The sequence below is a fragment of the Molossus molossus genome, unplaced genomic scaffold, assembly GCF_014108415.1.
Source record: "Molossus molossus isolate mMolMol1 unplaced genomic scaffold, mMolMol1.p scaffold_m16_p_4, whole genome shotgun sequence".
NCBI lineage: Eukaryota > Metazoa > Chordata > Mammalia > Chiroptera > Molossidae > Molossus > Molossus molossus.
This window is the reverse complement of record NW_023425377.1, coordinates 68034492-68095439: the sequence shown is the minus strand read 5'-3', so window position 1 is coordinate 68095439 and position 60948 is coordinate 68034492. Positions and strand designations below refer to the sequence as shown.

At 47.5% G+C, this 60948-nt stretch overlaps 1 protein-coding gene and 1 non-coding gene across 2 annotated transcripts; both read right to left on the bottom strand.

Moving 5' to 3' along the window:
• Positions 1-700: 700 nt before the first annotated feature.
• Positions 701-51420, bottom strand: MED26 (mediator complex subunit 26). The gene is made up of 3 exons (XM_036241011.1): positions 51120-51420; positions 4177-4251; positions 701-3739 (listed from the first exon to the last, which is right to left on the bottom strand). The coding sequence occupies exons 1-3, from the start codon at positions 51189-51191 to the stop codon at positions 2087-2089; spliced, it is 1800 nt and encodes a 599-aa protein (XP_036096904.1). The 5' UTR covers positions 51192-51420; the 3' UTR covers positions 701-2086.
• LOC118616718 lies at positions 10679-10841 on the bottom strand. Its single transcript, XR_004956692.1, has one exon. It is a non-coding gene; the product is annotated as a U1 spliceosomal RNA (small nuclear RNA).
• Positions 51421-60948: the final 9528 nt, after the last annotated feature.

Genomic DNA, 60948 nt, shown 5'->3' with positions numbered 1-60948 from the left:
CCTCAGCCAGGACATTTTTCTATTTTTGTTCAGATAGAGTGGGAGGGAGAGAGACATCTATGAGAAAGAGACACACTGAAGGGCTACCTCCTGCACGACCCCAAACCAGGGCCAGGGACGAATCACAACCGAGGTGTGTGCCCTTGGCTGGAATCGAACCCACAACTCTGTCCACAGGCAGACACCCTAACCGCTGAGCAAAACAAGCCAGGGCCAAGATGACCTATTCTTGAATGAAAAAACTAGAAAATCAAAATCATCTTATGTAGTTCGAGAGACATGGGGGGAGAATTAAATGATTATCACCTTAGTATCACTTTAGCCCTGGCCAGTTTGGTTCAGCGGTTAGAGCGTCGGCCTATGGACTGGAGAGTCCTGGGTTTGGTTCCCGCTAAGGGCACGTACCTCAGTTGCAGTTTGCCCCTGGTCCCAGTTGGGGTCCTGTGGGTAGCAGCCAGTCCATGTGTCTCTCTCACATTGCTATTTCTCTCTCCTTCCTGCTCTGTCTGAAGATAAATGCAAAAATGTCCTCGGGTGAGGATTTAAAAAAAAAGATTATCACTTTATAGTCAAGGAAGAAAAGTTAAATTTAGCACCAGCCAGATCTAAGCTCCAGGCCTGGGGCTGGGGCCAAGAGGCAGTCTGCCAGACATGGCTCTGCGCCATGCAATGTAAAAACTACAAGTATTTTAGGGGTAAAAAAAAAAAAAAGGTCACACAGCCTGCTTGAGAGGGCTTCTCTCTGGGGCAGGTGAGGTCTGGATGGAGACAGAACATTCCTTGATAGACCCTGGTCTCTCACCCAAAGCCAGCAGGTGACGGGGTGGGAGAAGTAACATGTGGCTCTGAATGAATGAAAAGCAAATGGAGGTCAGTGCCCATGAAGAATGCTAACAGGCTGACTGGGTCACCTGTCCACCTCCCTGCAGTCCCCCGTGGGGCCCGAAGCTTGGACACGTTTTCTTTGCTCCAGGTTTTCTTGGTTTGTCCAGAATCCACAAAGGGCTGATTTGGCTATAAAGGACCAAATTAGAAATGATTCTCAGACCAGTCTGTGCAAATGTTTTTTTTTTTATTTCCACATTTATATCACAAGGTGTCCACTTACTGGACCAAATAGCAAAGTTGCTCCCTTCTGCATCCTGAGAACACAGAAGTCTAGGTACTGTACATTCACTAAGGCTCCTTGTTTTTGCAAATCGCGTTATGACAATAACCATAAGGCAAACGAATCTAAAGGAATGGTCATGAGTGTTTCCAGCGCAGACAGGTTTCCTCTCCAATAGTACAGCTTTACACACCAGTAGCACACACCTGTGGGAACCTTTTGTTTTGGGGATGGGACTCTAGAAAGGTGAAATTTTCTAGATATGTGCAGGAAAGGGAAAAGGAAAAGGAAAATTACTTGGCTGGTGGTCAGATGGAAGAGGGGAATAAAATAAACTCTAGAAAACTTAAAATTTTGCAGCATTTCTTTAAAAACTGGGTTTGAACTGAAACCAAATACCATGGAGTGTGGGTCAAACTGGCTAGCTAGGTGGCCCGCCTCATGCCAGCAGCTTGCTACATCTGCAAAGCTTCTGGAACCATGACAGAAACACTGGCTGGGTGGGGTGCAAACAAAGGCCATAGGGTTGCCCACTGCCTCAAACCCTCAGGGCCAAATTAAAGAACAGAAAACGCAGGTAGGTGATATGCGTGCTTCTGTTGCTTTGTTAAAGGTAACTTCTCCCACAGGTTTTCTGTGCCTGCCTGCAACTGAGGTCCCAGCTTATGGGTGCCGGGAAGTGTCCACACCTCTTTTGGGGTGGGGAACTGACACTTTTTATAGCTGGTTTGCTATAGAGTTCTGAACTCAATTTGCTGGCCTTCCTTCCACGCGGTCCTTCCTTTGTAATTTTGTTAGTAAACTGGTAGCAGCATTTCACAAAAGAAGGAGAATTTTGAGGGAAGAGCTCGGAGAGAACCTCTAGACCCCTGCCCCACCTTCTGCCTCAGCTGGGCTCCAAACCACTGGAGGCTTCCGGGCCCGGCTGCCCTCCTGCTAACTGCAAGGTGGGAATGCACTTAGAGGCCGAGGGGCCAGTCAGTCTAAGCAAACATAAGGCAGAATGTTCAACCGCCCGTCGTCGCCGTGCGGGTCGAGCGATATGCACTGCGTCCAGTCATACCAGTTACCCTGTGTGTCCTGACACCCATTTACCCCTGGCCACTGGTGGGCCTGGATCCTGTTCAGATCGTTCTGCGTGACCTGGCGGCTCAGCCCCGGGAGGTCAGTGGATGGGGCTGGAGGCAGTAGCACGTGTGGCGTCCTGGCCCCGCGCCGGGTGCTTTCCTCCTGCTTCAGGTACTCGGACATGAAATGGTGGGCCCCTGGAGTCTGTGCGCCTGATGATGAAAGCAGGCTGCTCTGCCGGCTTAGGTAGGACTGAATGATCTCATTGCGTGACAGCTCCTTCCAGTTCGTCTGCTCAAAGGGGCTTTGGAGGCTGGCCTTGGCCTCGGGTTTGTCCAGCTCTGTCCTGGTCTGCTCTGTGTGCACAGGGCTGTCGGCCTGCACTGGCTCTTTCTGGGTCAGAGGTTTGATCTGTCTTGTCATGGGGTCAAAAGTGAGCTTCCGCTCTTTTAACCGGACAGGCTTGACACCTGCCTCAGCCACTTGGCCGTCCAAGTTCACGGTGTAGTCACGAGGCCGGTACCTCTTCTTCTTTTTGCTGTCCGAGCCACCGGAAGAGGCCGCGTCGCTGTCCACCCTGGAGGAGTCTGGGGAGAAGCCAGCCCGGGGCAGGAGGGACTCAGCTGGTGGCAACACCACCTTGCAGCCCAGCCCTGCCAGCCGCTGGTGGCCCTCAGGCTGCTCTAGCCAGTGTACTGGGCTCTCCACACTGGGCAACAGCTCAAGCCGCCGCATGGGGGGTGTGGACGGCTGGGCCACTGGCAGCGGTGATGGCACCTGCGTGACATCAAGCGACTGGGGCCGAGGCAAGGGGCTGGGCACAGAGCCCTTGGGTGTGTATGGGCTCCGCTGCCGGGCAAAGGAACCCTCATGCCGTGAGTTCCTGGGACTGAAGGAGCAGTGAGGCGGTCCCTTGGGGTGAGGGGATCCTGAGGTCTCGTCCGCCCTGTCTAGCTGCTGCAGCACTGTAGCCTTGCTCTGCAAGCAGGGCCCAGAGGGCTTGCCCAGACCTGGGGAGCTGGTGTGCGGCCTCACGGCATTGATTGGGATCTTGACACTGTGCTTATCATTCTCACTCTGCTCCAGGCAACTGCCCTCAGGGCCCACGAGCCTTCCACTGTCCAGGGGGCCTGGGAAGCTCTCAGGGCTCCCACCTATCCCATTGGTAGGGAGAGGTGATGAATTGGGGACCAGGGAGTCATGGCTTGCTTTGGAGACCTTGGGAGGTGGCCCAGGGTGGCCGAGATCACGCTGGTCCCCCCGGCGCTTGCGACTGCCCAGCCTGTCCAGCCGCTGCCCAGGCAGTCTCTGGATGTCGTTGCGGTTCTTCAAGTCATGGATGCTCTTGGGTGCGCCAGCCACCCCCGCCTCTGGCCGGCAGTTGTGGGCACCCCCGTTAGCAGAGCCAGGGGCACTTGCCAGCCCCCGCAGCACCACCTCATTCTGGTGCACAGGCTCAATGAGCTTCTGCCAGCTCCGAAGCAGCTTCTTGGCCCGCTTGGCGAGCTCCTCATTCTTGGTCTTCTTGCGGACGTCGTTGATGAGCTTTCCAAGTCGTGTCTCCTACAACCAGAGAGAGACCATGACACATCCCTGTGACCCCTAAACCACTGGCTTACCAGACACAAACCTATAGGGAATTTTGGTCCTTTGTGATATCTCAATTCCGAATCACAGTCCTCAGACCCTAGGGTCCCAGGGCCAGAGGCAGCATTCTCAGAAGCAACAACGTGCAGACTACTGGCACCAAGGCCACTGCAAGGACACTTTGTCAAGGAAGCTTTCTGGATGACAGCACATTGTGGCAAAGGCAACAGCAAACAAAGGGCCCAGGGCCAGTATCACCCACTGTGGCCTCCCCTGGGTATCCCTCTCACCCCCAAGAATCCTGTGGCAGATGGAACCCCAACTCTGGTATTAAACCCACCCCACCCCATTTCCTGCAGTGCCCAAGGAAAGATGACACTCTTGAGCATGTGCTGTGGGCTAGAGACACTCACCTCCAGTGCCTCTTTGGTAATGGGGTATTTCTCCAGGCTGGAGATGACTTCCAGCACCGCCACCATGTTCCGGATCTACAAGATAAGAGCCACTCATCATGCCCCTGCCCTTCTCCCTATCCCAGCCCACTTCACCTCTCCTACACCAAGAGGCAGTGGAGCTGGCATCACCAAAGCCCCTGCCCCATACCTGCTCCCAAGGCCAACATGGCACCTAGCACTCACCCTCCCATCTATGTACATGGCCACATGCTCAAGTGGCCACATAGTCATGATGTTTATGAAACAAGATCTGCTCTTGATCCAGGAGACATACTCTACCCTGCCATCTGATGGGGTGGGAGGCTAACGTGCTTATTACATAAAAGGTACCAAGCTTAAAAGAAAAGATCGAGCCCTGTCGGTTTGGCTCAGCAGTTAGAGTGTCTGTCGGCCTGCAGTCCAGAGAGACCTGGGTTTGGTTCCCGCTAAGGGCATGTACTTCAGCTGCAGTTTGTCCTCGGCCCTGGTTGGGTCGTGCAGCTGGCAGCCACTCGATGTGTCCCTTTCACGTCGATATTTCTCTCTCTCTCCCTCCCGCTCTGTCTGAATAAAAAATGGAAAAACGTCCTCGGGGGGGATTAAAAAAAAAAAGAAAGAAAGAAAGACAAGATTGAGCCCTGGCTGGTGTTGCTCAGTGGACAGAGCATCAGCCTGTGGACTAAAGGATCTCAGGTTTGATCCCAGGCCCAGTCAAGGTCGTGCGGGAGCAAACCAATCAATATGTCTTTCTCACACTGATGTTTCTCCCCCTCCCCCTCTAAAAAAAATCAATGGGAAAATATCCTCAGGTGAGGATTAACAACAAAAAATTGAGACGTAATAATCTTATAGATGTGGCTACATTAACATTACCTTTAGAGTTCATCCAAAGACCATAAACAGCAAAAAGTCACAAGGTGGGAGAAGACAAATGCCACAGGGCCCTGAGGATCCCAATCTGGAACATACAGAGACCCTGGGCAGAACACAGGAGATTGTATAGTACCAATGCTCAAGTCTGCTAGTAATCAGGAAGTGCAGACTGAACCTTCAAGTGAAACTGCACATACCCACCTGGCAGAAATGGTACCTGACAAATAACCAGGGAATTCTTTTCTTATTTAGTATAGCTGACTGGGAGTGATGGGCTTTGTCTGGTACAAACACATGTGTATATCTTATGACCAAACAATAACCTCCCTTTACGACACTTGCAATAATGTGTTTCCATATGTCACCACCTTGTTTTAGTTGTTGCAACAACCCCAGGGTAGGTATTATCATCACCATCACATTCTACAGAAAGGAGATAACACAGAAAATTGCAGGTCACGTGTTCAAATGTTATGATGACACCAGTGTCCTGTAAGAGTTGAAGGAACAGCCTGGCCGGTGTGGCTAAGTGGATTGAGCATCATCCCATGGACTGAGACGTCCCAGTCAAGGCACATGCCCAGGTTTCAGGCTCAATCCCCAGTTGGGGGCATGCAGGAGGCAGCCAATCAATTTTTCTCTCTCACATCGATGTTTCTCTCTCCCTACAAATAATAATAATAAAAGAGTGGTATTTATTTTTTAAAAAAGAGTTGAAGGAACAGAGTGAGAAATTCAAGAGTCATAGAAATAAGCAGACTGCAACTTTTGTGCACCAACAAGATGGAGCTCAAACCATGGGGAGGGAAGTGTCACATAAAATATATATGGCTGATTCCACTTACACCAAATACCGCAGCATACTGAAGATTAATTCAAAATGAACTATAGACCTAAACTTGAAAGCAAAGACTCTCGGGCTTCTAGAAAAAACAAGAGAACACCTTTGCCACTTTGGAGTAGAGAAAGATTTCTTACGAGCCCCAAAACACTAACCAACCAAGAAAAAAATATGGACAAACTGGAATCTGGCTTTATCAAAATTAAGAACTTGGACTTACTAAAAGACCCTGTTGATGAAGGGGCAAACAATGGCTTGGGAGTACATGTTGACAAAACATCCCCGCTGACGGATTTGAGTACAGAATAAGTAAAGAACTCCTGCAGCTCCACAAACCCAGCAGCTGCAGGTTTCCAGTGGGCCGGCTGGAGGGGGAAAAGCCCACACCCTGAGTAAGCTCCCTCTCCCAGACAAGCACACATACTACAGCAGAGTTATGTAGGCACAATACAGTAAAGAAAGGTACACCTCCCACCCAGCCACTGCAGCATTTCCTTGTAGCTTTCACAGAAATGTTCCTTGCATACAAAAGCTTGTGCACATACGCATCCCATATTTAAAAAAAACAAAACATGGTTTTTCTGTCTTGCTTTTTCTCACTAACATCTGAAATGTCCAGCAGCACAGATCCCTCTTTTGCTCAGCATTCCAGTGAGGGAAGGCTCCACTGAGCAGTGCCTGTGGGGGGACACTTAGGTGTTTTCACTGGCTGTTACAGACAAAGCTTCGATCACTACTATGAACAGATTTGACTTTGGGCTAACAGGCCAAAGGATAGGAGCTGTGACCTCCAAGGCCATGAACTACTGTAATTAGCCCGTAGGGAGGCTGCTCCCATTAGAAGGTAAGGAAGCCTGTTTCCCACATCCTTGACAGCACTGTGGTGTCAGTTTCCTCTTGCTGCCAAAGTGTTCATACGTGATCACAGACTGAGCTGCTTAAACGAGATGCATGCATCATCCCAGTTATTGGAGGTGAGGAGTGTGCTTGGGTCTCCTTGGGCTGTGATCCAGACGTTGGCAAACTGCCCTCCTTTTGAGGGGCTCTCAAGGGCTAGTTTCCTGTTCCTTCAGGTGTTGGCACAATTCAGTTCCTCAGTGCTGCGGAACTGAAGTCCCTGTTCTCTTTGTCGCTGTCATATGAAGGCCATCCCCAACTTCTGGGAAACACTGCATTCCCTGGCTTGCGCACACCTCTTCCCCTTCAAAGTCAGCAATGTGTAGAGAGAGCCCTCACATCACCTCTGACCAGTCAGGAAATGGTCTCTGCTTGTAAAGATTCCGTATGTCACCATCTTGTTTAGTTAGTGATATCAGGCTGGACCCACCTGGACAATCCAGGTCTGCTCCCTTGGCTACAAAAGCCCCTTCTGCCATATAAGGTACCATGTATCCAGGTACTGGGTACTAGGATGTGGATATCATTGAAGGCTGTTACTCTGCTGGCCTTGTGTATTCCTGGCTTTTCCTATTTGCCCCATTTCCAGTTGAAGGCAGCATGAGTGTAAATCGCAGTGAACATAAAGCATGATAGTAGCCCTCACTGTACCCAAAAGAGCTCTCACAAAGCTGCCCCTGCCAGGGGTCAACTTATACCCTGGCAACAATTGTCTCATCTCATGATGTTTTCATTTGAGGCTGTGGCCATGAACACATCCAGCTGGCTCCAAAAAGCTACCTCAAATTAAGCCAAGGGAGAGGGTCTGAGAGGAGACACAATCAACCCCCTACATACCTCTAATGTGCCTTGAGCAGGGATGGAGTGCAAAAGGAAACTGCAGTGAGGAGGCCAATTGCACAGGGAGAGCAAAGCCACCAGCCCCCCTATCCCCAGCCCTAGGATTCTGGCCCTGACAGGGTCCTGAGCTTGCCACATGGCCCATCTCCACTCCAGTGATCTCACCCTGGTATATTTAGAGCCCTGGGTCCCTACACACTCCTGAACTAGCAATCCCTGCAGAGTAAACCCAGCAGCACAAAGTGTCCTTGTCCTTGGGCAGACACTGTCCAACAGCCAGACAGGAGGGAAAGGCAGAATACCTGGGCAGCCCAGGGATGGCAGCCAGCTGGGGTCACAGACATCCCATAGTCAGTACCCTCCTTGGAAGCTTCACTGAAGCTGAGACAGGTCAGGCCTGCGTGCCCCGCCATAACTCAGGTGGAATGCAGGGAGGCCCTCAGCCCTGTGGAAAATGCTGCCTTCTGCCTCCCTCCTTCTGCCCCGGTTTCATGGAAGTTTGGGACCTTCCCGGGGGCTCATCCCTCTGGCTCTGTGCCCCCTTTGGGCCATGATGGAGAGGGCATTGAGCACTCTGTGGGAAGTAGTACCTGGGTATTACAGATAGAATCAGTCTGCAGATCTTGAGAAATGCTACCAGGAGTTTGTCCCCAAGCTCTGGCCCTTACCACAATGGACAGGCAGGAGCCTGGAAGGGTCTGTTCAGTGTCAGATCGGGCCTCTTGCCTCAGATCCAGCAGGCAGTGTCACCCCGGACACCCTGTTGGTAGGCAGTGGCCCTGACCACAAACAGAAGGCTTCTGAACCTGCTTTACTAATCCCACCTACCCACTCACGAGCAGCAAGCTGCCCACCCTGAATGACAGGGCTTGTGGGTAGCAGACACACCAAGTTGATATAGCCAAGGGGAGACTCCCATCCATGCTCGATGACTGCAAAGCCCAGAATGGGTCCTCAGGGCAAAGATGTGGGTGTCAGCTGAAAGGCAGGCAGGTATGCCTGTGCTAAGGGTGTCAACCGAGTGGGGCCTCCTAGGGTGGATATCAGAGGTCCCAGGGCCTTGGGAGATGGTGAGATGGCAAAAAAGCCTTGGAGAGAGGGGAGAGGGAACCAGACTGAAGACAGTGGCATGAGCTCATCCTAATCTTTAATGACACTTTTAGGCTACTGAAGAAATGATGCCACCTGGAGCTTGCTATAAAATAATCCACTTGGGTGTCTGTAGGGGGGATGAAGGGTAGAGGAAACAATGTTGATCTGGTAAGAAGGGTTTTAAGTTGGTATCTAATGATGCCAGGATGGTTATATTATTCTAATTTTGTTTGAAATTTACCACAATATAAAAAGAAAGGTTACTAAATTCATCTATTTCCTTATATCTGGATGGGATACTCTACTAGACCTACAATGGCAGGGCAGCCATGTGGAGGTGAAGTGAGCAGATAACTGTTTTCCAATTCCTCACAGTGGCTTTGTGCTGCACCACCTGGTGCCTGTGTGGGGAGGAGGCCCAGGGCTGGGTGGTTACAGTGAGCCTATCTCCAGGCCCCTTAACCTTGGGTTCAAACTACCAGGAACGTGATATCAAAACAGCCCACACACCTGGGTTGCAAAGGGCTTGGGGTCCGGGTCTCCCTGCTAAAGATCCCAGAAGGCCAGAACCTGCTATGTAGTTCCTTCATGTAGTAGAGGCCCACCTGCCCTAGACATCAAATTTGGGGGGTAGGGGAAGGTGGTGCATGCACGCTACAAGGTCCACAAGGGTCTCTCCAGAGGGCGTCAGCCACGAAGGGAAGAACTGATAAGAGGGGTCCCTGGCTTTTGATGTTACAGTAGACCATGAGCCCTTGTACACCTGTGGATGCCATCACTCTGTTTCAGGGGATAAGTAGTAAACCCCAAGCCCTGAGTAATTATCACCCAGGAGGTATTTCCACCCTGATATGAAACAAAGAACCGAGACAAAGCTTTGGAGTTTGTGAGGCCCCTGGTTCACGGCCTTCTTTTCTCCATGCATCAAGGAGTCCCACCTCCACCGGAAATACCCAACCTCTTGGTAATGAAGCTGGACATGGGCAGCAGTGCTGAAAATGAGGAAATCCTGCACTTCCTGAGATCTGAGCACCGGTGGGATCACCTGGCCTGATTCTCACAGGACCACTACCTATTGGATTCTTCCAGGGGCTAAACTCTGGCTTTTCACCCTTGAAACCCCACTTTACAGATAAGGAAACTGAGGGTCCAGGGCTCACCATGCAGCTAGAAGGTGGTGGACTGTGGCCTTACTTAAGCATCCCACCCACATACTCTCCCCGACCTGCTACAAAAGGGAAATGCCACACAGGGCCAGCATCTTCATGCCTAGCAGCATTTTCAGATGGTCTCCAGGCTGTCTCTGCCTTTCTCCCTAAAGCCAGGGAGACCCACACTCTCCCGCCAAAGTCGAGTCTTCAGCACACCCCCAAGCCTCACCCTGAGCTGTAAGCCATTTAGTAAATGATGATGGCACTGGGGCCTGCTTTCGTCCAGGCACCAAATGGCACACACTGAGGACAGACTCATGCACTGTCTGGCCAGTCTCCCAGCCACCCTGTGGGCCTGCATCTGTGTGGCAGCCCACACCAACTTGTTCAGTGGGCTCAAAGCAAGACAGGTCAGCAGTAAAAACTAGTTCAGTTAAAAAACCAACAATGTGAAAGTCATCTTTTTTGTTGCTGTTGTTAACCCTCGCCAAGGATATTTTTCCATTGATTTTTATTTATTTATTTATTTATTTTTATCCTTACCCGAGGACATTTTTCCATTTTTTGTTCAGATGGGGGGGGGGGGGAGAAACATCAACGTGAAAGGGACACATCGAGTGGCTGCCACCCACACGACCCAACCAGGGCCAGGGACAAACCACAAGCGAGGTACATGCCCTTAGCGGGAACAGAACCCGGGTCTCTCCAGACCGCAGGCCGACGCTCCAACTGCTGAGCCAAATCAGTCAGGGTTGATTTTTATTTATTAACAAAAAAAATTTTCCCCCAGAGGAGAGTGTGAAAGCAGTCCCCCACTACCACAAATTATGCAGTCAAGTATCTACAACTGGGGAAATCACAGGGGTCAGTACATCTGGAGTGCAATGGATAAACCTCACTGTGAGAAAACCACCTTTGTGATCATGGTATCTCCCCTTCCAGGTAAGTATTCCATTGATTTTTAGATAGAGTGGAAGGGAGAGGGGGAGAGAAAAACACTAATGTGAGAGAGACACATCAACTGGTTGCCTCCTGCATGACTCCAACCAGGGCCAGGGATGGAACCTGAGACCAAACTGGCCAGGGCTTTTTCTTTCTTTTAAAATGCAAAATGATCTAGATGACAACTTATAAAAACCACTTAGCTCAAAAGACTATGGAATTGTTCAGCAAGCAAGCAGTCTTTCCAAACCAAACCATGCCACACAGTTGGCAGCCAGAAGCAACCAGATTTTGAGTCTGTCAATGTGCAGAGCCTTTCAATGCCATCCCCAGCTGAGTCATGGTTCCCTGCCAGCCACACAGTGGGAGCCAGTGGTGTCTGCTGAGGGTGTGTGCACAGGGTGAATGAAACTGGGCTTTGCTGAACAAGTATGTGTGATTTTGTACCAGCAGCACCATTTTCAGCCACAGCCAGTCTTCCTGCTTCTGATCAACTCCACACATGTCCCCTGGTGGATGCTGTTCTGTGACTCAAACTGCCTCTGTTATAAGCTGATGCAAAGAGGCGTCTCACCCAATCTCCCTGAATAATAGAAGTCAGTGCCTAATCCTCCTCCTTGGTTCTGGAAGATGCAGCCTCCTTGGCCCTGCTCTGCCTTGCCTGATCCCACAGCCAGAAAAGAGACAGAAGAACCCTCCCTTGGGCAGGTGCCATGCCAGTGCTCTGCCTGGCGAAGGTACCGTCCACCAACAGGACCCCATAGAAGCCTCATAGCCACAGGAGCAAAGTCTCTCTCAGAAGAAGAACGATACTGGGGTGGGGAGTGGGGGGTGTCCTAGGTGCAGCTGCCAAGCTCACCACTTGCAAAAGCACAATAGCACTTCCTCATCAGTGGGGCCCATCTGCTCCCCAGGAACATCCACAGCTGGAGCATGCCCAATATCTGCAGAGCACCCACAGCCAGAGCATGCAACTAAAGCTGTAACTCGGCTCAGGGGATGGAAAGTCCCACCTGGGCCCAGACAGCAGCAGAGTACAGCCTGCATGCACCCCATGAGCAGCCTAAGAAGAGGAGGCCCAAGACCCAGGGCAGCTCCTGGAGTTCCTCATCAGCACCCAAGCATGAGTGGAGTGGCTGCCATCTATGAGACCTCTTCAAAAGAGGCACTCCTCTCCACAGCCCCAGTACCCAAGCTGTACCCCCCTCTCCTTTATATCTCATAGCCCTTTCCAACAAAACTATGAACTTAAATTCTCCTGACCCCTGAATTAGGTCAACAGGATGTACCATTCTTTTTTTTTCTATGAAGATAAAACATTTTTTTAAATTTAATTAATTACTGTTTGTTACAGATGTTTCTCCTTTTCCCCCCACTGATACTCCCCTCCCCCAGGATGTACCATTCTGATTGTAATCGGCCCTTTTTGAGAATTCTCAACTTTCATTCCTACACTGAAACAACTGGAAAGTTGAACGCCAAGCAGACCATTTACTTCTGCCAGACATGCTCACAGAAGGGTCCGGTTGGCAGTGTATCTGATGACAGCACTCCGGGTGAGGGTTTCCCCTCGCAGCCTTGCTCCTATAGGTACAGCCAGTAAGAATACCAGCTGTACAATATGGAATGACACAATGCTCAAGGGAGGGACACACACAGTGCTCAAACCACATGCACGTGGAAAATGGGTGATCTAAAACAAGAATGAGCCAGCTTTTCAGGAACTGATGGGGGCCAACCTCCTAGAGACTGTTAAGTAAAACAGCAAAGTGAAAACAGTACACTCTTATGCTGCCGACTGAAAACACCCAGCCCCCACTGCTGGGCAGAGACACAGCAGGGCCCAACTCTGACATAAGCAAGACCAGCCACCAACCTGAGCCCGTTCTCTGTAAGCTGGGAAGCCTAGGAAGAATGTTGGGAAAAGCTCAGATCATGTCTGTAGGTCCTGACCACTGTCCTTGGAGACTGTGTCTTTGGGAGCCGGGCATGCTTGGCACACTCGCCGCCACGCTGCTCTATGGCTCTAGTGCAGTGCACCCCTCCCTCAACCTGTTACCCCACACTCCTGGGCTGTGTGTGGGGCAGTGGGAATAATAGCACCAGGCAAAAGGACCTTCTCAGTGGGCATTCCTGTAACAGGGGCCACTGTGAAGAAAACTAAGGTCACTGTCACTCATGGAGGCTACCTCTGAGACACACAATAAGTCAAACAGTCAGACATCAATGTAAGATGGACACACATTCCCCACAACCCAGCAATCCACTCCAGGGTACAGAACAGAAACACAAGTACCAAGAATGGTGGGCCAGGCAGCCACACTCAGAACAGCCCCAACTAAAAAACACCCATATGGCTATGGCCAAAGTATAAGTGATGACTAAATCACGGGCTAGCTATTCAACATAGAACAAAGGAACTACCGCTACACACAGCATCAAAAATAAATCCCCAAACTGTCAAGTGAAAACCCAGATACAAAAGAATACATTCTGTATTGAAATGCAAGACTTCTTGATGGTGACAGAAGTTGGGGGTGAAGAGCGACCAAGAGATTGACCTAAAGTGGCTTCTAGAGAAATACTCTATTTTTTGATGTGCCTGGGGTGGGGGTTACTTGGGTGCATTAACTTCATAAACATTTACTGAAATGTAAAATATACAAGTACTTTTCTGGATGTATGCTATACTTTAATATGAAGCTGGTCCTAGGGGCCATCCTGTCCCAGAAACAAATGCCAGAGCTGCTGGGGTTGAGAGGAGGGGAAGGCATTGGCAAGCCAGTCCTTCACTCCCTTCTCCACAGAACAAGGTCTGAGACCTGCTGCACCATGAGCCCAGGATACCTCTGAGACACACAATGTGCACTATGCTTCACAGCTCACAGAGATGTCCACACGTTCCTGCCCTGGGCAGGGGTCAGTCTGGGGAGGACAAGGGCACTCTGAAGGTTCCAGGAAAGGAGCGCTCAGTAAGCAGCTCAGTGTTCCCAGGAGGAGCAAGTCTAAGGTTACTGGAGCAAGGCAGGCAGGCAGCTCCCACTGCCTGGGCATCGCCTGCCAGCAGCATGCTGGACATCTGTCTTCTACCACCTGTGGTCTCCTCTGAGATCACAAATCTCCACAGTAATAATTATGCTGCTGCCCCAACAAGGAAGCCAGAACACCTGTGACATACCCAGCCACAGGTTCATTTATAACCTAACCTGCTAACCTAACCTGTGTAGTCAGCACAGGCCTGCCTCCATGCAACAGGCCATTAGCAAGTCATACTGGTGTCCTGGGAAGAAATGGACAGTTGTCTCAAGGGAAGGCAATGGACAGTTAGGATAAGGAATCTGCATGCCTACACCAGGAAGGAGATAGCAAAGGGAGATTAGAAATTAAAGTGGGGAGGCAGATAACACTTAAAAATCGACGTAATGGCCCTGGCCAGTTTGGCTCAGCGGTTCGAGCATTGGCCTGCAGTTCAGAGAGACCTGAGTTCGGTTCCCGCAAGGGCGCATACCTCGGTTGCAGTGTGTCCCCGGCCCTGGTTGGTGGTGAGGGTGGCAGCCACTCGATGTGTCCCTTTCACGTCGATGACTCTCTTTCTCCCTCTCTCTCTCTCTCCCTCTCTTTCCCTCCCATTCTATCTGAACAAAAAAATGGAAAAATGTCCTCGGGTAAGGATTAAATAAATAAATAAATAAAATAAAATAAAAATCGACATAATTTGCCATAATAAAAGGCAAAATTGAAAAAGTCTTATTATGATCATTCCAATCAATATAGAAAAACATTTGCAAAATTGGACCTCTATTCCTAATAAAAACCCTCAGCAAACTAGGAACAGAAGAAAACTTCCTCAGCCTGATAAAGTGCTTCTATGCTCACAGCTAATGCCCTATTTGATGGTGAGAGGCTGAATATTTGCCCTCCAAGAACAGATACACGACAAGGATGTGAGTTCACCCACTTCTATTCACTCTTGTCAGGAGGTTCCAGCCAGTATAATAAAGCAAGGGAAAAAAAGACATCCAGCATGGGAAAAAGGAAGTAAATCTGTCTTTATTCACAAATAACAGAAGAGTCTATATGGAAAATCTTAACAGAATTTACAAGTAAAAAACATAGCTGAGAAATTAAGAGGTCTCAATTAGTGGAGAGATACAGCGAGTTAATGGACTGGAAGAGTCAATATTTTTAAGATGTCAATTCTCCCCCAAACTGATCTATAGATTCAATGCAATCCCAATCAAAATTCCATAAGGGTCTTTGAGAAAAACTGACAAGTTGGTTCTAAAAGTTACATGGAAATACAAAGGTCCCAGACTAGCCAACAAACTCTGAAAAGAAGAAAAGTGGAAGACTCACATTATCTGACTTTAAGACTTATGTAATCAAAGCAGTTGTGGTATTGGAGTATACAGACAAAAATATCATAAAATAGAATAGAGTCTATCAGCAGACCCACACATACATGATCAGCTGATTTTTAACAAAGGTATTAAAGCAATTCAATAGGGAACAAAAAATGCTGAAATAATCAGATAGCCGTATGCAAAAAACAACAAAAAAATAACCCTCGACTCCTACATCACAGGCTAAATAATTATCTCAAAATGGACCATAAACCTAAATATAATTAAGAGTAAAAACTATAGAACATCTAGAAGAAAACATAGGAGGAAAATCTTAGTGATCTTAGGTTTGGCAAAGACTTAAGAGATGACAAAAAGCACAAACTATAGAGAAAGCATAAACTGGACTTCACCAAAATTGAAAATCTTTGCTCTTCAAAAGATGACTGTTAGCCCTGGCCGGTTTGGCTCAGCGGTTAGAGCGTCGGCCTGTGGTCCTGAGAGACCCGGGTTCGGTTCCCGCTAAGGGCACGTACCTCGGTTGCAGTTTGTCCCTGGCCCTGGTTGGGTCATGTGGGTGGCAACCCCTCGATGTGTCCCTTTCACGTCGATGTTTCTCTCTCTCTCTCTCCCTCCCACTCTATCTGAACAAAAAAAAAAAAAAAAAAAAAAAAAGATGACTGTTATTAAAATGAAAAGGCAAGCCAAAGATTGGGGGGTAGAAATCATATATCTAAGAGAGGACTTGTATCTAAAACATAAACACTCTCTCAACTCAGTAATTAGGCAAATCCCCTCCCCCCGGGGGTGGGGCACGGCACATGATCTAAACAAACAATCAGTGGGACCACGGTGTGGCTCAGTGGATTGAGTGTCATCCATGGACTGAGAGGTTCTGCTTCGATTCCCGGTCAGGGCATATGCCTGGGTTGCGAGCTTGATCCCCAGTGGGAGGTGTGCAGGAGGCAACCAATGGATGTTTCTCTCTCTCCCTAGAAAAATCAGCCCTGGACGATTTGGCTCGAGACCGGGGCTGGGTTCCCCCTAAGGGCACGTACCTTGGTTGCAGTTTGTCCTCGGCCCTGATTGGGTTGTGTGGGTGGCAACCACTCGATATGTCCCTTTCCGGTCAATGTATCTCTCTCTTCCTCCCACTCTATCTGAACAAAATATCGAAAAATGTCCTCGGGTAAGGATTAAAAAAAAAAAAAAAAAAATCAATGAAAACATATTAAAAATAAATAGATAATCAAATCTTTCACTAAGGAAGAAATATATATTGCAAACAAACACTTGAAGAGATGCTCAACCACATTATTAGACATCAGAGATATATAAATTAAAACCACTGTGAGACACTACTATATACCTATTAGAATGGCTAAAATGAAAAACACTGATCATATCCAGTGATGGCCAAGACAGCAACTAGAATTCTCACACATTGCTGGGTAGGAGTTTAAGTGGTATAATCACATTGGAAGACATTTTGGCAGATTGTTAAATTTCATTAACATGTGAATGGATGAATGAATTGTAGTATGCCCATAAAATGAAATGCCACTCAGCAACAATAATAATGAACTATTAATATACACAACGTACATGAATCTCAAAATATTCAGAATGAAAGAAAAACCAAGACCAAAATAAAACAAAAAGAGTACATACTGTATGATTTCACAAAGTTCTAGACTAATCTACAATGACAGAAAGCAGATCAGCAGTTGCCTGAGGACAGGGTTGGGCTGGAAAGAAAATTACAAAGGGGCAAGAGGAAACTTCTGGAAATTATATATATGTTTATTATCTTGATTGTGGAGATGACTTCTTATATTTATAGGTCAAATGTAGCAAATTGTACACTTTAAAAAGTACAGTTTGCCCTGGCCAGTTTTGCTCAGTGGTTATAGCGTCAGCCCACGGACCACAGAGTGGTGGGTTCCATTCTGGTCAATGGTATGTACCTTGATTGTGGTTGAGTCCTCGGCCCTGGTTGGGGTTGTGCGGGAGGCAGCTAATAGATGTCTCTCTCTCAACATTGATGTTTCTCTCTCTCTCTCCCAACCCTCCCACTCTGAGGATAAATGGAAAAAAATATCCTCAGGTGAGGATTAAAAAAAAGTACAGTTTACTGTATGTCAATTACACCTCAATGTAAAACAACTGTGGAGGCAGATGATAGGTACAACAAGGTCCTAGAAAAAGTAGGAAGGTGGTAGGCAAAAAGCAGGAAGGCTCTTTGTTGGAGCTGAGGTATCAGACTCCCATTGTGACTTAGCCATCCCGTGGGGGGGTGAAAGGTGGAGCAGAAAAGTTTCTTCTCCCCTCAGTAAAATGAAGAAGACTGTAATTCCTGGGCATCCCAAGGGCATAGTAAGAATTAAACAACTGCAAAGTTTGTATAAGGCATTACTCATAGCAGACGGGGCTCCAGCAGATAACAGTAAACATCAGCTTTTCCTCCTGGGACATTCTGCATGCCCCCAAAACACTTGTGTAGCCAACAGCAGGAGACTCACTATGGCTGGAGCTGGGTAACAGTATCTCCCAGGTTGTAAAATAAAAGCCTCACCAGTTATCAAGAGCTGAACTTAAGGAGCTCTTTTTAGCCTGCCAACGTCCTATGCTCACACAGGAAAATCCAGTGCCCATAAATATCTGCACAAAGTCTTAGGCAAATAAATGACAATCTGAGTGACACTTATCCATCCTTCTCACATGGAAACTGCCTCAGTGTCTCTTTCCCCTCTGAGCTCTGCATGGTTTTCTCCAATGGGAATTAAGCTCCTGTGACTGAATTTGTCTGAAATCCCGACTTTCCCCCCAGACAGCTGAACTAGACTCTTACTACTCTCAAGTGTGGCCTAGGGTTCAGCCACAACAGTGTCCCTGGGAGCCACTTGGACTCACATAATCTTAGCTCCAGCCCAGACCTCCTGGATCAGAAGCTGTATTTTAACAAGCCTATACAAGGAGATTCACACAGAGTGGACAGAACCACTCTTCCCAAATCCGTAGGTTCTGCTTGGCACCTTATGCGCAACCAATTCAGATCCTCCCCAGCAATAATGCCACCAGCACCACCTTCACCCTGCTATCCAGAACACAGGGCACCTCCCAGATTTATCTCATCCAATCCTAACGACAACCCTAAACCCAGGGGTGTGATGTGCTCCAGCTTGAACGTGTCTGCAGGCCAGACAGGTCACCATGCTACCCTGTCAGTGGTGGTCTGCAGAGCCCTTCCCACCTGCTCCAGCTGTGGGACCCTGACCATCCTTTGCCAACCTAGAAGGCCTCACCCAGACATGGTGGTGTGACAGGTCCAGATGAACAGTTAATGGCTAGGCTGGTGGAGGACGTGCCATCGAACCATGGCACCTGACAAATGTAGGCTCCAGGGCTCTAAGTCCTGCACACAAGGTAGCCCCTCCCAGCAGATGTTAGCAAATTGTGCCATATGCATCTCTTATAAACGAGAGTACACTTGCACAAAGCCTCACCCGCTCAACACATGGAACCTGTCATCACCCCTCACAACAGTTCCACAACCTAGGCTCCCAGGGATATACAAATTAAAACCAGCATGAGACACTACTATCTACCCAGGGCTCCCATCACAATAGCCCTGCCTTTCCTTGCCTTCACCACCTCTGACACTCTATTCAGCTTTCTCACTGTTGTCTGTCCCACCACCTGCAATTATGTGTCACAAGAGCAGGGACCTTGGTCTTGTTCACTGTAACCTTCTTGGTGCCTGCGACAGTGTCTGGCAAGAGCAGGAACTTGATTAAGTGCCAACTGATCAAAGAAAGAATGAACGAACGGACAGATGAAGAAATAGATGGATTAAGAGATGAATGAGGTCCCACTTACTGTGCTAGGTCCCACCATATTTATTCCGAGTCAGGATCTGCAGCCACAAATTTGGTATCTGGAGAGCAAACATATCTTGACCTATTTCCAGCTGTTACCTGCATTGTTCACCCCCTGAGAATCATGGGAACGGGGGGGTGATTCTCCACGGTCCTCACTTACCTCCACAAGGGGCAAGGCAAAAGGTGCCACATTTGGGTGGTCAGGGCAGGCAAAGGCTGTTGCCAGGTTAGCAGAGGCTCTACTACTCATTCAAACAAACATGTTTGCTCAGCACGGGCCAATGGCTGGGTCTTCCATTTTCAACACAGTAGTCTTGGAAGTTACCACAAATATTTTCTCCAACTTACCTTCTTGGCAACCCTGAAATTATTCCAGAGGGTTACATAAGGAGGGAGAAGGGGAGTAGCCACGGGAGGTTTTTGCAAAACCAGACAGAAAAGCAATGTGGAAAGCAAACCTCACAATCCACGTGGTAACTCAGAGACAGGATTATCTGCAAGGTGACAGGTGGCACTGCTGGGCATGGCAGATGAATGGCAGGTTGCTAATAGAGGGTGAAGGCATAGTGGAGGGTCACCACAGCTTGAGGCTATTTGCCACCAACAACCAACTCAACCACCTGCTGAGGGCCTGGGGGAGGGGAGCCTGACTGCCTAATGGCAGCATTTTCTACCTCACCCTGAATCACCTGCATCACACAGGAGGTGGAGGGGCAGCAAAATACACTTGAGCCTGCCCCATGGCTAAATGTCAGAGGAGACTCAAGGTCCAGATGCACAACAGCAGCTTCTCCTTATTTGAAATGCATGCCGACAAAAACACTGAGAACTGCGAACAGAGAAGATAGCGCTTTTCACTGTATTTCATTACTTCCTCAGTATTTTAAACCTATTTTTTTAATGTTTTTTTCTTGAATTGTTATTTTTCCCTTCTCACCCTCACCACATAGATAATGCCAAACACAAGAGAAATGCAGCAGTGTGACGAGGGGAGAATGCAAACATGTTTGTTACTACAGCCTACATCAACGTGAAAAAAGAGGTTATGAAGGCTGCAAATCTACCTGTCATCCCACCAAAACAGCTTGGTCAGGGCACCTCAACCCCATCTCTCAGAGCAGCTCCTTGGACCCAGGGCTGCTCCTTCCTCCTGCAGCCCCAACTCCAGATCCTTTCCTTCTCTCCCTCCACTTCCTCACTATTGCCAGGGAGTCCCACTTCAGGGAGTGTCAAATCTACAACACAGGCCCAGAGATGACCTCTGGACCCCAACGCTCACCCGGTAGCTCTTCTTCCACATCTCAAAGGCACTTTGGGTGTCTCAGACCAATGGCCAATGGCCAACTCCCCTGACCCTCTGCTCCTATAAGACTCCTGCCCCGGGAGCAGCAGCAGCACCTTGGACCAGGCAAGCCCGAGCTTGTATCCCCTTTTCTCTCACCTCATGTAAGCACTGCACCTTCAAATAAACTAACCCACACTAACCCTGTTAGGTGTGTCTTCAAACTCCTGATATGGTGGGCTGAGGCCCACCTCTGTTCATGCCTACATATCGCTCTCTAACTTTTTTGTTGTTAACTGTATTTTTTAAATTAATTTATTTTTGTTATAGATGCTTCTCCTTTTTTTTAGACAGCAAGGAAGGGAGAGGGAGAAAGAAAAATATCAATGTGAGTAACATGGATTGGCTGCCTCCTGCATGCCCCCTCACCAGGGATCAAACCCATAACCTGGGCATGTGACCTGATAGGGAATTAGACCAGCAACCTTTTGGTGCATGGGACAATGCCCAACCAACTGAGCCACACTGGCCAGGGCTGGCGCCCTAACTTATTATGCAGTGTGACCACATCTGACCTAACATGGTGCTTGGTGGGCACACCAAGGATGACCCAAGGCTTGATGAGCTCCCCTCCACGACCATGTAGAGTCCTGTCCCACCCCGACCTTGATCCTCTTCTCCTCCGAGAGTATCTACTGAGCCACTACTGTTGTTACAAGTGTGTCCTCCTGAACTCCAACAGCCCCAGGAAGCATGCCAATTGGAACATCACTGCTCAGGTCTGACCCAAAGGTCAAGCTCTGAGGCACTGTCTCCCCCTGAAACCTTCGCACCCCCACCAGCCTGAGCCATGACAATGTTTCTCTGGGTGACTTTCCCTCCCTTATCCAGAGTCTGAGAAAATTATGTAGTTGAAACTACTACATCAATACACACTGTTTACTTTTTAACTGAACACTTCTCCTCTTTCCTCTTCCTACATAATCTTCATAATGATCATGTTTAACAGCTAAATGTTCCATCAATGCATCATAATTTCCTTGACCTTCTCCAACTGTTGGACAGTCCACTTTCTTCTGAGCTCTCCTACCACAACCAGTGCTGCAATGAACATCTTCAAACATACAACTCCCTCCTTGTTTTTTACTCAGGGACAAACTCTCAGGTGTTCAACTTTGTTTCAAGGATTCAAACATTTTAATGGCAACTGGTACTACCTCAACTGTTTTTAATTCCTGACTTGCATAGGGCAATGATCCTGTTACCAAGGGGAGAAAGAAGGCAAAGGGTCCCTAAGAGGTGGGCCTACCTGTCTGGTAAAAGTGCCCATAGGAGGAGAGCCGTTATCCTGTCATTATCTATTCTCTGACTTGGCACAGGTATGCCAGGGTGTCTCCAAACGTGAGGGAAAGGAGAAGGACCCAGTGCAGTGACCCTCCAGGACTGGCACTGAGGCCACATTGCTCACAGAAGCTCAGAGAAGTAGAACTTGTCCAAGGTCAGACCAGGTGAATGCATACCTGTCTGACTCCAAATCTAAGGGCTTTGGTGCTGCCACATTATACACTGCATTCCAGAATAACAAATCTTCAACATTTTCATTTTCAAAGTCTATTTTGCCAGTGCCTCTTGGTGGTAAGAAACCAATTTCCCACTGTAATTTAATGTCCATAGTACTTAAGATTAGAAATTGAGCCAGCTGGTGTGGCTGAGTGGATTGAGCATCATACCCATGCACCAAGAGGACACCGGTTCAATTCCTGGTCAGGACAAATGCCCACGTTGTGGGCCCAGTCCCCAGTGGAGGGCATGCAGGAGGCGGCCAATTGATGTTCTCCCTCATCCATGTTTTTATCTTTCTCTCCCTATTTCTTCCTCTCTCTCTATAATCAGTAAAGAAAAAAACAAAAAGAAATTGAAATAGCCAACTGAGACAATCACACACGGGCAAGCACTGGGACAAACTCATTTTCAAAAACTGACACTAGAAAACCTTAGGGAAAGCACACTTAATGCCATCCATGAGTTTGCCCTCTCCTGTCCCACGTCCTCATTGGCACAAAGAGGTGTCCCAGACTGTGTGGACTACTTGTTGCCTCTCAGTCATTGTTCGTTCTGCATTCTCTCAGCATCATAGCACTGCCATTCTCTAAGGCTGTTTTCAGGCTGCCCCCTTGGTGCTCTCAAGGCCCAGTTCTGTCCCAGCCCCAGCCCTGTCCAAACATGAACTATAATGGACTATTCCTTTAGCCCAGGTCCTACACGGGTTCTGAGGACACTATGGTGATAGCCTAGCCTGCCTCCCGCATATGCCTTATCATCCTAGTTAACACAGCAGCACCTGCAGGAAGCATCCCTACCCAAATGTCCAGAACCCCTTTTCTCTCTCTCCTAAATAGAACAAATAAAATCCACAAAGCTTGTTACCTTCAAGAAGTCACATCAACAATTATCCCCTGCATACCCTCCAACGGCTGTTGAACTGTTCAGGTTGCATGGCACTGGCCCACAATCCCAGTCTCCAGGACTGCTCCAGAGCTGGACACCTCGCTTGGCACCCTGCTGCCCTGCCACCCCACAGGTCCACAGCCCCTGGGGTATATGCAACACTAACAAAGACAACCTCACTTCTGACAATAGCGCATCAGGCCTGCTGAGCCTTGATCATCCTTTATAAGTTTTAGAACTGGAAGGGAGAAAATGTGCCAAGGTGACGAACGAATCAAATATAAGTTTACTGGTAGCTGAAAGCCAGGATAATGTTACTGAAAATAATTCTAACAGCTACAATAAGTAAAACAAAAGTAATAAATAAATAAATAAATAAATAAATAAATAAATAAATACAACACACTGACTGAGAAAACAACTGATATCAAATCATGAGTCCCTCTCAAACTATCTGATTTCCCCTCAACCTCCACGAAGGAGTCATATCCCCAGGATCCTGAGGTCGGAATAAGCCTTAAAGACAGGTCACTAGTTGGGCCAGGGCTCCAAATGCCACCTGAAAGTTATCCCTTTACATTTTTCTACTTTATTTTTGTCATAAGCAATAGTGCTGGGGCTTTGATGAGCAGGTTATATTTTTTCTACTGCCATTAAAATAAATGTATAGCTATTAACATAAAATGGGGTCCCCTCCAAGCCAGTAAAAGTCCTTTTGCATGGCAGACAACACTGAGACCCCAGCATACAGCCTTCATGTGATGAAGCCTCTTCAACTCACAGATGAACTTGAATCTCTCTCTGCCCCTCCAAACAGATGCCACGCTCATCTCACAAAATGATTGTACATAGATGCAAGTTGTCTCCAGGCCTGCAGGAAGCAGATGTGCAGTCTGCAGCTGGGGGGAAGAACAGAGCCATGCTTCCCTAAATGCTATTTTTCTGACCCTAAAACCCCATATTAAGGTGGAGGGCAGAGAAGAGCCCCCAGAGACTGCTGCATTTCTGCTTCTGCCAAGCTCCTTTGTGATCAAAGGATCATCTCGCTCAGTCCCTGTTTCTCTAGGACTTTGGTTGGGGTCTCCTGAGGGGAGGCAGGGATTCATCCATGTTCAGCACCTACTAAGATACCATCCCACTCCACACCAGATTCTGTGTAGGGTGGGGGCCAGGGGATAACCCTCAAGCTCTGGCTCACAAAGCCCCATCTCAGTGATGGAGACAGGTGAGTGTCCCAGAATAGGGCTCTAGAACTTCAGGCATGCACAAACACAGAACAGGGAGAGGTAAGGAGGCTGTAAAGTAAGAAGGGGTGAGCAGAGGCACCCTGTGCCAACAACATGGGTTTGGGAGCTCAGCTTGCTGTGAGGAATCTGGGGTACCTTGGGGAATTACAGTGAAGGGATGAGTTGGGCTGTGGTCCCTATCACCCCCAAGTAGTGTCCCAAGCTCATCTGACTCCCTTGGCGGAGGCATCTGTGCCCAAAGCCCCTCTATGTGTTGCTGGCACTGGAGTTAGGCTATAGTGGACAGGGAGAGTCACTTCCCTTCTCTGAGCCAAAAGCCTCGTCTGTGCTCCAGGAGGAAAGTGTTATCCAGCCCACAGGTGTTGCAAGGACTGGAGACAGACTATCCAGCACTTACCACAGGGGCACTGGCTCTCCTTCTGCCCTCTCCTGGCATAACCCTGGACTCCCACTAGGCTAAGTGAAGGGACAGCAGATACCATCCCACTCTACACCAACTTCCCACCCATTGATAAGCCTACAGCCCTGCCTGCTGTAAGAGCTTGGATGAAAGATGCACTACAAAGAAATAGTAGCCCCAGCCGGGTTTGCTCAGTGGTTAGACAGTCGACCCGTGGACCGGAGAGTCCTGGGTTCAGTTCCCGCTAAGGGCATGTACCTTGGTTGCAGTTTGACCCTGGCCCCGGTTGGGGTCGTGTGGGTAGCAGCCAGTCCGTGTGTCTCTCTCACATCAATGTTTCTCTCTCTCTCTCTCTTCCTCCCTCTCTTCTTCCTGCTCTATCTGAAGATAAATGCAAAAATGTCCTAGGGTGAGGATTAAAAATAAGAGAAAGAATATGGTTGTTTTTTTTTTTTTTTTACAGCTTTAGTAAAGCCAATCAGGCACTTTATTTAAAATTTCTTTTTTTGTTTTTGTTAATAAATTGTTACATGTAGCTCTATAAATTATCACGCTGACACTCCACGCTCTATCAGCCCCCTTTTACAGGGAGTAAGGTAAGACACAGAGAAGTCACCTAATCTGCCAGAGATCACACAGCTGTGTGTCTGGGGCCCAGGCAGCCTTGCTCCCAAGCACTGGCTCTTCACTGTAAGCTCAGCTGCCTCACACAGAAATACAGATAAGGCACAGCCGTAGCCTTGAAGGCACTCCAGGCTTGGCTGGGCAGGCAGACCATGAGGTATTCAGTGTTCTGGGCCTCTGAGGAGGGAAACGAAAGGCATCTCTGAGGAGGCCGGAAGAGATCACAGTCTGCAAGCCAGACCAGGAAGGTGAGGACAAGCCAGGCAGGTGGGCACAGCAGGAGCCAAGGGCCAGGGGCACACAGCAACACAGCAAGTGCCGAGAACACCAGACGAGTTGGAGGGGACCATGAGCAGGCCATGTAATGGATCCCAGGCCATACTCAGAGCAGGGAGTGACATGGTCAGATTGCAGTTTTAAATAGCTGGCTCCAGTTGTTTGGTGGAGAACTCACTGCTGAGGCAAAGAGACAAATCTGCAGGTGCTGGCCAACTCCAGCGAGCAAGATGGTGAGGGACAGGATGGGATGGGAGTGAGATGAAAGGGGACAATGAGGCATGGAGAACCAAGGGGCTCAGAATGTGGAGTCCACCACTTGGGGCTGCAGAAGCCAATGACAAGGAGGAGGATAGGGTGGTCACTGAAGCCAGGGAAAGGTGAGGCCTGCCTGAGGAGAGGAAACGGGGCAGGAGGGGAGAGCTTGTAACTGGATGCCAGGGAGCCGCTGTGGCGCTATCTTACTGATGTGTGCTTTCTAGATGGTTCATTTAGCAAGGTTCTGAGCAACTTCTTCCCACGTTTCACCCACCCTGAGATGCACCAGTATATCAGCAAGAAAGACAGATGTGGCCAAGGTGGTGTGGCTCAGTGGACTGAGTGTCACCCTATGCACCAAGAGGTCACTGGTTCGATTCCAGGTCAGGGCATATGCCCGGGTTGTGGGCTTGATCCTCAGTGGGAAGCACGCAGAAGGCAATCAACTGACGTTTCTCTCTCATTGATGTTTCTATCTTTCTCTCCCTCTTCCTTCTTCTTCCTCTCTAATATCAATAAAAACATATTAAAAAAAAAAAAGACAAATGTGCCAACTGGAAGACACAGCCTGACTCAGAGATACTGAAATATGACTGAAAGGGACACCTTGCTCCTTCTCAGAGTGACCCTGAGCACTCAGAGGTAGAGAGGTGGGCAGAGGTATCTGGTCTCCCTCATACCCAGCACATCTTTTGGGACCAGATGCCATCGCCAACTGTCCCCTCCACTCAACCATGACTGAACGGGTCTCCCAAGATTGGCATACTCAGCTTCCCTTCTCCACCAAGAATGGAGCAGCAGCAGTCACACTTAAATGCCACATCTCCATGCCCAGCCCACCCCTTGCTACACCAGCAACCTTTCTCAGCTCAGTTCAAAATAGCCCTGGGGCCCTAGGGGAAGAAACCTCTGCGTGCCTGTGCTCCTAGGAGGTCCTTCTGCCTGGACTTTCCTCCCTCAAAGAAGCCCTCAGGTGCCCACCTTTTGCTTCTCCATCCACTTCATCCACCAGCATTTTTCTGCTCCTTTTCTACTCAAAGTTACTATACCCTGTCATCGTGTTCGTGCCCACCCAACACTGGCTGCAGGCACAGGTGCAAATGGATGGGACAGCCAAAGGAGTGAGGGTCTGGACTTGGAATCTAGAACGTCCAATTGTAAGGTCACGAGCAAGTTACCATCCTGGGTCCCTTCTGTGATTCTAAGATAGGACAGCAATCGCTCCCCTGTGGGACTGTGTGTGAATCGGCCCAGCACATAGTCAAGAGATGGCCAGATGGGTGTCCCAATCTGTCAATGGGAATCATTGCATCCATCACCTCTCAGGGCTCCTGCTAAAGTAGATGTGATCCTGAGGGCTCCAGGGCTGTTTTGAATGCTAAGATGACATCTGATGGGAGTTACAGAAGATACAGGGCAATGGACTTTAAGTTTCCCCACCGTAAGTAGCAAGGGCCTAACACTGGCTGCCTCTACATATCTGGTAAATACATCCTCTGGATTCTCAAAGCTTTGCCCTCATGCTCAGCCCAGAAGGCCTCCTGGAGCCAAGGCCAGCTCCACCTGCAATTTCCCTCACACACCTAACATCAGCTTTTGAGAAAGAGAATGGGGCCCTGGCTGGTTTGGCTCAGCGGTTAGAGTGTCGGTCCACGGAACAATGGGTCACAGGTTCGATTCTGGTAAAGAGTACATACCTCAGTTGTGGCTCATCCCCAGCCCCAGTCAGGTCATGCAGGAGGCAGCCAGTCAATGTGTCTCTCTCACGTTGATGCTTCTCTTTCTCTCCCTTTCTCTCCCTCCCACTATATCTGAAGATAAACAGAAAAATATCCTAAGATGAGGATTTTTTAAAAAAAGAGAGAGTGGGCATTGGTAGGGAGGGGGTGCTAAAGCTTCAAGGAAGTTCTCTGGCCAGGTGAGGCTCCAGGTAGTCCTGGCAGAACCCCTAGGTCAGAGCATAATGCTGCCTTTCCTTGTCCCCCAGCCTTTATGCACCATCCTGGCAGAACCCCTAGGGCAGAGCATAATGCTGCCTTTCCTTGTCCCCGAGCCTTTATGCACCAGCTCTCAGCAGTGGAAGAGCAGGGGACACCACGAAGTGCCCCTCCATATATGCTGCTGTACAAACCACCACTCCACACTTTCACTGACGGACCTACTCAAGCAGAGACTCAGCACACTATTCAAAAAGCATCATTTTATTAGCAAAATTCTGGAAACTGGCTCCATGATAATAAAATGGTTCCTATCATGGAATATTATGCTGCAGTTAACAGACTGAGTTAGACTCGAATATAATAAGGACAGAGAATGCTGAATATGGCAAAATATGTGCCAGCCCTGGCCAGTGTGGCTCAGTTGGTTAGAGTATTGCCCCATTCACCAAAAGGTCACTGGTTTGATTCCCAGTCAGGGCACATACCTAGATTGTGGGTTCAATCCCCCATGGACAGGGGGCAACTGATCGATGTTTTTCTCTCTCCCTTCCTTTCTCTTTAAAATTAATAAAAGCATGTCCTTGGGTGAGGAATAAAAAAAAATTAGTCTTAAAAGAAAAAAAGACACACGTGGCAGAATTTATGTAAAAATCACACATGGTGTTCTGGGATGTATCTCTACATGCACAAGAGATGTACTCCAGACCTAGGACAGTGGTTCTCTCTAGAGGGACAGAAGAAACTGCCATCACTGACTGAGGTTGAAGGGACCTTAGCTGCAAGTCAAACATTTAAAGTTTAAAGGAAGATGTATTTATTGCTTGTGTACTGATAAATCAGTGAGAATGGAAAGGAGGAAAATGCAACATTTTAGGCAGAGAATAGGGCAAAAGAAAGCCCGAGAGTTAGGGCCACACCTGGATGTGCAGGCTTGGGTGAGCTGAAGGTCTGGGAGAGATGGGAGACTGTGAGCCACTGGAGTCAGTTCTGGACTGCACAGAGGGACACTGGGGTGTGGAAGATGACCCTAGGCCTGGTTTGCCAGATCACCTGTTTTGTCAGTGTAATTTATAATAGTTTTGTTGACTCTAGTGTCCTAGTCTGTATGATAAGATATACAGCTGCTCTCGCTACGAGGACAGGAAAAGAATCACAGCTACACCTCCTGACACACCTGGAATTACCGCCTCCCACATGCTGTACCACCACTGTAAGGACACTGTCCCAGAGTCCTAGAACTGTGGTGGGGTAAGGCACATTTTACAGATTCAGAAGCCAAGACTCAGAAATTAGATTCTGCCCAAGGTGACACAACTTACACACAGTTTGAGACACCAGTGTGGGCAGGATTTCGATGAGGTCTTGAGGTCCTCAGAATGAAGGTCAGGATGCCCAGATGAATTAAAAAGAGAAATGGAGCCTGGTTGGTTTGGCTTAGCAGTTGGAGCTAAAGCCAGTGAACCAAAGGGTTGTAGGTTCAATTCTCAACCTTGAAGGAGGTAACTGATATTCTCTCTCTCCCCCTCCCTCCCTCCTTTCCTCCTTTCCACTCTAAAAATCAATGGAAAAATATTCTCGAGTGAGGATTAACAAAAAAGAGAGAGAGAGAGAGAGAGAAATGGATATATCACTGACAGATGTAACATGGATACAACACCTCCATGGAGGGGACGGGCAGAAAACTCCACTGGCCTTTGCCACATCCACCTGCAACCCACAGCAGCTGCTGTCCTCATATATCCCCCACACATGGAGAGCAGTAGCAGAAAAGACTGGCACAAGGGCACCCTGCCAGGAGTAGGGTCTCCAGGCTAGTGCTGGTTGGCACGGCTGAAGATGAGAGGCTCAGATGAATGGTGGGTAGGACACACAAGCATGTTAAAGGCAGAGGGGAGGACAGGGAAGGTGGAAGATGCCCTGAGAGTGGGCACCAGCACCAGATACCACAGTGCTGGAATGGAAGGCGCCATGGGCTCATCCTGTAAATAGCAGTCCCTAGGAAAGGAAGGCTGCAATGAAGTCCTTAGTAACAAAGATCCTTTTCGCATCTGTCTCCTTATCCCTTCCTGACCCTCAGCAAATCTGTCATTTAGTCAGGCCAGCTTTCCTCCTTCCTTCCTCACCTAACTCACTCACAGACTTCCTTACTTCTGCCTCCTGCAAACGAATGAGTGTCAGTTCACTAGCCTACCAGGCAGTTCAAGGAAAATGGGGCTCCACTTGCCCTTATCAGATCACCTGGCTTCACCCACCTGGCATGTCAGGAGGATGCAATGTCGGCTTCTGTAGGGCTGCTGTCTCCCTACTCCCTGTAAGACCATAATGTGATGGCTTTTGGTCTGAGTCCCTAAAAGTACAAATGCCTTCATCTAAATGAAACAAGTCTGCATGCTTAGACAGTCCTTCCATCTCAATAACTAGCAGTGTGATTCTTAGTAAATCAGCAATTCTGGACACTGTGGTCGGCAGGAGAGAGGCCACTGAGACTCTGAACTCTCGGAAGACTGTCTGGCCTGTAAATGAGGCCTGCATAGTCAGTACAAAGCAGCCTCAAGATGCGATAGGTATGGACTTCATTCCTTCCTTTTGGGGGAGTAGGGGGTAGAAACAAATATGGCATTAGCCATGCTGAGATCTAGAGCAACTTTTATGGCCCAGTGGTGAGGTTAGCAACAATGACTCCTCGATCTGGAAAGAAAGTACAGTCAGAAGATGGAGCTGCATGCACACACATACATGTGTGCATGCACACACACACACTGAGAGGGGACACTTGTCTCTAACATCAGGAAAACCTTGGACATGGGAGCCTAAAGTCATCCAGACTGCACACTGCAACCACTGTAGCCAGTAAGAGAATAGACATAAGAGTTCATTTAGCAGCCATTTATTTACCGGGAAAATAAAAATATATTGCACACGTGCTGAGGAGGAAGTCAGGAAGACAAGTGAACAGAATAGGTGACTGTCCTGAAAGCTTTAAAGAAAATAAACATTCTGGTAGAGAGAGGCTTCCTCCCAACCACTGGCCCAGGGGAGGTGGTCACCTCAGCCCCAGAGTGCCAGAGAGAATGGGCAGCAAAGGATATGGAGCACAGTGGCCCTGCCCCACCTTCATGGCAGCTGGCTCATCGAGTACCTTCAAGGGGCGCTGAGCATGGCCCCCAAAACACTCAAACTAAGAGAACCTTTCAGCAGCCAACTGCAAAGGCACTGATGCCATCTTGGACAAAGAGTCTATGGCCTGCAGCCCAGATCTCCATCTGTACACACACCAATACTTCTGAACTCCTGGGGCTGCTGCACCCTACACCAGGGTCCAAGCTGGCCAGGGGTAGAGACTTCACCGAGGAGTGTGGTGGAGCTAGCTCACACTAGCCTATGAGAGTCCAAGGTTAAACTTTCAGAAATCTTTTCTAGGTATCATTTTAGTGGCTTGAAATTAAGCCACTAAGCCTTGGTTAAGTATTTAAATCATAGAAATTGACTAACACTACAAATCAGGGCTTGATTTATTGTCAGATTGGTGGGCTCTACACATCCCAATGCCTGTTTTTGTAAATAAAGCCCCTCTCACTTTATATATATTTTTATTGAGGTAAAATTCACATCATATAAAATTAACCATGTAAATAAAGTTTTATTGGAACACAACCATATCCATTCATTTTCATATGGTCTACGTATGCTTCTGTGCTATAAAATAAAGGCAGAGTGTGAACAATGTATAGCCAAAAATATTTACTATCTAACCCCTTTACAAAAATAGTTTGCTAACCCCTGGGTTTAGATTTAAGAAAATGGTAGAGAAAATGTTAATACTGCAGATTAAACTTAATAATATGTCATGCCTATAGCCATTACATTAGAAATAGCACAACTGAGGAAATATTCTTCCAGTATTTGAAAACTATTACCTGATTCAGCAAAGACATCACAACTCATTAACATAAACAAAAATATCAACTGATCTTCAAGTCAGAACTAGACTCATAAGCTGACTATAGATACAAAAGTTCAGTAACAATCAATGAAAACAGTCTGTGAGAAAGAATGGGCTACACAGAATTGACAACAGTGTGTCATGTATTTAATTGTTTGTAAACTATATGGTACCCATCCTTCATATCAGTAAAATTTGTAAGTTTATGTGTGTATGTATATACATACTTTTTATCCTAGAAACATTTACTGGTCCACCACACAATAAATTAGAGTTCTTCATTATTTCAAAGTACTTAAAATAACATTTGAATGAAACTCAATGAAACCATTTGCATTACTGTATTTCAACATCACATATAAATGAAAAGAGGGAAGAACCTGGATTCTTTAGAAATGCCAATGCTTGTAAATTACTAAATGTTTACTAAAAAAATGGTTCTAAGTTTTATCATCTCTACATGTAAATAGAAATTCACCACAGTAATTAATTACCCAAGTCAAGCAAAATCTAACCTAACATATAAAAGTTATGTCCATGGATACATCATCCCCTTTTACAGAAATATTAATGTTATTTGGAAAGTCAATACAAGTCCAATATTTAATATATCCCCTAACACTTTACATTTTACTTTTCTTATAATTATAGTGTAAAAATGTAAATTCCTGTCTTTCCCTCCAGTCGCACTTTCAGTTTCCCAGGGTACTGTCTGGAAGCTATAACTGATGTGTGCCATGACAAGAAAGAATCTGGAGTCAGCATGACTGCAGGGAGGAGACAGGCTCTTTACAATGTGTGGTCAGCAGAGGCCTGAAGGAGTCTGATGGTCACAGAAGTGAGGAGGGAGCCTGGACAATAATGAGTGAGAGAAAGGAAAGTGTAAATTGAGATATAAAAGGAAAGAAGGACCTCAGTCACAGAGCATCTGTGGATCATGACATAAGGGGTGGGGATGTCTATTCTAAGTGCATAGCGTCTTAAGTGACAGAGTAGAATGATATAGATTTGGAAGGAACAAGAGGCAAGTTTTCCAAGATGGAAATAACCAGGCTTAGACTAGAGCTGTAGGAAAGAGGATGAATGGAGAACTTACATTTTGGCAGTATAACCACTATGACTTACAGTCCTGGTGGGCTGGGCCCCAGCCCCCTGAGAACATGAAGAATGTGGGTCCACAACTGTTCTGGAGTAAAGTGTTGCACACCCCTGCTCTGAACCTCCCAGAAACACACAAGAGGAAATACTCCTGTCCTCTCCTCTCCACTGCCTGCAGTACAGAGGCCCTGTGATTCCCTCCACACCCGACTGCTCTCAATAGTTCTCAAGTGCTCTTCAGACTAAAGCAGTATACTTTTACCTTCATTTTTCTTATTGTTTAATTGAAAAGACAATGGAGCTTGAGAAAAACAAAAACTGTTCCTATTGCCCCAATACAAGTCCTTCCCATTTTACCCAAAGTTTTAGTTTTTGTGCCTTTCCCAGTGTGCTCAGCTGACAACAATGTTCCTTTTCTTCACTATGGCAAGGCTTGTGCATTTCTTTACAGAGCCTCGGGATCATTCTTCACAGTTCTATGCTATTTGATTCTTGGATGCACTGTGCTTCCTAAGCTTTTCCCATGCTGTTTAATTAATGACAGTAATAATTATTACATAAATATATCCATTGACATTGTTATTCATTTCCAAGAATAAAGTGACTAGCTCAAAGGACATGAACATGGCCATACCTCTTGCTACATAAATAGTTTCCAAAAGGATGAAGTATGAAGTAGTTCTTGGGTCCTGCCAGCAGGGTAAGGTGGGATGGTGTGGGTTGAAAGGGGTGGGGGAGGCCCATTCTTGATTACCTGCCAATACCATTCTTCCCACATGTTTGAGTACAAGGTGTATTTTCTGATTGTTTATGACATCAACATTTCTCTGGTGATGTCTGAGATCTTGCTATCGTTTAGTCCGGCATATGTTCTCCACTGGAAAAAGAATACTGCTTCCTGCCCTGGCCGGTTTGGCTCAGCGGTTAGAGCGTCGGCCTGCGGTCCAGAGAGACCCGGGTTCGGTTCCCGCTAAGGGCGCGTACCTCGGTTGCAGTTTGTCCCCGGCCCTGGTCGGTCCTGCAGGTGGCAGCCACTCGATGTGTTTCTTTCATATCGATGTTTCTCTCACTCTCTCTGTTCCTCTCTCCCCCCGCCCCCACTCTACCTGAACAAAAAATGGAAAAATGTCCTCGGGTGAGGATAAAAAAAAAAAAAAAAAAAAAAGAATACTGCTTCCTAAAGGCAATTTTGCACAAATTTATTTTGATTACCTTCATCTGCAACCACAGTACAGAAGAACCTGGAATAGTTCAGGGAGTTCCAATCCAAGCACCTCTTCCAAAGAAGTATGCCTTTACTCCATAAGTCTCAGACTTTGTTCTACATCCAATTTCCTCCTGTTTCCCCCTAGGGAGCTTTTAGAAATGTGTAAAGTTATGCAATGTTGTCTGGTAACTGCTCATTACTCACACTAAAGAGAAGACTATCTTTGATAAAGTATGGTATCTGTGAAAACCAAAGTTCAATATCTACAAACTCCTCCAGGGGAATGACTTCTCCCACCCCAGTTCTTAGAAAAGTGGGGAGGGAGCCCTGGACAGTTTGGCTCAGCGGTTAGAGCGTCGGCCTGCGGTCCGGAGAGACCCGGGTTCGGTTCCCGCTAAGGGCACGTACTTCGGTTGCAGTTTGTCCCCGGCCCTGGTTGGTTGTGCGGGTGGCAGTCACTCGATGTGTCCCTTCACGTCGATGTTTCTCACTCTCTCTCCCTTCCTCTCTCCCCCTCCCATTCTATCTGTACAAAAAATGGAAAAATATCCTCGGGTGAGGATAAAAAAAAAAAAAAAAGCCCTGGCTGGTTTGGTTCAGCCGTTAGAGCGTCCGCCTGCGGTCCGGAGAGACCCGGGTTTGGTTCCCGCTAAGGGCATGTACCTTGGTTGCAGTTTGTCCCCGGCCCTGGTTGGTCGTGCGGGTGGCAGCCACTCGATGTGTCCCTTTCCACATTGATGTTTCCCTCTCTCTCTCTTCCTCTCTCTCCCTCCCACTCTGTCTGTACAAAGGATGGAAAAATGTCCTCAGGTGAGGATAAAAAAATAAAATAAAATAAAATAAAAAAAAGAAAAGTGGGGAGGGGGCTGATGTTTGTTCAATGCCTACTATATACCCAGCAATTTCCCTTCAGGCATTATTTACCCTTCAGTAGGGTAGGACTTGCCCTAATTTTATAGAGGATGGCAAATTTGACAGATAGCAAATAACTGATATGATCTGTCCAAGAACAAACATCTCAGAGACAGAGCTGTAGAGATTTGAACCCAGGTCTAATTCAAAACCCTTGCTTATTAAATACTTTTATTTCTTTCCTTCCTTTCTGTCTGTCCATCAGTCCATCTTTCTTTTTTATTTGGGGGAGAGGCTCAGAGTATTTCTAGTTGATTGTTAACCACATTCATCAATAAACACCGGAGAAATGAGAAGACTTTCTTCTTCTTCACAAGACCAGAATCATGAATAGAGTTGACATGGCTCAAAGGCTCCAGGGACATAGGAAAAACCAGGACTGTCTGGCCAGGGAGGGGAGAGGAGGGTCATCCTGCATTCCCATGCCAGCCCTTTTTCCACTTCCCATGTGGAAAAAGACAACACAGCCCAGAGCTCTCACCTAAACAAAGCACAAGTGGTCTGAGACCCTACAAGTGCACTGTCCAATTCAGGTGGGCATTATAATTAAACAGAAATTTAAAAGTCAGTTCCTTGGTCTTATCAGCCACATGTTAGGTACTCACATTCCACATGTGGCTCATGGCTACTGTAATGGAAAGCACACACAGAGACCAGCTCCATCAGCACACAGTGCTCTGGGAGGAGGAAAGAGCTCTATAGGATTCTTGCATACCCCTCTCCTATCTTCAGTGTGCAAAGTGTTGCCTCATAATGAAAGCAAAGGCTCTGAGGTCAGCTAATGAGCTATTTAACTTTGGTAAACCCCAGTCTCATCTCCAAAAGGGGTAATACCTAACACAGAGTGAGCACATTAAGAGTTGATATTGTGGTCCAACCTGTTTGTTATAGTCCCAAAATAAAGTCCCTGCAGAGAGACAGCCCTCGTGATAATGATATCAGAAGACACTGAGTAAGTTGATTTAGGTAGGGTTGGTGAGTAGACTGAATGAGATCCAGGCTGAACTCCACCTGCAGGTCTATTACCCATTGAGAGCATTAAAATCCCCTTTCTGCTCTTCTAGCTGCATGGCCTCGGGCAAGAACAATCTCCCTCACCTCTAACAGAGACAGTACCAGCTCCCTCATGGTAGTCTTGATGACTAAACAGAAATCAGGCACTGTACCAGGCACCCAACATGCTCAGCTCCTAAGGATGACACCACCAGGTGAGGGCACCAACAGCTCCATGTCACAGATAAAGAGAGTGAGGCTTGGAGACATTAAGTAATTCATCCTGAGGCCACAGCACATCTGGGGTTCAGAACCCTTTGATTGCGGAAGTTCTGGCCCAGGCCTGGCCCAACGAAGGGAGGGCTTGTGTGCTCCTGTAGGGATGGACCTGAAGGGTTCCCCATGCAACTGAGGAAGGTAGGCAATGCTGCAACACCTACAGCTGCCCAACCTCCTTCCCTGGGTCGTCACCAGCATCCAGAATCTCCAGGCTCCCCAGAAATGAGTGATACACTCAGGACAGGCTCAGTGCCCAAGTGATGACCATGCCTATGGCTCCAAGAGACCCCGAAGGGCTGTTGTCTGGAGTTGGCCAAGCAACCATCACAAAAGGTGGGGGCACCCTCCAGGGAACCAGCCCTGTCCAGGCTCCACCAAACCGGAACTCTTACCCAAACCCAGCCTGGTCCTCCCAGGTTAGGTAGGCACTGCTTGTACTCATCTGCAGCTTAAAATCAGAGATGAACCACATCTGTTTGTAAACTGGTTACTGGCCCTAACAGAATGAATGGGCTCACTAAGCATCAACAGGAAAAAAACTAAGTGGGACAGAGAACATAGGTATATCAGACAGGTTAAAGGTGCTGTGGGAAAGACAGAACCAAAATGGCAGAAAAAGCCAAGACAGTGCTCCTGGGACAGTTGGCACACTGGCCTTGCTCGGGGAGGCACCCTGGGCCTGGAACCTGGAGGCAGGAAGAAAGGAGGGAGGGTGGACCAACCAGATGAGAGTGTACAAGCAGGACAGAGCTGGCTGATGAATAGCTGAGCATGGCTGGGGTGGTGGTACAGGGGACAGTTGAGCCAAAGGCTGGGGTACAATGTGCTCCACTGATTCTGTTTAATTCTCTTGGTTGCAAGTGACAGAGAAGTCTGCCCAAATTCATCAAGAGAAGAAGACGGGCCCTGGCTGGTTTGATTCAGCAGTTAGAGCATCGACTTGCGGTCCAGAGAAACCCGGGTTCGGTGTCCGCTAGGGGCGCGTACCTTGGTTGCAGTTTGTCCCTGGCCCTGTTTGGGTTGTGTGGGTGGCAGCCACTCGATGTGTCTCTTTCACGTCAATGCCCCCCCCCCATCTGAACAAAAAAAAAAAAAAGGAAAAATGTCCTCGGGTGAGGATTAAAAAAGAGAGAGAGAAGCAGCAGCCGGGGGGTGGGGGGGTGGGGTGTGTGTGTGTGTGTGTGTGTGTGTGTGTGTGTCAATGGGGGAAAAGGGAAGAATATCTATAAAAAATAAATTAATAATGAAAAAGTGTGGCAGTGTGGCTCAGTGGTTGAGCGCTGACCCATGCACCAAGAGGTTGTCGGTTCGATTCCTGGTCAGGACACATGCCCAGGTTGTGGGCCAGATTCCCAGTGGGGGGCATGCAGGAGGCAGCCAATTGATGTTCTCTCTCATTGATGTTTCTATCTCTCTCTCCCTCTCACTTCCTCTTTCTCTAAAATCAATAAAGGAAAATAAAATTATAAAAAAAATACAAACAAACAAAGAGCCCAGCCAGTGTGGCTCAGTGGTTGAGCGTTGACCCATGCACCAAGAGGTTGCGGGTTCTATTCATGATGAGGGCACATGCCCAAGTTGTGAGCCAAATCCCCAGTGGGGGGCATGTAGAAGGCAGCCATTCCATGTTCTCGCTTACTGATGTTTCTCTCTCTAACCCTCTTCCTTCCTCTCTCTCTGAAATCAATAAAGAAAAAAAATTAAAAGAAAGAAAAGAAAAGCCACTAGTTCACATAGCTGTAAAGTTCCTGGCATGGCTCACCTTGGGCCATGGCAACTTGGTCCTCCACACCCCTCTGGACTGGTCTCACTATTGAGCAGGCTGTTTCCAGGTAGCAGACCCCAACAATAATCTGCTCACATCCTCTCCCATTGGAGTTTCCCCAACTATCCCAGCAAAGTGCTAAAACTTTCATGGGTTGTGTGTGATTAGGTCACAGTCTCATCCCTGAACCAGTCTCTGACCAAGAATATGCAGCTCCATGACTGGCTAGTCGCCAGTCACTAACCATCCACAGGGCATGGACCAGAGGGAGTGCAGATCAGTACCCAGGACAATTCAGGCCCAGGACCATTCTCAACAGCCCTCCTAAGGATCAATGTACATCCTCTTGAGAAACTAAGGCTGCAAACCTAACCTCATCCAAACTTGCATGGTGAACAGCAAGTCAAGATTCCAACTCAGTTCTGCCTAATGACAAAGCCCAAATTTTCCATCCAGAGAAAGACTGTTTCTCCACTACACGCCACCTAAAGAACTCAGACTGTACCCAGTCAGCCACATGATCCCAACAGAGGAAATGAAACATCTCAGTCTATGTTTCCAGGCAGTCACTCTGCAGCTAGTACGGAAGGGAGAGCAGGAGGTAGGAGACTGGCTGGCAAGTGGTTGAGCTAGACCTCCCTAGAGATCCCATTTGCAGGAAGGGAGTCATCATGAATGGGGAACTCCAAGGAGGCTCTGAAGTAGCTCGAAGAGTCATGGCACCACCAACTGACAGAGTGCAGCATGCTAAGGGCAGAAGGGAAGAAGGTGCATCGGCTTTGGAACAGACTGCATACACATCCAAGTCAGCAGGGAACGAGAGGAGAGATGCTCCTGGCAGCCTCGACTCTGAGACCACCCGGGAAAAGCCTTAAAAGGCCCTACAGGGGCCCGAGCAGTGGAGGATGAAGTCAAAATGCTCAGGGGGAAAGAGGGTGTCCTGTGGGCAAGAGATTTGGAGAGACCAAAAATGCCAAACACAGCAAGTTGCAGGGATGTCGTGAAACAATGGGCACTCCTCATTGTTAGGCCTCAGACTTTATTCATTCTGTGCAGGTACCTTCAGCACTGACTATGCTGTGGCACAAAGGATGGCACGATGACCCAGTAAGATAGCCTGGAGTGACAAATACAGCACATCCACATGCCCAAGGTTGGCTCATTTTATAAAGCAAATGCCATTTTCTATTTCCCAATTTGTGGGAGCCCATCACTGACTAGAGAGAAAACCATGTCCACTCTATTGCTACACAGGAGCGTCATTCCCAGGGCATAAGCAGGTGCCCACTTCCTTAACTCTGAGCGGGGCAGACAAGTAAGTTCACCTGAAGTCCTAAGAGAGCCCGAGCCCCAAACCCAGACCAGTGTCCCCACCGTTTTAGTCCTGCCACATGGGAGAGCTATAGCTGTTGAGGGTACCTATTGGTTTTGTCTGCAGAGCAGACCCTGCTTCTTTTGCAAGCTCCTCGACTTCCTGTGGGCACTGCCACTTTCTTACAAGGCTCCCTTTACCCCAGGCCAACCCAGAGTGATTGTCCAGTTTTCAAACTAGAAGCAAGTGAGTGAATCCCTTCTTCTTCAGCGGCCTAGCCTTCAAAAGGAGCTGCTACATTTCCCACCACCTGGAAGTCTATCCACATACACACACAAAAGGCCTAGGACAAAAAAAACAGAAACACTGTTTCATTCTCAGCTCCCCGACCCTAATTTCAATCCCAAACAGCACTCTGACTCAGCTTTGAGAGGAGGGGAAAGGCTACAAAACAAGGCGGAATAAACTGACATAACACCTTGATGGTGGATGCCTCTGCCCTTCTGTGAGAAGGTAGGCTCCTGTGCTCTAAGGCAGCATTGGCTTGTCGATCAACTTTCAATGGGATAACTTTATTTTATTATTATTATTGTTTTTTAATCCTCACCTGAGGATAAATTTCTATTTATCTTCAGATAGAGTGGGAGAGAGAGAGGGAGGGAGGGAGAGAGAGACATGGACGTGAGAGACAAATCAATTGGCTGCCTCCCGCACGACCCCTACCAGGGCTGAGGATGAACTGCAACTGAGGTGTGTGCCCTTGACCAGAATCAAACCGGCAACTCTTTGGTTTGCGAGTTGACGTTCTACCCATGGAACTGAACTAGCCAGGGATTATTATAATTATTTTTAATCCTCGCCCAAGGATGTGTGTGTGTGTGTGTGGGGGGGGGGAGATCGACTGCCTCCCTTATGAACCTTGACCAGGGATCGAACCTGCAACCTTTGGTGTGTGACAACACTCCAACCAACTGAGCCGCCTAGCCAGGGCCAAAGTGAGAACTTCAAATGCTTGAAAGAGCTCCTTTAAAACTGAAGTGAAACTGAAATATTCATTCACAAACCTTTTTCTCCAATTGTGTCTAAAACTTAACACATGGTTCACTTCTGTCACTGCCAGGCTGCCAGCAACCAGCAAAGGGGGAGCAGACACCAACTTCAGGTGCTTGCTGAGAGCCGGGTAGGAAAAATGGAGGTCACGAAAATCACTTGTCCTTTCCCCGCTCAGTAATCTAAGAGGAAGAAGCCAGGCCAGAATATTCAGACACTACTTTCTGGTTACCCAGGTTAACCAGGGGGAGGGAAAAGACAGAAAATGGGCAGGACAATCAGATCCTACCAGACCTACTAGACCCCAACTAGGGCCCGTCCATGCCTCTGAGCCCAGCGGACAAAAGTCTGCAGAACATGGCTCTTGCCTGGTCACAAGCACTGCCTTCTCATAACTATAGGAGGCCCATCTCCCCTGGCCAGGCCTGGTCCAGGCAGTTACTGCAGCACCAGGAGAGTTGATGGGGACAGGAGAACAAGCAGAACTGGCAGGCTCTCCTGACTCCAGAGTGCTTCTCAGCCCATGATGGAGTCAGAAGCTGCAAATCGCATCTGCACAAACACAAGGTAACAGCAAAGTGCCCAAGTGTGACTACAGGCAAGTCAGAGCCTGCAGGTTCAACCAGAAGGACTGGGTCACTCAGAACCCAGTACTGCAATCTCATACCATCCAAACCACCCCCATCAATTACTCCGGACCTTACATTTCAGTTACTCCCATTTTGCCATCTGGACCCAAGTATCCCAGCCTCAGCACTGCACCCAAGTATTTGATGGTGCTAGCAAATCAAAGAAGAGATTAAACCAGCATGCACCCAGGGAATATTGCCAGTTTGTTCCCCATTCTACTTACTACCCTCTTCATCCATGAACAGGCTCCTGAGGTCTCCTGGGGCATCCCCTCTATTCTGGGCGAACCAACCAACATAGCGTGCTAAATCCAGCAAAACCTGAAGGCACCAGGACATGTCTACTGGGGTTTCTGGGGAAGAGTCACCTGCTCTTTTTCCCTTGGATATTTCACGAGAGTGAATTCTGAAGCTGCAAAGGCTGGGGGAAAGACACCACATTGTGTGAAGGCAACACAAAAGGTAGAACAGAAAGATGGCCTTTGAGTGACACGAGCCAATCAACCCCTTTGCTTTCAAGCTCCTGTCATGAGCACAGGGCTACCCTACCTCTGTGGGAGACCTGCCAACAGAATTAGTAGAGGAAGTAGAGGACAGGTGCTCTGGAGGCAAACAATGTGAAACAATTAGCAGAAAGGGTCAACTGTTCCTATATTACATACCTGCAAACTAGTGTCACTCACCCCCACAAACAGCACGAAAAAGCCAGCTTGTCAACTTCATGCTCAACACAGAAGCAAGATGAACTAAGGGGGTGAATTAAATTGGGAAGTGGCTTCTAGGAGGGCTGGCCTTAAAAAGAGGAGGGCAGTTAGCTAGCTACTTGGAGATCATCCGGGGGAAAGAGGATGTGGCCACAACCCCACAGCCCAACCTGGGCTGGGCAAGAGATCTGATGGCAAAAGGGGTCAAAAGAGCTAAACTGAGATGGGGAGAGGGGATATAAAAATAAGCCATCGAGGGGAAAAGAAGAACCCAGTCCTCAGTGTGTGCAGGCGGAGTTTCAATCAGCTTGGTGTATCAGGCTGCTGCCCAGAAAGCCAAGTATAAGCAAGGACGTGGGTAGGGATGGAGCTGAAGATACCAACAGGGCAGTGGGGCCACCTACTGGACCCTCAGTGAGCCATGGTCACACACACCTGTGTCCTTTATCAGTAACTCACCTGACTGCTGACATCTGCACCCCAGAATCCCCCACCACAGAATCAAGGCCAGCCACCTACATCACTCTGTGCACACAGCAAATAAGTCTCTACAGCAGCCACAAGGCTGACCCATCACAGGTGTGTCCTGGAGAAAGAATCACCTACTTCCTGACCCTGACAAAGGAAACCCAAGGGAGAGGGGTGTCCAGGAAGGGTCCAGTTTGTCACATGACCTAAAAAGGCCAAAAGGTCCCAAGGTGGCATTTGAACAGTGTCTCCTGGGAACACCGCAGCAGGGATCTAAGATCATGAGCCACCTTTTCTGTCAGGAGTAAAAAAATGCCAGCCAAGAAACAAAAAGGGAGAATCACCACAAAACTTTTCTTCAACCAGTTTAAGAGAAGCACAAAACATTCCCAGCCTGAATAAAAATGTCCACAGAAGAATCCTGTATAAGAATCCAGACCCAGGCAAGGAGAATGAAACATCTGTTATGTACCCACTGTGCTGCCACAGTGATGTGGGAGACCACAGCAGGTGGGTGAGGACTGAGAGGTGGGTTCCAATCCAGCGCCATCACTTCTAGCAGTGTGCCAGTTGAACATCAGTTTCCACACTGGCACAGTACCTGCCTTCCCCAGTTGCTGTACAGATTAAATGGGTGTTGACCACGCGAGAAGTGCTGAAAAGTACAGCACCTAATAATACCTAGTCAGCATTGACAGCTGACTAGTTCCCAAGATCAGTCATTTTCACAGGAAAATTAACAAGCATCTATGAACCCAATTTCTACGGAAGTTCTAGATACATGGGGAGGAACTCATGGTCCACTACCAGGGAGCTTGCAATCCAAGCAGAACATGATCAATAAGACCTATAATCAGCAAGATGTATGTTTTAAGTTATGTGTGGTGCCTGAGGGAAACAATCTTGGATTGAAGCAAGAAAGGTTTCTAGAAAAGGGAGAGCAGAGGCTGGGGTAGGGGTGGTGACAAACAAGTGGCACAAAGGTTCCAACCCTAGATGTCATACACAGACAAGAAAGGTCAGCTTGCAGATTTAAGTAGATGCTGTCTGAATGACAAGTCATAACTTCATTTCAAGATTAGCTTCTGTCTTTGAATTTTCTCAAAAAATAGCTACTCAAAGTACACCTGTCATTATGTGGGAGTTCTTAAATGTTTCTGATCATAAAAATGGATCCTGACAGACAAACGGTTAGGATCAGCTAGGCTAGAAATTTTAAGGGGGCGAAGGTTGTAGAGACTGGGCAGGAAATGGAAATACAAAACTTAACATTTAAAAGCACTTTGTGCCTGGCCGTGTGGCTCAGTGGTTGAGCGTCGACTCATGCACCAAGAGGTCGTCAGTTTGATTCCCAGTCAGAGCACATGCCCAAGTTGTGGGCTCGATCCCCACTGAGGGGGTTGCAGGAGGCAGGCGATTGATGTTCTCTCTCATCGATGCTTCTATCTCTCTTTTCTTAAAAATCAATAAAGAAAAAAAATATTTAAAAAAATAAATAAATAAAATAAAAGCACTTTGTGTTTGTAAGGCTAAACCTCAGAATATGCACTAGAATCCAACTTTCATACTGAGCACTGCTTGTGTGTGTGTGTGTGTGTGTGTGTGTGTGTGTGTGTGAGGGGGTGGTGGTGGTAGTGGGTGGTGGCTGTTGTCATTAAGCCTGCTTGCTGGCTTCTGAGCCAACCAGCACAGGGTTTAGGCCCACGTCCCAATAGCTTCCTTTGTGACAGATCTCCCCTAAAACGAAGTTCAGAGAAGCAACCAAGATGTGAAGCGCTCCACATAGTCCCTGGCCCACAGTAGCTGCTCAGTCAACGGCAGCTGTTCACTTCATAGCCTCCAACTGATGAAGACAGGAAAGTTCATTGCAGTCCTAGGAATATTCCAAGGCTCTGAACTCCATCTGCCTGGCAGTGGCACCTCACCTGACATGACCCATCTCCTTTATAGCAAGCAGGTTCCACACTCAGTCAAAGAACCTCTAGGAACTCATAGATCAGGAGTCTGGAGGTCCAGAGGGTCTGGGTCTTTCTGCGCCCTAACCTTGCATGGTGGTCCCACACTGTCTCCAGCCAGCTCCAGCAATAATCAAGAGCTCCCCAAAGTGCAGTAGGACTTCCCTCCCAAGAACTCCGGCCACACCTCCTGGAAAGCCACACAGAGCAAACCTAACACCTGGGTATAACACCACTGCAAATACTTGAAACCAGCCCCAGGCGCTTCAGAGAACCTGACAACTGCCCCTTCCTACCCCACTGCTGAGGAGGCAAACTATTCAAGACTTGCCAGCTATTCCTCCAATCTCTCTGGTTTGCTGAGATCAGAGATGGACCAAAAACTGACTTCCTGCATCTATTACATTTTTCATGCTGAAAATTTAAATGATGAAGTGTTCTAGAAAGCTATTTCTCATGCTCTTAAGAATTCTGAACAATATCTGAATAAGATGCACAAAGAACCGCTCCATTTGGACCTAAGAGCTATAACCCTGTAAGGCCCAGATCCCGACCCCCACCTCCATCCCCAATAGTCCATGTGCACACTCTATGCCTACCCTCCTCCCTACAATGGGGGCTCCAGATCCCTGGAAGGTAAGGGATGTCCAGGTCTGCACTCTTCATACCCAGCACATAAGCACTTGCTAAAAATGTTTATTCAACTGCTAATCTACCATTTCCAGTTTTACCATATTTCTCTATAAACAGTGTATATCAGTTGGTGATTGAGATGCAAGATTTCCTCCCAAGACCTGGAATTCATTCAAAGAGTACTTTTAAACATAGCCTGCATAATACTGGGAGGCATTCCTTATGTAGGAAGTATTCCCCAGTTCATGGAATCTCTATGTCAATTCCTGCTCCATTCTATACGTGTGCCTCCAGAGTGAAAAGGAGCTGTTTCAGAAGAGGGCTCTGAGCATGGGCACTCTGAGGCCGAACTGAAAATGCACTGCCTATACTGCCACCCGCTGAACCACAATCTCAGCCACCCATTCTGACAGCCCACCACCAGGAATAAAAGGAAAAAGCACAACTTGTCCTGACAGAGACAAAACCTCCAACTTCCAGAAGAAAATTTACAGTGGGGATTGGGCAGAACTACCTATTGAACTGCAGTCACCTAGAGATCAGTCTGGGGCTTGGTTCTGGTTAAACTGGAACTCCATCTGAGAAGATGCCCATACAGACACCAAAATCAAGCCACAGGCAAGTATAGCTCCCCTCCTACACCTAACCCTGAGTCTGGAACATTTTTTTTTTTAATACTCACCCAAAAATATTTTTCCATTTTTTGTTCAGATAGAGTGGGAGGGAGAGAGAGGAAGAGAAAGAGAGAAACATCGACGTGAAAGGGACACATCGAGTGGCTGCGACCCGCACAACCAACCAGGGCCGGGGACAAACTACAACCGAGGTACATGCTCTTAGCGGGAACCGTACCTGGGTCTCTCTGGACCTCAGGTCGACGCTCTAACCGCTGAGCAAAACTGGCCAGGGCCTGAGTCTGGAACCCTTAAGGTGTGTGTTTTGCCACATACAACTGTGTCTTGGGCACAGGTGACTGTGGTGCCTTTTAAAAACTGTTTCAGGACAAAAACCCCTTCCCACAGCCCTGGCCAGTTTGGCTCAGCGGTTGGAGCGTCAGCCTGCGGTACAGAGAGACCCGGGTTCAGTTCCCGCTAAGGGCACGTACCTCGGTTGCAGTTTGTCCCCAGCCCTGGTTGGTCGTGCGGGTGGCAGCCACTCGATGTGTCCCTTCACAGCGATGTTTCTCTCTCTCTCTCTTCCTCTCTCTCCCTCCCGCTCTATCTGAATAAAAAATGGAAAAATGTCCTCAGGTGAGGATTAAAAAAAACAAAACAAAACAAAAAACCCTTCCCACAGGCTGATCTTGAACAGACCTCCAGGCCTCTGCAAACTTCTGGTCAGGACAACATACTCCAATTAGTCACCTCTAAGGACTATCCAGAGACCTTTATGAAGATGAAAGGTCAAGTCTACCTTATTCTGAGGTAGAGAATCACAAGGACACACACCTGCTTCACAACAAACACTTGTTACCTATCTACAGTATTTCCCACAATCATAAAATGCCACACTGCTCTCCCCACAGATCCTGGCTACAGTATAATAAGTAAAGATAGGGCACTGGCTGGTTTTGCTCAGCGGTTAGAGCGTCGGCCCGCAGACCAGAGAGACCCAGGTTCAGTTCCTGCTAAGGACACGTACCTCGGTTGCAGTTTGTTCCCAGCCTCAGTTGGGGTTGTGTGAGTGGCAACCAGTCGATGTATTTCTCTCATGTCAATGTTTCTCTCCCTCCCGCTCTATCTGAAGATAAATGCAAAAATATCCTCGGGTGAGGATTAACAAAAAAGGGTAAAGACAGGAATGTCACTGAATTTGGGCAACAGCGTTATCAGACAGAGACATATTTAGATTTCATGTCCTCTAATATATTGAAGGGAATCAGAACAAATAGTCTTTCATTTTACAAGACTCCTCTTTTCTGCAGAATTAACGATGTTTTAAGTTAACATCAAAACTGCTGTAATCTAGAAGCAGAAAACAAAGCTGGAACAAGACTCATGAAAAGTTCCATGTCAGCTGGGAGCTGCCACGCCATGGTGTGGTCTGGCCCAGGATTCTGTCCCTGATAGAAACCTTAAGATGTTTCTAGAAGAGGTTGACTAATATCATCAACCTGTTAGATCTGCCATAGGTAAATCTAACCCACCTAGGAGTCTCATATAAACTTGTGTGGAAGAGGCTCCCACATCTTTTCTTTTTTTGTTGTTAATCCTCACCCAAGGACATTCTTCCATTGATTTTTAGACAAGAGGGAGGGAGGGAGGGAGAGAAACACAGATGTGAGAGAGACACATCAACTGGATGCCTCCTGCGTGACCCTGACCAGGGCCAGGGATAGAACTTGCAACCCAGGTACGTGCCCTTGACTGAGAATCAAACCCGTAACCTTTTGGTCAGTGGGCCAACGCTCTAACTGCTGAGCCAAACAGGCCAGGGCCCCACATCTTTTCTCATCAGCTCAAGAACACTTCCCCCTTGGGCCTCTTCAGAGCCATTTCTCCATCTTTGAGAGCAGTGCGGTGGCATTTAGAGTTGGAAGCATGTCACTTAGTAATTGAGTAAGTCCATAATGTTGGGGCAGTCACCTCACATGAAGTCAGTAAGTTACAAAAGCATCTTGTCCTCTCCTGGACACAGAAGTAACTAAGCAGTATGTACTGTCACTGTGAAGAAAGGGGAGACCGATCGCTCAGCTCACCTTCCTTACAGAGCTGGTAAGGGGAAGAAGGAGACATTATTAAAGTGCTCTACAAAGTCATGTGAAGTATGTATATCTGTGTAGAATATTGTTCATACAATGCACGCTGCATTAAAAGTAAAAACTTTCACCCAGCCAATGTGGCTCAGTGGTTGAGTGTCAAGCCATGCACCAAGAGGTTGCCCGTTCAATTTCCGGTCAAGGCACGTGCCCAGGATGTGGGCCCAATCCACAGGTGGGGAACATGCAGGAGTTGGCCAATCGATGTGTTCTCTCATTGATGTTTCTCTCTCCCTTCCTCTCTCTCTCAAAATTAAAAAATAAATAAATAAATAACTTTCAAAACAATTCATGTTAGCCTCAGCTACCCTTTCTAAAACCTGAACCCGGGATCAGGAAGGAGCTTTATAGGGCACATACTTCAGGCCCCAGTTCCTCTTTGTAGGTGAGGAACCTGCAGTCCAGGGAAACTAAGTAGCATCTTAATCTTCAAATTCCTAGGTGGGAAAATTATCCTTCTTGCATGTGTCTCTCTGCAAAGGCCCCTTGGTCACCTCTCGTTGGCACCTCATGTCTGAAGAACTGTGAGGAAGAAAGTCATGCCTGAAGTTTCCTGCTGAAAAGCCTGACTGCTGGAAGGCTTTTACACTGGCATCCAGGGCGAGTTCAAGTCTCTCTTTCCCGAAATGCCTCCTTTGGCCTCTCCCTGCTCTGAATATAGGGACATTCACAGGCCTTGAGCAAGGTCTGCCTTGTGCTGTTATTCAACTTGTCATGGGGCTTCAGTACCTGTCAGTCAGACCTTTTCTCAGATGCCAGATAAACATTAATGTTCCTTACAGCTCTACAGAGTTCTGCATTAGAATATTCCATGACTGAACCCTTGGCCTATAGCAGTCACAGGGGCTTTTTTATAAAAGAGGGAGCAAATGTAGCTCCTCAGTCATAGGTCCAAGAAGGATTCTAGAAGTCAGTCAGTTTAACCAGCACTTACATGGTACACCTAATGCTTCTGCTCTAGAGAAAGAAGAAACAAACCAAGCTCACGAAGCCTGCATTCAAAGCCTGAAACTTGTGAAACAATGAGTGTCCCATACAAATGAGAACCTAACTACCTGCTGAGGAGACTGCCAGGGTGCACTACTCTGATTTCTGTGTAGGAGAAGATACTACCCTCAATTTCATCTAGAATGAAGCAAGATTAAGCTGGAACAAATGTGTACACTGTACTTCAGAGAGACTATCAATACCCTGGGCTGACATACTGCGAGGAGAGTAAGGCTTCGACTGTTCTGAAAAACTGTTAGTTGCTATCTGAAAAAGAGTGTAAAGGATTTACTTCAGTACTGAGTTGGTAGAAATTATTAACTCAGAGCCTGATGCTATAGAAATTCAAATACTCCAGAGGCTAGAATTTAGAGCAAAGAAACAACTTTTCTCTTAAAAATTCCTTTGTCAAAGAGATGATCAGTAAATGTTACTTTGTTACTTTTCTAACTTTTCAGATACTTGTGGATATTAGGTTAGCGGCCTGGCATTGACTTTTCAGTTTGTTAACCATAACTGCATGCCTATAAAGGTAAGCATTACATGACACAATTCTGTGTAGCTTCTCTCAGAAGAGATTTAATTTTAGTGTTGGCTCTTCAGCTCTGTCCCATTTTTTTTTCCATGAGTATCTTAAATATGTGTCAACTAACTATCCAGAAGTGAAATTCATAATTGGGTAAGGCAAAGAAGAGCAGCTATGTGGCAGCAATGCTTTGTTGGAACCACCTCACTCTCACCTGTGCCCAGGTCAAAAGAGAATAACTACAGCTTGACCACACTGTTGCACCTTCTCCACTGACAACCTCTTCCATCACAGCTCTGAGTTTCTATATGTGGTTTGCTCCAAGCTACACTCTAATCAAATGAGTATTAACAATGTTCACGAATACTAACAATGGCAGCATTTAAAGGCGGTACTTTCCTCATCACTCATATTCAAAGAGACAATTTCCCAATTCCATCCATCATACTTACGTTAGTAGGACTCTACACACACCCATCGCTAGAGTACCCCAAAGCAAGTCATTGGAAACATGAAATTCTATGCCATGTAACACAGCCAGCCACTGGCTCATATGGATATAATGTCCCTGCACAAGCCAAGATACATGAAGCTGAGATTTTTCCCTCCTCCAGATTCTGGCTAGCCCCTCTTCCTCCACTACTCCCAGGAACCCTCTAGATTAGAGCCTTACACACACTGTAACCCTTGAGGTCGCTGACCCACCTAATCTACAAAATCACCACCACCTGTCAAAGCACTTTCTGATCCCAAAGCTCTCCTAGGTGGCATTAAGGATTAATGCTAACATTTCAGCCACTCTGTTTCTCTCAAAGGCAAACTAGCATGTGGAATTCAAGAAACTGCACTTGGATTCCACGAAAGATGCAAAAGTCATCAATCAAGGCTTACATCTGTCATGTCACTTGCTTTATCTTCTAATATTTCAGTCTTGAGAATTGTGGCGGCACCAGTTACTGCAAAAATTCTGGAAGGTTTTATATAGCTTATGCCTACTCCACCCCCAAAATCCTAACAAAAATGTATACAACATTTGTTAAAGGCTTTTTCCACCAAGTCAATCTTACTGGGGCCTGACGACTAAGGATAAGAGAATTACTTATGATACATAAACCAGAGCAGATTATAAATCCTCAACTTCTACCAAAATTGCACACTGATGTATTATTACAAAAAACCAACAACAGGCTAAAATATACTAACAGCAATTAGCCAAGCTCACATAAAGGAAAAGGAAAAGCCCGGACAGTGAGAGAAACCGGAGTTACCTGGCCAAACCCAAGGTGATTTTTTCTTCTATCCCCAGCATGTTAAAAAGTGATCTCAATGGCCACTTCCTGGTCTCTCAGCAAATGCAGGGGCTCACTTCATACCTGGATACCATCTTCCCATTGCTCAACCTGCTCCTGCCACAGGGGAAAAGGACCCCTATTGCCAACAACCCCTTGGAGAATATTTGAGAACACGATGAGTCTTCCTCTACACAAAGGGAGGGGACAGGGGAGATCCCTCTGCAAACAGTAGCTCAGTGGAGGGACATCTGAGAAAGAGACACCCTGGGGTTAATTCTGAACTTTTAGGTCACAAATTGTCAGGCTGGAACCCCCAGGTAGAAGCAAAGGACAGCCTAAACAGGGCTGTTAGAGCAAGAGAAAAGAATCACCTCTAATTTTCTACCAAAAAGAGGGGCTCTGGCTTGATCAGAGAGACGCAATGGGCAGTTAGGCCCAGAAAAGCATATGAAGGATCCCACCATCCTCGAGATCATCTTCCGCTGGCAGCAACCCCAAGAGAGATCCAGCGAAGGCATGAACCCAGGGGCCTCTCCAGACGCCCTGGGAACCCGGCTAGAGGCAAAACGGGCCGGGGGAGGGGTTCCCTCGGAAACCAACGTGTTTTCAGCTAGGATAAGAGGAAAGGGGGACTTCCTTATCACCCAAAAGACCAAGACACGGGTGGCAAGGGCTCCCTGACTTATACCCGCGACACCAGTTGCACCACAGCCTGTCTCTCTCCCCTCCCCCACGCCGAGAGGGTTTCCCGGGGGTCTTGGGTCTCTCGGGAAGGGCGAGGCGGGTAAGCTCTGTCAGGAGCAGCAAGGGCTATAGAGCTGGAGCAGGAGGAGCGGCAAAGCTCTGGCCTCGGATCCTGTCTGCTCCCTCCACCCAGGCCGCACGGAAGCCTCGGCCTCACGTACCGAGCGACCCCGGCCCGGGCCTGGGAAGCGAGAGGCTGGCATGGCAGCGGCCTTCGGGGAGAGGTGGGCCTCCGACGGGTCCCCGGAAGCCCGGAGGATGAGAGATACTGGGGAGGGGGAGGGTCCCGGGCCCACGAGGCCTCGGTCCCGGCCCGCGCGGCGGGTACTTACGTTGCTTTGGGGGTCGATGGCCTGCAGCAGCCGGTCCCTGATCTGCTGCGGAGACGCCGGAGCCGCTGTCATTGCCTGGGCGAGGCGGGGGGGGAGCGGCCGGGCCAGCGGGCAGGCGGGCTGAGGCGGGGGACGAGGGTCACTCACTCGCCGGCCTCCGAGAGCGGAGCCTCATGTTCCCCGCGGCGCTGGGGGAGAAGGGGGCACGCGGGGTGGCGGAGAGGGGAGCCGGAGCCGGGGCTCGGGCCCGGGGCACCGCCACCACCGGAGGAGGAGGAGGAGCCGCCGGAGCCGCCGCCGCCGCCGCTGCCGCCGCCTCGAGAACCAAACTCCAGTGAGCTGCCCCCGCGCGGAGCACTCTGGGTAACCCGCGCCGCACGCAGCGTCGGCGCCACGCTGAGGAGGTTGGGAGATAGGGCGCGCGGAGACGCCAGGCCTGGGCGGGGCCACGCGCGAGGCACGCCCCGCGCCTGAACGCATGCGCGCGCAGGCGTACTCGCCGTCTCCCCGCACCGTCCCCCACCCCTCCATCCCCGGCCTGGGGAGCGGTTGGTAGGCGGTTGGGCTGGGCAACGGCCGCCGCTTGGAGGCCCCGCCCCCGCCCGTGTCGTAGGAGGAGGTTCCCGACGGAAACGTGCGGTTTGCGCGGAGTCCTTGAACCTAGCGCCGCGGCCTTAGGGCCGAGGGGCAGGGAGGGCGGCGGCAGGACACATATTCGGGGAGAAAAGCTTTCCCCAAGCTGACTGAGGTGACAGGGGTGGTGGGCGGAAGAAGCTGCCAAGTTTTCCGAGCCCACGGGTTCTTCCCAGTCCCTCCTTCGGCGTTCTTTGAGGCGAGGGAGACGGCCGACCACTTTGTGATGCGCGCGGAAGGGTTTGCGAAAGGTGTCGAGGGACAACCCCAGCCCGCTTCTCTGTCCACTCCAGAGGGCAGGGGGGTGCAGCGCCTCGCTGGCCTGAGTCTCGAAAACCGAGACAGAAGCGTCTCGGAGGAGCCGCCACCCCAACTGGGAAAGCTTCAAAGCCAGCCCCTGAGCCAACCCCTTGGTTGCAAACCTGTGCCCCGGTGACGGATCACTCTTTTGTAGGGCTGTTCATTGTAGGGTGTTGAGCAGCATCTCTGGTCTCTACCCACTAGATGTTAGTAGCACCCTCTCCTCCACCGGAGACAACCAAACATGTCTCCAGTCATTGCGAGCTGTACCGTGGCAGGTGGAATCGCCCCCTGTTGAGAACCACTGGTTAAAGACCCACCCTGCTGGACGTGGAGATTGGAAAAGTGAAACCCTCATTTTATGAACCGAACATTTCCCAAAGGAGGAAACTGAGGCCCAAGGTCACCCAGAGTTAAAGGTCAAACCCAGAATTGCTAATGTCAAGTCTAAGGGCTCCCCGCTTCACCCCCTTATTGCCTTCTTACATTGCTTGTTTTCCTCTGTCTGGAAGCTCTGTTAGAGAAATACTGTTGTGAGAAAAGGGGTGGAAAGGCAGGCTGAGTGGATTATTAGCCGCTGCCTCAGGAGAAATAACTTTTTTGGTTGTTACAGGAAGACATAGATTTAAAACAGGAGTGAGGCTGCTGATGAGAACCACATGTGCGCCTTGGATCTGCGATACACCTGTTAGTCTTGCATTTGTCATGCTTCTGGGAAGCATTTTTATTTGCAAAAACGGCTGCTTATGCACGTGAAAAGTTTTACGTCACACTTGTAGGAGAACATAAACATGGGCAAAATACTTCTCTTTCAATTACTCTCCTTAGAATGAGGTGCTTTGTGTACATGGTCCAAGTTGGAAACCCGCCCACTTGGAGATATTTTCTATCTCACTTTAGATAAGCAAAAGAAACAAACTCTCCCACAAGTATAATCTAGTCCTGCCTCTCCTTTTAATTCCTAACTAGGGGTACAGTATCTTATTTTTTAATCAAGGATAATACTGAATGAGCCATGTTTTGCATGGGTCAGATTACTTATGAAAACTGTAAAGCACTCAACTTACCTACTCTTATTTTTATGTTTTCCATCACCATTTATCCCCTCTATGCCCTCTTCCACCTTCCACTCCCTACCACCCCACCCCACCACATTGTTGTCATGAGTTCTTTTTTATTAGGTTTACTCAATCCCTCCACCCTTCCAACTCCCGCCACCACCAACACCAGAGCTGTCTGCCTGCCCACTATGATTGTCTCTATTTTGATTGGTAATTTAGACTAATTGAATTTCACATGAGTGAAATCATACGGTACTTCGTTTTTCTCTGGCTTACTTCATTTAGCATAATGTTCTCCATGTTCATCCATGCTGTTGCAAAGGGTAAAATTTCTTTCATTTTTACAGCAAATTAGTAGTCCATTGTGTAAATGTACCACAGCTTTTTTATCCACTCATCTACTGATGGACACTTGGGCTGTTTCCAAATCTTGGCTATTGTAAATATTGCTGCAATGAACATAGGGGTACATTAAATTTCCTGAAGTGGAATTGCTGGGTCATAAGTAAAAGGTCTAAGCCAGCGGGAGATCACATCCACAACGCAAGGATAATGTAGAGCAAAACTATTTTATTGCATGCGGCTGGGAACAGGCAGGCTGAATCCGAAAAAGGGGTCAGCCTCAAATAACAGTTGGGGTGTAAGTGATATACTCTGCTTCTGGCTTCTGAAGTTCCTGCTGACTATTCTGCCTGGCCCATTGTCCACTTTGCAGCCGAACTGGTCTGGTATCACATCCTGCATCTGCTGGGTGATTCACTGTCTTTTGGATAATCTGATAATCTCCACTCAACAGAAGGCTGAGCAAAGGTCATGCAAGTAAACACATTTTTCAGTTTCTGCCTTTTACAAGCTTTTACCTTTACCCTTTAAAAACGTTACTAAAGCCCTGGCTGGTTTGGCTCAGTGGTTGAAGCGTTGGCCCACGGATCGGAGAGTCCCAGGTTCAGTTCTCACTAAGGGCACGTATCTCAGTTGCAGTTTGTCCCCGGCCCCGGTTGGGGTTGTGTGGGTGGCAGCCACTCGATGTCTCTCTCTCACATCGATGTTTCTCTCTCTTCCTTCCTCTCTTCCTTCCACTCTATGTGAAGATAAATGCATAAATGTCCTTGGGTGAGGTTAAAAAAAAAATTAAAAAAATAAAATGTTATTAAACTTTTCATTTTTTTTCTTTTATTGATTTCAAAGAGAGAGGAAGTGGAGGGAGAGAAAGAGACAATGATGAGAGAGAACATCGATTGGCCGCCTCCTGCATGGCCCCTCCCCCTGGGAATTTGGCCCACACCCTGGGCATGTGCCCTGACCAGGAATCAAACCAGCGACCTCTTGGTGCATGGGTTGATGCTCAACCACTGAGCTGCACCAGCCAGGCACATTACTAACCCTTTCAATAAGGCAATTATATTTTTGATTTTTTGAGGTAACTCCATACTGCTTTCCACAGTGGCTGCACCAATCTGCATTCCCACCATCAGTGCTTGAGGATTCCCTTTTCTCTAAATCCTCACCAACACTTGCTGTTTGTTGAATTATTAATGATAGCCATTCCAACATTTTCATGATACCTCACTGTGGTTTTAATTTGCATTTCTCTGGTGATTAGTGACCAGCATATTTTCATATGTCTATTGGCTCTCAGTATGTCCTCTTTGGAGAAGTGTCTATTAAGGTCTTTTGCCCATTTTTAAAAATATATATTTATTGCTCTGGCTGGTTTGGCTCAGCAGTTAGAACGCTGGCCCGAGTACCGGAGAGACCTAGGTTCGGTTCCTGCTAAGGGCACGTAACTAGGTTTCAGTTTGTCCCCAGCCCTGGTTGGGGTCGTGTGGGTGGCTGCCAGTCAATGTGTGTCTCTCACATCGATGTTTCTCTCTCTCTCTCCCTCCCGCTCTATCTGAAAATGCTGCAAAAATGTCCTCGGGTGAGGATAAAAACATATATTTTTTTTAATTGATTTTTTTTTTTTGAGAGGGAGAGGTAGAGATAGAAACATTGAGGAAAGAATATTGATCACCTGGCTCCTGCATGCCATCTACTGGGGTTGAGCCTGAAATCAGGGCATGTGCCCTGACCAGAAATCGAACCAGCGACCTCTTGGTGCATGGGATGATGCTCAGTCCACTAAGCCACACTAGCTGAGCTTTTGCCCCCCCCCCTTTTTTTTTTTTTTTTTGCTTTACTGATTTTAGAGACAGAGGAAGGGAGAGAGAGAAACATCGATGAGAGAGAACATCGATTGGCTGCCTCCTGCATGCCCTCCAATGGGGATTTGGCCTACAACAAGGGCATGTGTCCTGACCAGGAATTGAACTGGAACCTCCCAATGTGTGGGTTGATGCTCAACCACTGAGCCACACCAGCTGTTTTTGCCCATTTTTTAATTGGGTTGTTTTGGTGTTGAGTTTTATAAATTCTTTACAAATTTTGGATATTCACGCCTTATCAAATATATCACTGTTACCTACTTTATTTTTTTTAGGACTTTCTTTTTTATTTTTTTTATCCTCACCCGAGGACATTTTTCCTTTTTTTTTTTTTTTTGGTTCAGACAGAGTGGGAGGGAGAGAGAGAGAGAGAAACATCGACATGAAAGGGACACATTTAGTGGCTGCCACCCACACAACCAACCAGGGCCAGGGACAAACTGCAACCAAAGTACGCGCCCTTAGCGGGAACCGAACCGGGGTCTCTCTGGACTGCAGGCCAACGCTCTAACTGCTGAGCCAAACCGGCCAGGGCTGTTACCTATCTTTTTAAACTAAGAGGAAATATTAAGATGACTGTGAGCTCTGCTACTAACTCAGGTCCATCTCCCTATTAGATAGAAAAGTGCTATTAAGTATTTGTGAAATAAGTGAATGAACATCTCACCAAATACATGACAGCTGTATACACACACTCAGACAAATTTATACAGTTCAGTTCCACAGACCTGGAATACAGTGGGGGGTCAATAAATATTTAATTAATGAAAAAAATTAAATATACTTTATACACATGAGGATGCACACGGACACACACAGATACATACTTTTATTCCACATTTAACATAAAGCAGGTCCTTGAATAACATAACAAAAAAGTTTTCATCATAAGGATGAGATGCCATAGGAACTTAATTCCTGTTTCTATCAATTAACCTATGGTAAAACTAATCTACACTGTTTCATTTTAAGTTGAAGAACCTGCCTGGCTGATGTGGCTCAGTGGATTGAGCCTCGTCCCATGAACTGAGAGGTCCCGGTTCAGTTCCCAGTCAGAACACATGCCCAGGTTTCAGGCTTGATCCTCAGTGGGGGGCATACAGGAGGTAGCTAATCAATATTTCTCTCTCATGTAGATGTTTCTATCTCTCTCTCTTCCTTTCTAAAAAAATCAATTAGAAATATATTTTCAAAAAAGAAGAAGAACCTGCCCTGGCCAGTATGGCTCAGTTGGTTGAGCGTTGTTCTGAGCACTAACAGGTCACTGGTTTGATTCCTGGTCAGGGCACATGCCCAGGTTGTGGGTTCGGTTAGGAGATGTACAGGAAGCAACTGATTGATGTTTATCTTTCACACACTGATGCTTCTCTAAAATCAATAAAAACAATTTTACAAAAAATTAAGTTGCAGAACCTATCAACAACATTAAGTAAGGACTTACTGACATGCAAAGTATGCTTGTCATGGTAAAGATTGCCACTGAACAGAGTCTTGAAAATGTTAGAAGTCTCTAAGTGTACATGATAGATACTGCAATTCACCTAGCCAATTTTCTGCTTTGAAGAAGAGATACTTGAAATGTTATGCAAAGGTGGGGCTCAAGGTAAATCCTCTTGCTTTACTATCCTCAGTGATATGTCCCTTATATTATTTAGATATAGACAGCACTGGCCTCACCATCCTGAGAAGACAAGATCCTTTGTGCTTGAAATGTCCTTGGAAAAAACGCCTCATATTTTAGCAAGGTAGCCCCCAAAGATTAGGGAGAGGAAGGGGCTTTAGATCCATGACTTGCTCTTGCCATGCAAGTGGCAGGGAAGGTAGTGTCAGGAGCTTGAGTGTAGAGCATGCCCAGGCAATCTTGGCAGTGAGAGAGTGGCTCCTCCTCTGCCAGACAAGCAAGGGCATCACAGAAGGAAGCCTGAGCAGGCCAGCTACCACAACTGCATAGGACCAGTCTTCAACAGCGACATCATGTGCTGGCAAGGAGCAACAGCAGGACACACTGGGCAGACTTTCCTGAAGTGAAAGCAGCTGTGTCCTTTTAGACAAGAACCCCTGAAAGTAGGCAATTTTTTAAATTTTTTCTGTCACCAGAGTTTAGGGCTTTTGTCCAAAAGTTGCTGATGCAAAATGACGATAAAACATTCTGCTTTCCTTTATACCCCAACACACACACACACACACACACACACACACACACACACCACTTGTAGGAAAAAATAGTTTTGTGCCCTGGCTGGTTTGGCTCAGCGGTTGGAGCATCATCAGCCTGTGGACCAGAGAGTCCTGGGTTCGGTTCCCGCTAGGGGCACATACCAAAAGAAAAAAATAGTTTTGTACTTGGGAAGAAACTAGAAATCCAAAACTCACACATAAGGGTTAGCTCTATCACTCATCTCTTTAAAAGTTTATATAGCTGCCATGACCAGTTTGGCTCAGCAGTTAGAGCATTGGCCTGTGGTCCAGAGACCTGGGTTTGGTTCCGGCTAAGGGCATGTATCTCAGTTGCAGTTTGTCCCCGGCCCTGGTTGGGTTGTGCAGGTGGCAGACACTTGATGTGTCTCTTTCACGTCGATGTTTCTCTTTCTCTTCCTCCCTCTCCCTCCCACTCTGTCTGAACAAAAAATGGAAAAATGTCCTCAGGTGAGGATAAAATAAATAATAAAAATTTATATAGCCCTGCCCTGGCCAGTTTGGCTCAGTGGTTGAGCATCGACCCGCGGACCAGAGAGTCCTGGGTTCGGTTCCTGCTAGGGACACGTACCACAAAAAAAAAGTTTAAACACTGCCTGGTTTGGCTCAGCAGTTAGAGCATCAGCCTGTGAACCAATGAGTCTCAGGTTTGATTCCAGTCAAGGGCACGTACCTCGGTTGCAATTTGTCCCCAGCCCTGGTTGGGGTCATGTGGGAGGCAACCAGTCAATGTGTCCCTCTCACGTAAATGTTCCTCCCTCCCTCCCTCCCTCCCACTCTATCTGAAGATAAGTAGAAAAATATCCTTGAGTGAGGATTTTAAAAATAAATAAATAAAAGTTTATATAAATATCCAGTTAAAACCAACAGGGTATTTCCTTTGAAATGTTATCTAAACAGATTTCCAAGTAGACCACAGGACTGTATACTGTCTTAGAATGTCCTTGGAAGGCTCTCTCATTGATCAGGTAACACAATAAAAACCCCAGAGCCCTTTCTTTCAAATGAAAGAGGGATAGACAGGGATAGAAGAAACTATTTCAACTGTCTTCTTTCCTTGTGGCTTATGGTGTCCTCCCCCTCCTCTGCCTCTTAGGAAGGAGAGGTAGACAATTTAAAGGAGAGGAAATTACTGGACTTACCCCAGTGATGTATGTGAGCACTCCAGTGAATAATAGGAAAAACAAATGTAAGCAAATCCACCACCCCACTTTGACACACATGTTAGCTCTGAGTTTAACAGTTTGGTGGAAATTTTTTTTTAAATCCTCACCAGAGGATATTTTTCCCACTTATCTTTAGATAGAGTGGAATAGAGGGGGTTGGGGGAGAGAGAGAAACATCAATGTGAGAGACACATGAATTGGTTGTCTTCCGCATGACCCTGATCAGGGCCGGGGACAAATGGAAACCAAGGTACATGCCCTTAGCCGGAATTGAACCCGTGACTCTTTGGTCCGTGGGCCAACGTTCCAACTCCTGAACCAAACGGCCAGGGCTCTGGTGGAATTTTTTTTTTTTTTTTTGGTGGTACGTGCCCCTAGCGGGAACCGAACCCAGGACTCTCTGGTCCACAGGCCGACACTCAACCGCTGAGCCAAACTGGCCAGGGCTCTGGTGGAGATTTTTAAAAGACATTTTCTCATATATTAACTCATTCAACCATATCCATGATCTCGGAAGTACCTAGAGATGGGTTTCAGAGTTCCACTTGGCTTTGCAGCAAGTCCTGTTTACTCTAAAAGTGAAAGCAATTTCAGTAGGTTTCGAAAAGCCCTGAAGTGTCACTGCTTTTAGGAAAAGCTTCAAAGATAGAGGGGAGAACTCAATTTTTATTGTGCTTCCAAGCAGGGGTATACAAAGATGAACAAAGCCTGCTCCTAAAGATCTACTTTTGAAGCCAAGCACTGGAATCAGGTTGGGGAGCCATGAATACAATACTCTAATTGTACTGTTCAAGAAAAGTGCAGCAGGAATCCCAAGGTAGGGAAAAACCATTCTGGACAGGAGAACCTGTAAAGGATGTTTGACAAGGAGGTATTTCAACTGAGACTGTTGCCATATGTTCATACCCTCTGACCCAGCATTTCACAACTTCCAGAAATGTGTTCAAAGGAAGCAATCAGATGCCAACAAATATGTATGTACAAGGGAGTTCACAGCAGCAGCATTTATAAGAAGAACAGAGCGGAAGTAACCTAAGTGTTGGGAGTATGTAAATAAACTGGGGGTCAATTTGTGAAAATGGGAAGCTTATGTACTGGGAGAGACCACAGGGTTCTATAACTCCTACTGGGGTAGTAGCCTTGTCTTATGGGTGTATGCACATGTAGAAATTCACCAAACTGTATATTATTGTAGATTCAACTTTGAAAATAGCCCTGGCCAGTTTGGCTCAGCGGTTAGAGCATCAGCCCTTGGACCAAAGAGTCGCGGGTTCAATTCCAGTTGCAGTTCAGTCCCTGGCCCTGGTTGGGGTTGTGCAGGAAGCAACCAATCAATGTGTCTCTCCCACATCGATGTTTTTCTCTCCCGCCACCCAACTCTATCTGAAGATAAATGGAAAAATATCCTCGGGTAAGGATTAAAAAACAAAAACAAAAATCAAAACTTTGGCTCAGCGCACTGAGGCATCGTCCCATGGACTGAGAGGTCCTGGTTGAATTCCCGGTCAGGGCACATGACCAGGTTGCAGGCTCAATCCCCAGTAGGAAGCGTGCAGGAGGGAGCCGATCAATGTTTCTCTCTCATATCGATGTTTCTATCTCTCTCTCCCTTCCCCTGTCTCAAAAAAATTAAAACATATTAAACAAAACAAAAACCTTTGAAAATAAAGGATAAAGATAGATGGATAGATAGTAGCTAGATAATCTAGCCACTAGAAACCAGTATTGAAAAACAGAAAAATGCTCCCAATTTAAGTGATAAAATGCAACATATTAACTATATACATTATCTTTTTTTATCTTTATTGTTGAATGTATTACAGATGTTCCTCATTTCATTATCTTAATTTTAGTTTTTTTTTATCCTCACCCGAGGACATTTCTTCATTTTTTGTTCAGATGGAGTGGGAGGGAGAGAGAGGAAGAGAGAGAGAGAGACATCGACGCGAAAGGCACACATTGAGTGGCCGCCACCTGCACGACCCAACCAGTGCTAGGGACAAAATGCAACTGAGATACATGCCCTTAGTGGGAACCGAACCTGGGTCTCTTTGGACTGCAGGCTGACGTTCTAACTGCTGAGCCAAACCGGCCAGGGCTTAATTTTAGTTATATATGTGTATATATATACATACATATATATATAGCATGGAAAAATATTGGAAGGAAAGAAACCAAAATATTCACAGTAATTGTCTCTGACAGAACTATAGGTGATTTTTCTTCTGAAACTTTCGCCTGTAGTTCCACATTTTCTAAAGTGAACATG

Coding starts and splice junctions, on each gene's coding strand:
- MED26 (XM_036241011.1), bottom strand. CDS start 51,191: ATGACAGCGGCTCCGGCGTCTCCGCAGCAGATCAGGGACCGGCTGCTG. Junction 4,252..51,119: donor CCATCGACCCCCAAAGCAAC/GTAAGTACCCGC, acceptor CTTATCTTGTAG/ATCCGGAACATGGTGGCGGT. Junction 3,740..4,176: donor TTACCAAAGAGGCACTGGAG/GTGAGTGTCTCT, acceptor CTCTGGTTGTAG/GAGACACGACTTGGAAAGCT.